General features: G+C 37.1%; 1 protein-coding gene, 1 long non-coding RNA gene and 1 pseudogene across 2 annotated transcripts; all 3 read left to right on the top strand.

The window, feature by feature from the left end:
- Positions 1-23,504: 23,504 nt before the first annotated feature.
- On the top strand, positions 23,505-29,140 carry LOC140853583 (uncharacterized). The gene is made up of 3 exons (XR_012136657.1): positions 23,505-24,009; positions 25,294-26,178; positions 26,342-29,140. It is a non-coding gene; the product is annotated as an uncharacterized lncRNA (long non-coding RNA).
- An 8,062-nt stretch (positions 29,141-37,202) lies between these two features.
- LOC105034707 (membrane steroid-binding protein 2) lies at positions 37,203-47,495 on the top strand. The gene is made up of 2 exons (XM_010909961.4): positions 37,203-37,649; positions 46,873-47,495. The coding sequence occupies exons 1-2, from the start codon at positions 37,351-37,353 to the stop codon at positions 47,201-47,203; spliced, it is 630 nt and encodes a 209-aa protein (XP_010908263.1). The 5' UTR covers positions 37,203-37,350; the 3' UTR covers positions 47,204-47,495.
- Positions 47,496-65,570: 18,075 nt separating this feature from the next.
- On the top strand, positions 65,571-66,171 carry LOC140853679 (uncharacterized; annotated as a pseudogene).
- The last annotated feature ends 5,918 nt before the right edge of the window (positions 66,172-72,089 follow it).

Genomic DNA, 72,089 nt, shown 5'->3' with positions numbered 1-72,089 from the left:
TGGCACATTAAAGTGGGGTGTGGAGAGGGTTTGGCATGAGAAAAAAATTCATGAGAAGTTCCTTCTCATGAATTCAAATGGGTGCAATGGAAGTGAGGTGGCGCATGGAGATTAGGTCAAGGTGGTTTAATTATTTAAACCAACCTAATTGAACCAAATGAGTTAGGTCCAATTAGATTAATTTAAACCCAACTTAATTAGGCTCAATAAAATCCTAATCAAATTAGAAATTGACTAAGTCCAACCCCTGATCAAATCAGGGACCAAACCATCTTGACGATTAGGTCAACTCTTAACCTAATTGGGTCAAACCCAACTGAATCCAATTCAATTGGACTTGATCCAAAAATAATTATTCAATCAAATTGAGTTAATTAGCGATCAAATTACTAATTAAACCACTCATAAATACTGAGTCCAAATCTGATTGGCAATCGGGCATCAGAATTCATCGATATGTAACCCTGATTGAAAAGTCCCAACCAGTGGGACTCTTGACCTCGGTACCCTTAATGTGTGGAACTCATGATCAGAGAATCCTCATTCTCGATCACTGAGTCTGAAACATGTAGGATTCTACATCAGCCATCAGATTAGATAGGAACCTCTAATGTGTGTGACCCCACAGGTTCGAACCTAAGTCGGTAGCACAGGAATCAATTTCTGTACTAATCCAAGTGACCATCTAGCAATGGTATCCGACGTTCGGATAGGTCGAAGAGTCGCAATCGCAATACTCAAAACCTACATGAATATGGTTACTATATAATTCATCCTTTTGACCCCTGTGTTTAGGATGACTCAGGGTTAAACAGTCCACCCTGATTAGATCATCCGAATCGTGCTCAACTCAAACAGTCCTGTGACTCCTCACAAAGACTACCCTAGCCAAGGTTTTGCTAAATTAAAACATGACTGTACACAGCTCCTAAACTGGAGTGGTCAATCCCATCTTGACACACGCACCGACAAGTCAAGTACTTAACTGCACCCAGCAGCCTTTCGTCACTGAATTAAAAATTCAGGTAGTCCAGTGCCTAAGTGCAGTGAGTTGCTTGCAAGTCACCGTGGCGGTCTCAGGTCGGAGAGACATTTATACCCATATCCCATCGGAGCAAATCTTAACAACAGAAATAGCTCTGGAGTCGGTCACGTTCAGTGCAGATGTACCCTTACATCTCACTTGTATGCCATACCAGTGTCTCCACACTCATTGGTTAAGAGGACAACCAACCTATATGGCACACAACGACCTATACTTGATAAACGTTGTCGTCCTTAGTAACAACGTATCATTTGATCGCGAACAGATTTAAGGACTAAATGACAAATCCTCCTTTATCGAGTCTAAATAGTTCTAAGGACTTCACTACAACATAGGAGTTCATTAGAAGATGAAATATTTTATGATAAAAAATATCAAAATAATTTTTATTAATTCATAATTCATGTACATATTCAAAAATGAGCACAACCATCAACAGGCTGATGATTGACTTTGGGATACTATTCCCAACAATCTCCCACTTGGCCTAAAGCCAATCGGTGCAGTATCTAATACTCATCTTCGACTTGTAGTTGTCGAACTCCTTCACCGCAATGACTTTAGTGAATGGGTCAGCCAGGTTCTCCTTTCCATCGATCTTCTGAAGATCGACGTCACCTCGATCCATAATTTTTCGGATGAGATGGTAGCGGCACAGAATATGCTTCGTCCGCTGGTGTGCCTTTGGTTCCTTCGCCTGAGCAATGGCTCTAGAGCTGTCACAGTAGAGCAGAACTGGACCAACAAGGGAGGGTGCTACTCCAAGCTCGATGATGAATTTCCTCAGTCACACCACTTCTTTGGCAGCATCTGATGCAGCGACATACTCTGCCTCGCAAACTGAATCAGTCACTATGTGCTGCTTGAAACTTTTCCAGCAGATAGCCCCACCATTAAAGGTAAAAATAAATCCCGACACACTTTTACTGTCATCGTGATCAAACTAAAAATTAGAATCTGTAAACCCTATAAGTCTCAAGTTCGATTCACCATAAACAAGCCACTGGTCCTTAGTATTTCTTAAATACTTCAAGATGGTTTTAACAACCTTCCAGTGATTCTCCCCTGGATCAGATTGGTATCTACTCACTACCCCAAGTGAGTATGCCACATCTGATTGTGTACATGTCATGGCGTACATGATAGATCCCACTGTCGAAGCATATGAAATCCTATCCATACACTCTCTCTCTTAAGGTGTTGTCGAACAATCCCTCTTCGAGAGAGAAATTCCATGGCCTATCAGAAGATAGCCTTTCTTGGAATTCTCCATGCTGAATCTCTTCAGCATAGTATCAATGTACGTGGACTGAGATAAACCAAGCAACCTTTTAGATCTATCCCTATAGATCCTCATCCCTAGGATGTAGGAAGTTTCTCCCAGATCCTTCATGGAGAACTGTGACGACAGCCAAATCTTTATTCCCTGTAATATAGGGACATCATTTTCGATTAAGAGAATGTCATCCACATACAATACAAGAAATACTACTACTGGATCATTAGCCCACTTATAAATGCATGGCTCTTCTCCATTCTTAACAAAGCCATACATCTTGATCATCTTATCAAAACGTATGTTCCAACTCCGTGATGCCTGCTTAAGTCCATAAATGGACCTCTGTAGCCTGCACATCTTAGACTCATCTGTGGATGTGAATCCTTCAAGTTGTATCATATACACCTCATCGTCCAGCTCTCCGTTTAGGAAAGCTGTCTTCACATCCATCTGTCAGATTTCATAGTTTAGATGGGCAGCTATCGCAAGCATAATCCGAATGGATTTAAGCATTGCCACAGGAGAAAACGTCTCATCATAGTCTATACCATAACGTTGACAATATTCCTTGGCAACCAAACGGGCTTTATAGGTTTCCACCTTTCCGTCTGCGCCCCTATTCCTCCTGAAGACCCACTTACACTCTATGGATTTTACTCCTTCGGGTGGGTCAACCAATGTCCACACATCGTTAACCTTCATAGACTCCATTTCGGATTTCATGGCCTCCAGCCATTTCTTAGAGTCGGATCTCTGCATTGCATCCATGTAGGTGATCGGATCCTCATCATTTTCATCAAGTTCGATAGGATCGCCATCCCAGACCAAGAAACCATAGTATCTGTCCGGTTGATGTGGTACTCTACCAGATCACCTTAAGGGTGCTTGAACAATGGGCTCCAGATCTGATCTAATCAAATCCGGTTCAGGTTCAGTAACTTGTGTCGATTTTTTCACCTGCGGAACTTCATCAAATTTGACCTTAGAGGCAATAGTCCCTTCACCAAGGAACTCCTTTTCCAAAAAGATTGCCTTAAAGCTGACAAACACTTTTTGCTCATCAGCTAGATAGAAGTAATACCCTTTGGTCTCTTTTGGGTACCCTATAAAATTACACTTGTCAGACCTAGGTCCTAGCTTGTCCATAATTAAATGTTTAACATAAGTCGGACACCCCCAAACCCTAAGGTGTGAGAGTACTGGCTTACGTCCTATCCATATCTCATATGGCATTTTGGTTACAAACTTACTCGAAACTCTATTTAGAAGGTAACAAGCCGATTCGAGCACATATCCCTAAAGGGAGATCGGCAGACTAGCAAATTCTATCATGGATCGAACCATATCCAACAAGATCCGATTCCTCCTTTCAGACATACCATTATGCTGTAGTGTTCCAGGAGGTATCCACTGAGAGAGAATCCCATTCTCCCCAAGATATGTCAGAAAATTATTGAAAAGGTATTCACCTCCTCGATCAAATCGAAGAATTTTAATATACTTTTCAGTTTATTTTTCTACCTCATTTCGGAATAGTTTGAATATTTACTTATGCTTCATTAAATAGACATACCCATACCTCGATAGGTCATCTGTGAAGGTTATGAAGTAAAAATATCCACCTTTTGCACTTGAGCTCATGGGTCCACATACATCAGAATGTACCAGAGCCAAGAGTTCACTGGCTCGCTCATCTTTTCTAGTAAAAGGTGACTTGGTCATTTTACCAAGAAGATAGGACTCACAGGTTGGAAGTGATTCACAATCACCTACTTCAAGAATTCCTTCTTGAGCCAACCTGTTTATCCTATTTTTATTGATATGACCTAGCCTACAGTGCCAAAGGTAGACTTCTGACACATAATCTATTCTAAGGCATTTATCGGAGGTTTGAACCACATTAACAGGTTGTGATAGAAAGTAAATTTTATTATTAAGTTGTCCAACAAACATTGTAACACCATTCAAAATGATATTATAAACATTTCTTTTTATTTAAAATTGATAACCATTCATGGCCAAAAGGCCTACAGAAATAATATTTAATAAAAAGCTTGGACAATAGTGACATTCACTCAAAATTATATTTCAAGAATTGATTACAAGGTTCATGATTCCTAATGCTAGAACTGGAACCTTGCTTCCATCTCCAACGTTCAAGAATCTCTCACCTTCATCAAATCTCCTACAGACCTGTAGACCCTACATCGAATTGCAAATATGATAAGGACTTTCGGTATCCAATACCCAGGTAGTAGTATCACAAATGGAAAAGTTGCAAGGTGTTATCATATAAGTACCTTGCTTCTTCTTCGGCCTGTTCGGATCCAGTGAGGCAATGTATAGAGGATAATTCCTCTTCCAATGCCCCTATTTCTTGCAAAAGAAGCACTCCGCCTGGCTCTGGTCGGGCTTGCGCTTCTTGGTCTGACCATGTGCAGACATCCCAGCATGCGATTGCACCTTCTTATTCTTCTTCTTCTTGTTCTTCTTTCCTTTCTTAAAGGGTCGACGAGCAGAAGAAGACCCTCCCATAATATTTACCGACTCCTTATGGAGCTGGTGGTCCTTCTCAAAGTTCTGCAGCAACCCCAACAAGCCGTGGTAGTTCACTGCAGGCTTTGTCATTCGAAAATGAGTAAGGAAGGGAAGGTAGGACTTGGGTAGAGAATTAAGGATCGCATCCTTACCGAGCTACTCGTGCAGGGGAAAGCCTAGTTTACTTAGGTGCTCAATCATTTCGATCATGTACAGTACATGATCAGTGACTGATGCTCCATCCCTCATCCGAGCATTGAAAATGGCACAACTAGTTTTGTGCCTTTCAACATCGTCAGGCGTGCCAAAGGAGTCGTTCAACAATTGAAGCATCTCCTGGGGCTGGGCATTCTCGAACCTGCGGCTGAACTCATCATTCATTGCCGCCAGCATAATGCACCGAACGGTGGTGCGGTCGTTGAGCCACTTCTGATAAGTGTCTCGGATCGTCCCTCTAACGTTCGGGGCTGACTTCTCAGGTATCGGATCCTTTACTACATAAAGGATCCGCTCATACTCAAGGATGATTTTTAATTTTCGATACCAGCTATCAAAATTAGATCCCATGAGCTTATCATTATCTAATAATGACCGGAGGGACAGGATAGTGGCCATAGCTGCATAAAGAAAAATCAGACCTCTATTAGTACATAAATTATTAATACTAAAGACTTGGACTTTAGTCTAAAGTTTCTCCTAGTATTTTTACGAACTGGTAGCCTCAACCTCTAATTCGAAGAATTACTTTAATTTCTTAGTGGGTACTAGAATCCACATAGACTACACACGAGCCCAACTTTGGTTGGTCAACCCATATGCATCTATGGGTAGGTTAATAACCAGTTGTTTCTCTAAACAACTTCTAGTAATTGATTTTGCCCCAGAATCTAATCAGTAGGCTTTGGCCTCCACTGAAAAGATCTGGTTAGGTCCAACCATTAATATAATTTGATTTGGTGAATCGAACCAATAAATGATCAGGCCCGACTTTGGCCGACCAACCTGATCACCATCAGAAAGACTCAAACCAAATTATCATATTATGAATGATAATTTCATTAGTCAATAAGCACCAGGCCTTTGGGCCTCCAATGATTATTAAACTAATAGACTCATTATCACTCACTTAATGGGAGGCTATGACTTAGTTATCAATATAACTTAATCATTTTTAGGGACCTAATAATTTTTTTGAAGATTTTATTAAAGAATAGATGAGAAGAAAATATCCAGCCAATTTCAATCCTCCCACTGACTTCACCAAGTTAGATTAAAAAGGATTTAATTAAAGCTGGCATTAGGAGCACCTAAATCAGTCAAACTGATTTACCTAATGACATGGGTGAGCCCTAATTACCAACTGATCTAATCAAAACTTAATTCACCAGGTTGGCCAGGTAAGTGAGATCAGTGATGAGGATAAGCCATTAACTCGTCAGAGATTGAATCACTACGAGTAGCTCTCGCTTAAAAATCACTGATCAAAATGCCAAACTTACCTTAGACACCAACCGGTTCTTTAGTTTTAATTTGATCAACTTATTAAATAGGGTTCCACTGCGTAGCCATGAATTAAGTCCATCTTGGTCTAGTTAAAGACATGGACCCATTCAACTACAACTATTGGAGTTGAGTCTAGAATATCCTTGACCTAGTCTAATTCAACTTTTGATTAGATTTGACCAATTACTCTAATTTAGTCTATTTCTTTAAGCTAACCCTAGGTCTAACCCAATTATGGACCTAATCCATCTAACCCATTGACCCACAAGTTTATGCAATTGTCTTAGGTCTTAATTCATAATTCTAGACCTACTAGATAATACTTAATTCTTTTAATTAAGTATTTGGACTGATGGATCAGGGTTTGGCATTTTGAAAATAATTTTTAAATTTGAAAGATTTTATTTTTTATTCACCAAATATGTTGACTAATTTCACAAATAGATCAGCACATTTCATAAATAGCAATCCTATTGCTAATTACATAACAGAAAATAACTCAATCAAAATAAATCATGAATATTTCTTTAGATCTAATCTAATACATTCATGATAAATTTCACAATTGAACCTTTACAATTAATTCTTTTCGCTGCTTCATCTGCATGGGATATAATTACAGCGGCACCCTTACCACCATAGGAGACCCCATTGAATGGGAGGAGAGGGCCTTTAAACCCTGCTTTTCTCCTATGACTAGACGGCCATGGCAACCAACCCAATTCGATTACTTGCTACTTGGATCAAGTATATCTAAATATACCAATTTCAAAATTTAAATTTCAAATTTTAAATTTTAAATTTTAAATTTTAAATTTTAAATTTCAAATTTCAAACAAATTTCAAATCTCAAATTTCAAATTTTTGAATTTTAAATTTCCAATTTTAAATTTTGAATTTCAAATTTGAAATTTCAACCAAATTTCAAATTTTAAATTTCAAATTTTAAATTTTGAATTTCAAATTTTTAAATTTTGAATTTTAAATTTCAAATTTCAAAATTTAAATTTCAAATTTTGAATTTTGAATTTTGAACAACTTTCAAAATTCAAATTTTAAATTTTGAATTTTAAATTTCAAGTTTAAACTTTTAGATTACAACTTAATCTACGCATGCAAATATATATATCATATCTAAAAATCCGCTCTGATACCATTTGTGGGAAATTCAGTGCAGGGGTAAAATGAAAATTTTAAAACTTTTCAAAATTATGATTTTACAGTAAAAAAATATTAATTAATATAATTAATTAATATAAATTTATCCTACACTAGGATCTAAATATGATATATAGCAAGCATGCATGTATTTAAATTTGAAATTCAAATTTGAACAGTAAACACTTTACTGTAATGTGTTCAGAACACAATACCTTTGTGCGGATAGTAGATCGCCGCAATCTGATCACCGTTGGGAGAGTTTGATCATCACGATGTAGCTACACAGCATGTCTGGCCTCTGTGGATCATCCACACGAAGCTCCCAGTCTGATTGACTCCTCACGAGTGCTAGCTCGTTGTAGAGCCCTTTTGACGGTCGATCCTGATCGAACTCTTTCGATCGATATCTATCGATTTTTTGGATACTCTAGATCATCAACAGACATGCTTGAGAGGATGTTGAAGATCTCTCTGAGATTTTGTGGGCTCACGACACTCGTAGCTCACTTTCTCACTTCCCGAACCCCAGGCTAAAACTCTAGGAAACTCACCGGAAACCTTGCACCCACTTTTCTTTCTTTTCTTTCTTTTTCTCTTGGAAGGATATGGACTTCCTTCTTACGCACAAGACTTCTCACACCCCAGAATTTTTCTTCAAAAATCTTCTTCTTGCATGCCCCACTCTTCTCCTCCTTTTATAACAACGTCAAACGTCTTATCCAAAAGAAAGGATAAAGATGAGTAATTGCATATTTGAATTCAAATGGACACCAACTCATCCCTTATCCAATAAAAGCATGAGGCGTGGCTTAAATTATGCATGGAGTGATTTCATGAGAAACCTTTTCTCATGTAATAAATGAGGTATAAAAAAAGGATAAAGCGCAAAGATTGATTACCCATTCAAATTCAAACTTTATTTTGAATTTGAATGGCCAACCAATCATCCTTATCCATTCATTTGGCACATTAAAGTGGGGCGTGGAGAGGGCTTGGCGTGAGAAAAAAATTCATGAGAAGTTCCTTCTCATGAATTCAAATGGGTGCAATGGAAGTGAGGTGGCGCATGGAGATTGGGTCAAGGTGGTTTAATTATTTAAACCAACCTAATTGAACCAAATAAGTTAGGTCCAATTAGACTAATTTAAATCTAACTTAATTAGGCTTAATTGGGCTTAATAAAATCTTAATCAAATCAGGAATTGACTAAGCCCAACCCCTGATCAAATTAGGGACCAAACCATCTTGACGATTAGGTCAACTCTTAACCTAATCGGGTCAAACCCAACTGAATCCAATTTAATTGGACTTGATCCAAAAATAATTGCTCAATCAAATTGAGTTAATTAGCGATCAAATCACTAATTAAATCTCTCATAAATATTGAGTCCAAATCCGATGGGCAATCGGGCATCAGAATTCATCGATATGTAACCCTGATTGAAAAGTCCCAACCAGTGGGACTCTTGACCCCGGTACCCTTAATGTGTGGAACTCATGATCAGATAATCCTGATTGTCGATTATTGAGTCTCAAACATGTAGGATTCTACATCAGCCATCAGATTAGATAGGAACCTCTAATGTGTGTGACCCTGCAGGTTCGAACCTAAGCCGGTAGCACAGGAACCAATTCTTGTACTAATCGAAATGACCATTTAGCAATGGTGCCCGATGTTTGGATAGGTCGAAAAGTCACAATCGCAACACTCAGAACCTACATGAATATGGTTACTGTATAATTCATCTTTTTGACCCTGTGTTTAGGATGACTCAGGGTTAAACTGTCCACCCTGATTAGATCATCCGAATCGTGCTCAACTCAAACAGTCCTGTGACTCCTCACAAAGACTACCTTGGCCAAGATTTTGCTAAATTGAAATATGATTGTACACAGCTCCTAAACTAGAGTGGTCAATCCCATCTTGACACATGCACCGACAAGTCAAGTACTTGACTACACCCAGCAGCCTTCCGTCACTGAATTAAAAATTCAGATAGTCCAGTGTCTAAGTGTAGTGAGTTGCTTGCAAGTCACCGTGGTGGTCTCAGGTCGGAGGGACATTTATACCCATATCCCATCGGAGCAAATTTTGACAGCAGAAATAGCTCCGGAGTCGGTCACGTTCAGTATAGATGTACCCTTACATCTCACCTGTATGCCATACCAGTGTCTCCACACTCATTAGTTAAGAGGACAACCAACCTATATAGCACACAATGACCTATGCTTGATAAACGTTGTCGTCCTTGGTAACAACGTATCATTTGGTCGTGAACAGATTTAAGGACTAAACGACAAATCCTCCTTTGTCGAGTCTAAATAATCCTAAGGACTTCACCACAACATAGGAGTTCATTAAAAGAAATATTTTGTGATGAAAAATATCAAAATATTTTTTATTAATTCATAATTCATGTACATATTCAAAAATGAGCACAACCGTCAACAGACTGATGATTGACTTTGGGACACTATTCCTAACAGTAAACATATTAGTAATAGACTCATTTAGCTCTAGTTTAAATAATTCATATCTATGGACAAGCATATTAATTTTAGATTCTTTCACTTGGTTGGTATCCTTATGGGTGATCTTCAACATATTCCAAATCTCCTTAGTTGAAGAGCCTATAGAAATCCTATTAAATTTGTTTATGTCTAATGCATAATATAAAATATTCATAGCCTTAGTATTTAGCTCAATCATTCTTATATCATGTTCATCCTAATCTACTTGGGATTTGAGAATATCAAAATCATCTTTTCTAATTTTGTATGTATATGGGCCATTGATTATAACTCTCTAAAGTTGATAATCTAGTGCTTGAATATAAATATGCATGTATGCTTTCCAATAAGTATAGTTTGTTCCATTGAACAAAGATGGATGGTTGGTCGATTACTCTTCGATAAGAGAAGTACTCATTTGGATTGCCATTTAATCTTAACTCTTGATCGTTGGATCAAATATAGCTAAATACCAAGCTTTGATACCACTGTTGTCCAACTAGACAGCCCAAGAAGGGGGTGAACTATTTTTTCAAAACTTTAAACAATAATGTACTATTTTTCCAAAATAGTGAAGTGAGTAAGCAGAAAACTATGCAAAAAGGTAAGCTAAGATGAGAAATAAATGTGAAGTAATGAAAGAGGCAAGCAACACACAAACATAACCAACTTTTATAGTGGCTAGGTGCACCCTAGTGCCTATGTCCACTCTCTAAGTACCTCTTGAGAATTTTCACTATAATCTATCCAAGATTATAGTCGGATAGTTTTTTTGAGCTCACTATCTAAGCCAAATTGGTTTTACATGGGTTCACCACCCAAAACCTAACCCCAAGCCAATCTCTAGCTTATAATCCAATTTCATGGATTGGACAAATGTATACCCTAGCTTCGATCTCGAATTGAAGTTAGCTACAGCAAAAAGATAAAAACAATAGCAATAAAACTACAAAAAGCTCCTTTAATAAGTAGATGAAGGTCGATGAAGCTTGTGAAATCTCTTTTTGAGGGAGCTTTTCAAAAATAGACTTGTCTTCTTTCTAGAAAGATACTATTGATTTGATGTTTCAGGTAGTTGAGAAATGAATATACACAACTTAATGTTGTGGACCTTTTCTCTTGATTTCTTACTTTTTCTTTGATTCTCTTGAGTTCTCTTGCTTCTTTAATGAGTTTGATGAGTGTTTAACACTGTTTGGAAGGCCAAAAAGTCATTTATGACCATTGGAATCCGAAAGATAGTAATTAAGAATAATTCTGTAAAGTTCTAAAAATTCTACAAAACTAGCCGTTAGACTTCAAGTCAACTAAGATAGGATTTGAGTCGACTCAAGTATCTTTCGAGTCCACTCGACCAACTTTGAGTCTACTCAAGCTAGATTTCTCAAAAATGTTATCTTCTATCTTTTTTTTGAGAATTTTGACCCAGATAATTTGAGTCAACTCAAGTTGTCAACAAGTCTACTCAAATCCTATAAGTTCACATGTATTTTTTGGTTCTAAAAAATTTTTTTTCTATCTTTTTTTCTTGGCGTCAACTCGGATGACACTCAAGTTGATTTGAGAGCCGACTGAAACTCTAGCATGTCAAAACCTTCTTTTCTTCTATTTTTCAACTTGAGTCTACTCGAATCAAATTTGCATCGACTCAAATAGCAATCAACTAAAATTTTTTGAATGTTTTTCTACTTGAGTGGCTATTAGATTTTAACTTTTGACATCCTCTTCTATCTTGATTTTTATAGTCTTTCACAGCATGTAGGTTTCTAGAAACTTCTTATTTGAGTTTTATTTGAGTATTTAGAATCATTCTTTTTATACTTTACAACCTTTCTGAAACATAAACTTTATAAAACTATTAGATTTATTATATACTCAAATATTTTGTTACTCATCAAAATCAATACCTGGAGTTAACAATTTCTCTCATTTCTTCTAGCAAGTCCAGGTTTGCCTGAAGTCGATTGAAATTCTCCTATTGATCGTAGAGTTCAAGTTTGATCGATGGTATCCCGATCTCGATAAGAATGATGGCTTTGATCCTAAAGGCGAGGTTGAAGGGAGTTTTTCCAATTGTCGTCCGAGGATAGTTTAGTAGGCTCATAAAATGTTGTGGAGTTCTTCTACCCATAATCCCTTCATCTAGCCAAGTATGGTCTTTAACCCTTGCAGAATGGTGTGATTGGTCACCTTGGATTCTCCATTAGATTATGGATGCCTAATTACGGTGAGCCTGTGGTTGGCGTGAAGCTCTGAACAGAAGTCGTTAAGCTTTTGATTTTCAAATTGGCACCCATTATCGGTGTTGATGGTCTAAGAAAGTCTGAATCATAGATGATCGACTTCCATATAAAATCCTGAGCTTTTGCGTTGATAATCTATGCTAAGGGCTTGGCTTCGATCTACTTAATGAAGTAGTCAATCATCACGATGAGAAACTTTCTTTGTCTGGTTGCTTGTGGGAATGGTCTAAGGATGTTGATTCCCCATATGGCAAATAAGCAAGGAGCAACGATCAATGTGAGTTTGATTGCCGGCGTTCTCTGGATATTGGCATACATTTGACACTGCTCACATCATTTAACGAGCTTGATCGCTTTCTTCTATAGGATTGGCCAATAGTACCCATGTCAAATGAGTTTGTAAGTGAGCGACCTGCCCCCAAGTGATTGCCATAGATGTCTTTGTGCACTTTTAAAAGGGCATAGTCGGCCTTGAAGAGTCATAGACATCAAAGTAGAGGCAAGGAGAGAGATTTTTTGTAGAGTCTTCCATCAAGGATCATGTACCATGGTGCTTGTCATTGGATCACGCAAACCTAGATGGGATCGAAGGGTAGTTCTCCCTCATCCAAGTTGGATCATGTTTGACTTGAAGCACTGTGGGCTCCTCGATACTCTGAGTATGCAAGCACTTGATGAAGAGTTGCTTATTATGGTTGATCAGCCATGAGGTGGTGAGATGAGAGAGGACATCGGCTCGAGTATTTTTTGAGCTGGGTATTTACTACACCTCTAGAGTTTGGAAGGCTACCAACGTCTCCTTATCCTCATGTAGATATCTCGTCATTGTTGAGCCTCGAGCTTCATATTCACCTCAAACTTGTTCGACGATGAGCTACAAATCGGTAAAGACTTTGATATCCTTCACACCAAGCTCCTTCATGAGATGAAGTCTGACGATCAGGGCTTCATATTTGGCCTCATTGTTAGAGATTTTGAAATCAAATCGAAGAGCATACTTTATCACAATCCCATTCGGGTTAGTGAGAATGAGCCCTACTCCACATCCTTGTGCGTTCAAGGCCCCACAGACATGCAAGATCCATTGTAGAAGTTTTTCGATGTCCTCGGATCTTATCGAGGATAGTTCCCCGACATCCTCAGATCTCATCGAGGATGATTCCTCATCTGGGATAGTATACTCCATAAGAAAATATGCCAACACTTGGGCCTTTATTGCTGGTTGGGACTGAAAATTGATGTCAAACTCTTTGAGCTCTATCACCTACTTCACCATGTGTCATGAGGTGTCAGTCCTTTAGAGAATTTCCTTCAAAGGTTGATCAGTTAGGACATCTACTGAAGGGGCTTGGAAGTAGGGTTGGAGGTGCCTCATAGAGGCGATGAGCACGTAGATCACCTTCTCAACCTTGGAATATCTAATCTTTGCATATTGGAGAATCTTACTCATATAGTAAATCGATCTTAGAGTTTCTATGTCATCTCAAACTAGAATCGAATGGATAGCATTAGGTGAAACAGCTAAGTATAATGATAACCGCTCATCTTCTTCTAGTTTGGAAAGAAGTGGAGGAGATCTTAGATATCGCTTGAGATCTTCAAAAGTGGTTCGGCACTCATCCATCCACTTGAAAGTCTTTATCTGTCTAATTGTCTTGAAAAAAGAAAGATTTTTCTTAGCTAATCTGGAGATGAATTAGCTGAGGGCTCCAACCCAACTCACAAAACTTTGGATTTTCAGCCTGGTGATCAGGTGCTTTAAGTCAAAGAGAGCTCAGATTTTTTTCAGGTTGGCTTCTATCCCTCACTGGTGAAAGAATAGTATCCTACAAGCCAATCATATAGGTGATGCATTGGAACTATTCTATGTTATCTTCTTACTCATTTGCATGACATTGATTATTTTATATATTTTGAGGTATTATGTTTTGTCATTTGTTGTATCATATTCATGATTATGATAAACTTCATAAATTAAGATAATGATTTTAGGACCATGATGAGATCATGCCAGTGAGATCTAAAACCTTCATAGCTCCAGTCTAAAATATTTTCAGTCGTTAGGTCATCGAGTTAGAGATCGATGATGTCGGTAAGATTAGTATATCCTATGTATGCTCGATGAAGAAGGTGATTGATCTCAAAATTACTTATTTAGTGATACTAATATAAGGATATCGGTGCTCATTAGAAAATGATTTCACTGAACTGATCCATAGGGAGAACATCTGATGGAGCTTTACAGTATGTCAATGATGATTTTCTAGTAGAAGTGGTGCAAGTGATCCTTTGACCTGAGTGAAAGAATAGTACCCTACAAGTCAATTATATGAGGATGCAAAAAAAATTTTTCTTTATTTTTTTCTACTCATTTACATGACACTAGTTATTTTTATTTATAAGGTATTATGTTTTATCATTTACTGCATCATATTTTTTGTGATTATGATAAACCCTATAGATTAAGGCAATGATTTTAGGGCCATGATGAGATCATATTAGTGGGATCTAAAATCTTGATAACTCTAATCTAAAATATTTTCAGTTGTTGGATCATCAAGTCAGAGATCGATAATTCTGATAAGACTAGTATATCCTATATATGCTCGATGGAGAGAATAGTTGATCTCACAATCACTTATGTGGTGACATTAATACAAGAATATAGGTGCTTATTAGAGAATGAGTTCACTAAACTGATCCACGAGAAGAACATCTGATGGAGCCTTACAGTATGTTAACAGATGGTTCTTTAGTGGGAGTGGTGCATGTGATCCTTTGATCTGAGATCACCATAGTACCTTATGTATATGGATCCTTACTTTGGTTTATTCTCTAGCACACTACTTTAAGATGTGTGTGGAATATTCTTGGTATGGTGAAGTATGCATAGAGGTTGTGAGTGCTCAACAAAAAATTGATCACTCCTTGTAAGAGGAGAGAATATCCTATGTGATCTTATAGGATGATGACTCTGAGAGTCTCTGGTCAGAGCAGGGATGAACAGTAGAAATAGTTTTTATTAATTCATCAATCGAGTTATCATCATCAGATCGAGATATATATGGATAGATTTTTGGATTTGACATATTTTTATATCCATGGCTTTTTTAGGATATTGTGTGATCGAAATATTGAATTGCACGGTAACTCACCACGGAAGGATAATTTTGATACTTTCATCAAATTTTAAATCTTTTAGATAGTCATGATATATTGCTAGATATTAATCTTGACTTGTGAACTCATCAAAATTATAAAAATTTAATTCAAAAATTAATTAGGAAGAGTTCTAGTTGATTGAGACTCTTGAGCTGACCTAATCCAATCGATTGGGGTTACATCGAGAGTCTTGATCCATTGCTGGATAGATTTGAAACTCAATAGATCACACACAATAAGAATTTGGTCTTGATCTTATCTATTTAAATTTATTATAAATTTAATGGATTAATTAAATTGCTGGCAGATGTTCAGTGTAAATATATTTGTACTAACCCTTTGCTTGTTATCTTGACCTAATGTGATTGGGTTTGAACCATCTATTTATTAGTTAGTTTATCTGGTTTATATGGAAGAGTTCCATATGAATAAACCTCCTCCACACCGAAACCATATGCAAAAATTAAATTGGCATCACATTTATTTGGGTATTTAAGGAAAGAAATCCTTCTCCTTTACTTATCTTAATTCTCTTACTTCTTCCACACGTCCCTTAATTTTGTGCACCATCAAATGGCACCTTGGGACTTGTGGGTGTGGAAGAGGAGAAGGAGTCCTTCTCTAAGAAGGAACTCCATGCCAAAATAGATAAGGGATGCCCACTTTTTTATGCAATGAAATGGAAGAGTCCATTTCATAACAAACTCTTAATTCTTCCTATTATTCCACACATTTCTCTTTATCCCACATGCCATCTGATGACCATTGGGATATGTTGGCATGGAAAAGAAGGAGGAGTTCTTCTCTTGGAAGGAATTTGAATGCCAAATAATAAGGGATGCCTTACATATATGCAATGAATGTGGAAGAGTCTTAATTGTTAAGGACTCTTAAATTCTCACGTTAATTCCCTTTCCATGCGCCATATGATGGCGTATTAATTTTTTTCAGGTAGAGGAAGAGTTTTTTACTGGTTAATCTCTTTAGTTTTCATGCCATCTCATTGAATTCTATGAAAAAAATTAAATGGTGCATGTAAGAATGAAGGGATGCCAAGAGTTGGCATCCCATGGTGTCGCCCCTTATTTCTTATAAATAGGGGGCGTTACATCATGCTTCGACGTGCAAATTTTGGGTTGTAGTTAGGCATAAAAATGAGAGGAAAATGATAAAAAAAATTTGGAAAAAAAATAAAGAAAAAAAGGAAAGAAAAATAGAAAGGAAGGGAAGAGAGAAAATGGAAAGCATGAGATGTTTGTCCAAAAATCAGATTGTTCATGTGTTGAATATGAAATCTGATTTGTGTGTGATGAAATCTTTTGAGAAAGAATTTCTAAAGAGATCTTAGTGAAGGTTATAAGGGCATACAAGCAATGGTGTAACTAGTTCTTGTGAAGGACAGACGGCAGTAAGTTTGCGAAGAAGGCTACAGCACCATGACAAATTGGGAAGAGCCATGATCAGTCCTGTGTGGATCACTATTGGAAGGCTTCTACTTTAGAGTCTCGTGAAGGTTTCAAAATTATCAGATCATGATTTTCTCATGGGTATATGACTTTTGATTTCTTCCTGATATGTATGTTTTTGATATTTGATTGTAATCATCCAGGGATTCCTAGGGCTTTTGTGTTCTGATGGTCTAGTTTAATTGTTAAATTTTATTTTTAATTATTGAATACATGTTAAAAAGTTTGAAATCTATATTTTGCTGTGTCACCAAAATCCAACAATGGTATCAAAAACATCCTTATTGATTTAATCAAATTTCATGTTATTTTTTTGATATGTATTAGATCCAGTTCAAACTATGTCAAAATCAGATTTTCTGATTGATGTTTTGTTAATATTCTTGATGCATTTTTATTTATGATAAAGTGTTATCAATCCATGTTCAAACCTTGGATATTAAATTTTATGATCTTTAGACTTGTGTGACAAGTTTAGATTAGATCCTATGATCTAATTTTCGATAAAATTGAAATCCAATGCATGTGATGTGCGGACCCTTGGAATGCTACATATGGATATACATTGCCAAGACTTAAGATTCTTGCATTTGATGCATCTACCTAAGATCCAAAGGTTGATCACCATGTTATCGAGCACTCACCATTATGGGTCGACCATCTTGGTTGTTGTCCGAGGTATGTGTGGAGCCAAAAAAAATTTTGGTCATGGAGATGATGCATCAAATATGGATTACGATTTTTGTCAGTGAATTTGTTTAACTATATTTTATTGATCTAAATTATTAAAAATTAATGATTATAGATTAAATCAATTTCATAATTCTAATTTGATTAGAAGTCATGTTTAATTTAGGTTAATCAAATTATCATTTACCTAATTGGTTAGGATTTGAGTTATAGTTGACTGAATCTGTGTTAACCTAATTGAATTATGGTTAATCTAAAAATTGATCAATCTAACTTAAATGGATGATAAATTATTGACTTAAAATTGATAATTTTGGATCAAGAGTTGAACCCAAATAAAAAACCTTAAGATGGGTCCTATGCCCATAAATTTGAACATCTTAATTGACATGTGTATGAATGATATCGTAATGAAAATAATATGAGTAGTTTGTTATGATATTTTATAATTATTATAAAATATATGTTGAGTGGTTATGGACTATAGTACATCCACGTGATCAATATATGCATGAATACTTTCTCTATTGGCTGATAATAATAATGCATCTGCAAGAGTTGCAATAGGGGCTGGGTGCTCCTGATGCATTGTATTATCAACTGAACCTTTTCATTTCTATGTTTTCAATTGTTGATTGATATTTTTACATATTGATATAAAATAATAGAATAAAATTTTTTTGAGAATAGATAAAAATTATTTTTCTCTATTTTCAAATTTAGATCAAGCATTCATGGTAGACTTCATGGTGATGAAGACTAGACTACCAGACTTTTGGAAAGCAGTGGCGCATTAAGATTGATCATGAGATGGTTCAATCTATGATGCACCTAGGACTAAACCCATAGATCATCTTGTAGCTCGAATGATTTTTTTTTTAAAAAAATCCATAACCATTAAATTTAGATCTCCTCTATATGCTCTTACATGCTGGTAGTTATAATTATAATTAATTTAAAATTGCATATGATGTATGTATATGTTTAGGATATGCATGAGATCTAAGTTTTTTATTTACATTATATTAATTCATAATGGCAAAGTGTTAAGAACACTACCTACACCTTCCTTCATGCTAAGCCTGTATTATGTTAAAAACCATAGTAGGCTTGTTGTGCTATCCACAAGGTTTGCTATGGAGACTGATTTGATACGGTCTTAGTGCATTATGAAGCTAATGATATTTAGCTCATACTAGATCATTAGAGTATGTCAAAAATTATAGTGAGTTTGTTGTGCTATCCACAAGGTTTGTGATAGTGATTGGTATGATGTTGACTTAGTGATACTTATGGCATATTCTGGTAGTACTGCCTTATTATGCTATCCACAAGGATAGTATTATTCAGGTATGACTATATAGAATTGAAGAATATGACTTAACTAAAATACTATAGTTTGTTGTGCTATCCGCAAGACTATAAGTATTTTTAGAGACAAAAGTTATATTGAGAGTTGCATGATATCCAATTAGTAAAGAGTTACTTACTCTTGAACTCATAGGAGCTTGTTATGCTATCCACAAGATTTTTTATGAAGAATTGGGATCTCAACCCCACTAAAAAACTTCATGATAAGATTCTTTGATTTCATACTTAAGGGCTATGAAATTTGTTAAAATAGTGGGAGACACAATTAGATAAAATCCTCATCTAACTTGTGCTTGTCATCATGAGTAGTCTTCTTTTATATTCTAATATACAAATTTGCATCTTTATTATGACTGCATAGGATATTCTTTTGAATTGACCAAACTTCATAAAATAGTTGAAGAAAAGAAGGTGAAGAGTGTCTTCACTAAGGTATCTAATTACAGCAATAATGAACATTAGAATTAAATTACAAGAGTAGTCTTGGAAGTATGAAGCAAGAGCAGGATGCAAAAGTTGCATCTACTAATAATTTATATGTGATATAAATTAATTATCATTGAATATCTCAACTTTAGAATTTTGGGTATATGATACCTTATATAGGTTCTACTTATGCAAAGTGTTGCTGGATCTATAAAGCTGAAGTGAGGTGACTACTTGCTTTTTGGTACTGATGGATAGTCCATTCATACTAAAGCTATAGGAATCCATATAACCTTCTAGCAAGGTTTAAAAAACTTGTAGACCATTGTTACATGCCTAAATTTATCAAAAATATTATTTCAATTCTTATATTATAGTAACATGAATTTGAAATTAATGTTAAAAGTAAAAGTTACTCTGCTTCTGGTAAATATTGTGGCTATGGTTTTATGATAATAGTTTTATATTTTTATCACTCAATAATATTATTCTTCTTATTGGTGAGAATAAGAAATAAATATATAATGATTACATATTTCAAGACGAACAAAGAATTAGGTCTTGAACATATAGATGTTCGAAGATTAATAATATCTCAATCTAGAGATTCACACTTCATATGTGATATGATGTGTTCTCTAAAATACTTCACAAATCTTATTATCTCATTCTTGAAAATATCCTAAAAATTGCTATATATATTAGATATCATAAAAATCTATAATGAGCACTTTATATGAGATATAGAGAGGACAAAAGATAGGTTGCTCAACTTATGTGAAAAGTGTTGATGTATATAAGTTTTGTGCTAGATTAGATTTTGTATTCATTTATAGGTTATCCTATGAGTAGTATGTGATACTACTTCTACCACACTACTTGACAAAAGTGTTTTATCAGTAGGTATGCCCCCTTTTAGGAAAAGAATTAAATAGACAGTGGGAGAATAAATGAACTTGAGAAGTTCAAGACCTATGAGCTATCCTATCATAACTTGTGGAGTATCCACAAGTTGATTCTCGATCAGATGTGCTCATTGATGAGGCACAACCATGGAACACACCTCCTCATCGAAGGTCAATTCGAGTGCGTTATATACCACTCAAATATAGTTTGTCATTAAGAATGATGATATACTATACATCATTGAGAATGGTGTTTCCTTGACCTATTCGAAGATCGTCATGAGTAGAGACTCTGACAGTTAGCTTGAAATCATAGTATCCAAAATAAACACCCAGAACATCAACTAAGTATGGACTATGGTTGAACACCTATGGGTATGACCCAACAGATTGCTGTCAAGAATGTCTATTTGGATTTTTGCTATTGCCACACTTCATCTAGAGAAGTTGTCTCTAATGGGAGGACAAATGCATTTATGAATTCAAATAAATATTGAGGAGTAGGTACTTCTATTTTTGATGAGATAGTCAAAATATTTGACTTTATCAAATATAGATGAACCATGTGTGTGTACAAGAAAACTATAGTAGGAGTCCCACTAACTTCTTGGTTATGTATGTGGGTGACATATAGCATATTAGAAAAGGGATCCCAATATTTCACTCGATCTATGGCCTGCTTATCACAAATATTTTTATGGAAAAGACTTGGGTTAAGCATCTAATATTTCTTGGCATCTGTAGGGATAGATGTAAGTAGATGTTAGGCTTATCTCAGTCTAGGTACATGGATTTTATGTTGAAGGGATTCAACATGAATGGATGTAAAGGAGTTTACTTACCTATATATTCAATGTACCAAGCCTGATTTATGCTTTGTGCATAATCATTGCTTTCAGGCAGATCTATGATAGGATCTTATTAAAACTGTGAAAAGGATCCTTAAAGTACTTGAGAAGTACTAAAGGAGCAGTGAATTGAAGAAGTTCTAAACAGCATACTATATTTGTTTCAGTTAAATGTTGTTAGTAAAGTTTGCTAAGAAAAATTGTCTGATGAAGGGTTCATCATTGAGTTGGATTTGGTCTCATTAGGTACCCATGTATATCCTAGGTACTTTTCACCTCATTCATGATTTGATCATAAAATAAATTAATATTAAGAATATTATAATGGACTAGTTCACTAAGCCATACACAACAGCAATGTAATCACCACCCTCGTTGCATGGGCATCAGATTCAAAGATGATTGGCTTTAGTACAAGTGAGAGATTGAAAGAATAGTACCTTACAAACCAATCGCATAGAGATGCGAAAGAATTTTTTTTTTATTTTTTTCCTACTCATTTGCATGACATTAGCTATTTTTATTTATAAGGTATTGTGTTTTATCATTTGCTGCATCATATTTTTTATGATTATGATAAACCCCATAGATTAAGACAATAATTTTAGGACCATGATGAAATCATGCCAGTGAGATCTAAAATCTTGATAGCTCCAATCTAAAATATTTTTAGTCGTTAGATCATCGAGTCGAAGATCGATAATTCCAATAAGACTGGTACATCCTATGTATGCTCGATGGAGAGAGTGGTTGATCTCACAATCACTTATGTGGTAACACTAATACAAGAATATATGTACTTATTAGAGAATGAGTTTACTAAATTAACCCATAAGAAGAACATCTAATGGAGCCTTACAGTATATCAACAGATGATTCTTTAGTGAGAGTGGTGCATATGATCTTTTGATCTGAGATCACTATGGTACCTTATGTATATGGACTCTTACTTTGATTTATTCCCTAGCACCCCACTTTAAGATATGTATGGAATATTCTGAGTATGGTGAAGTATGCATGAAAGTTATGAGTGATCAACAAGCAATCGGTCACTCCTTGTAGGAGGAGAGAATATCCTATGTGATCTCATAGGATGATAACTCTGAGAGTCTCTAGCCAGAGCAGGGATGAACAGTAGAAATGATTTCTACTGGTTCATCAATCGAGTCATCATCATCAGATTGAGATATAAATGAATAGATTTTTGAGTTTGATATATTTCTATACCCATGGCCTTTTCGATATGTTATATGATCGAAGGATTGAATTGCACAGTAATTAATCATGGAAGGATAATTTTGATATTTTTATCAAATTTTAAATTTTTTGGATAGTCATGACATATTACTAGATGTCAATGTTGACTTGTAGACTTATCAAAATTAAAAGAGTTTAATTCAAGAATCAATTAAGAAGAGTCCTAGTTGATTGGGACTCTTGAGCTGACCTAATTCAATCGGATTAGGATTACATCAAGAGTCTTGATCTACTGCTGGCTAGATTTGAAACTTAATATATTATACATAATAGAGATTTGGTCTTGATCTAATCTATTTAAATTTATTATAAATTCAATGGGTTAATTAAATTACTAGCATATGAATTAACCCAAGTTCCCAATTGGATCAGTGCAAATATATTTGTACTAACCCTTTACTTGTTGTCTTGACCTAATGTGATTAGGTTTGAACCATATATTTATTAGTTGATTTATCTAATTTATATGAAAGAGTTTCATATGAATAAACCTCCTCCACATCGAAACCACACGCAAGAATTAAATTGGTGGCACATTTATTTGGGCGTTTAAGGAAAGGAGTCCTTCTCCTTTACTTATCTTAATTCTCTTACATCTTCCACACGTTTCTTAATTTTGTACACCATCAGATGGTGCCTTGAGACTTGTGGGCATGGAAGAGGAGAAGGAGTCCTTCTCTAGGAAGGAACTCCATGCCAAAATAGATAAGGGACGCCCAATTTTTTATGCGATGAAATGGAAGAGTCCATTTCATAACAAACTCTTAATTTTTCCTATTATTCCATGCATTTCTCTTTATCCCGCGCACCATCTGATGACCATTGGAATATGTTGGCATGGAAAAGAAGGAGTCATCCTTCTCTTGGAAGGAATTTGAATGCCAAATAATAAGGGACACCTTACATATATGCAATGAGTGTGGAAGAGTCTTAATTGTTAAGGACTCTTGAATTCTCACGTTAATTCCCTTTCCATGCACCATATGATGGTGTATTAACTTTTTCCAGATAGAGGAAGAGTCTTTCTATTGGTTAACCTCTTTATTTTCCATGTCATCTCATTGAATTCTATGAGAAAAATTAAATGGTGCATGTAAGAATGAAGGGATGCCAAGAGTTGGCATCCTATGGTGTCGCCCCTTATTTCCTATAAATAGGGGGTGCTACATCATCCTTCGATGTGCCAATTTTGGGCTATAGTTAGGTGTGGAAATGAGAGGAAAATGATGGAAAAAGTTTGGGAAGAAGATAAGGAAAAAGGAAAAGAAAAATAGAAAGGAAGGGAAGAGAGAAAATAAAAAGTATGAGATGTTTGTCCAAAAATCAGATTATTCATGTGTTAAACATAAAATATAATTTATGTGTGATGAGATCTTTTGAGGAAGGGCTCCTAAAGAGGTCTTAGTAGAGGTCATGAAGGTATACAAGTAATGGTGCAATCAGTTCTTATGAAGGATGGATGGCAGCAAGCTTACGAAGAAGGTTACAGCACCATGATGAGTTGGGAAGGGCCCTGATCAGTTCTGTGTGGATCATCATTGGAAGACTTCTATTTTGGAGTCTCGTGGAGGTTTCAAATTTATCAAATCATAGTCTTTTCATTGGTATATGACTTCTGGTTTCTTTCTGATATATATATTTTTGATATTTGATTATAATAATCAAGGGATTTCTAGGACTTTTGTGTTCCAGTAGTCTACTTTAATTATTAAACTTTATTTTCAATTATTGAATGCATATTAAAAATTTTAAAATCTATATTCTACTGTGTCATCAGAATCCAACACTGAGATCACCATGGTACCTTGTGTATGTAGATGCATGCTTTGGTTCATACTTTAGCATGACTTTTTGAATATGTATGAGATGTTCTAGGTATGGTGAAGTATGCATGGAGGTTGTAAATGGTCAACAAAGAATTGGTCACTCCTTGTAAGAGGAAAGAACATCCTATGTGATATCATAGAATGATGATTCAGAGAATCTCTGGCCAGAGTAGGGATGAATAGTAGAAAAAATTTTCTACTGGTTCATCAATCAAATCATCATCATCAGATCGGGATACATATAGATAGGTATTTGAGCTTGACATAATTTCATACCCATGATCTATTTGAGATGTTGTGTGATCGAAGGATTGAATTGTATGGTAACTCACTATGAAAGGATAATTTTGGTATTCCATCAAATTTCATATCTTTTAGGTAGTCATGATACGCTGCTAGATATCAATCTTGACTTCTAAGTCTCAGAGAATTAAAAGAGTTTAATTTAGCAAATTAATTAGAAGAGTTCTAATTAATTGATGAACTTGGGTTCAATATGTTTTGGACCTAATTGGATTAGGTGCATATGAACCTGACCTATTACTGGCTAGATGTGGAATCCAATGGATCACATACAAAAGAGAATTGAGCTTGGACTTTCCATTAGGTCTTGTTGAATCTAACTAAATTGAATTTTGTTGAAATCCTCAGTGGGCTTTGATTAGTCAAAAACCAAATCTATTAGACTTCTAATTGGGTTTTGAATGGTTCAAACCCTATTTGGATTGGGTCCATAGCACTTTGATTTATGGGTGTCCAAGAGTTGGACACTAGGAAAGTTTTAGCACCATTTAAGGAGGAGTCCATGCCTCTTGAAATTCCTCCATGCCATCAGAAACATAATTGCACTATTCTCTTCTTTATTTTGTGTGTGAGAAATGTTTTCATGCGCCCCTCTTTATTCCATGCGGTTTGGAATTTATATGGATAGTTTTTGTTGCCATGAGATGGTGTGTCTCTTGGATTTAAGAGTCCCTGTCTCCTTGGTTTCCTTCATGCTAATAATCTTTGAGACTCCATGCATTTTCTAAAAGGAAGGAGTGGCTCTTCGTTTCCTTTTAGGTGGCGTCAAAGAGTTTGATAAATGGTGGAGTCTCATCTCTAGTGCCACACACCATTTTTGGAGGTTGTTTCCTTGAGAAGGATTTCTCCACATTGATTTGCAGTGTGTTGGTTTTCAACATCCAAGGGTTGGACGCAAATTTGGGAATTCAAATGGCAACCAAATGTTGGAAAGAAAGAAGGAAATCCACGTTAATGTAAATGAGTCTTTCATGCGCCTAATATCTGCTTGAAGAAGGTCTTCACATCCCATATCTTGTGTGCTTAACGAAGAGTTCCAATAAAGAAAGACTCTCTTCCATACCCCTTGGCAATGCACGAAGGTGTTCATGCTAAAGTAGAATTTTGTGCCCTCTGAGAGAAGTCCTTCTGAGAGAAGGACTCCTCTGTATCTTATGCAAAATAGGGACAAATATCTTTGGTTTTTGTCACCCAAACATTGGATGGTTAGGCATGAGATTGAGTTTGTCCATGGCTTATTTTTAAGTCAGGATTTGGGTTGATAAAGGGCTGATTACATGAGGCTTATGTGTAGGCTTCTTATGTCCAAATGTTGGACAGCAAAAGGGCAAAGGGATGAATGGATCTGATAGATCAAAAATCACATCTAATGTGTGTTTTTCTCATGTCCAAATGTTGGGCAAGAAAAGAGGCTAAGAGACATCAGGATCATATGTCCAAAAAAGGGAAGAAAAGAGAGATAAAATCGTCAAGCATTGATGATGCAAAGCAAAGAGCAGTTGCTGATTTTTCCTAAGAAGAAAATTAGGCGAATCCAGATCGGAGAGAGTCCTAGATCGAGATTTGTGTGGATCACCGTTGGAGCGCACATGCTTGGATGCCTCGAGGATATCGATTGTTGGGCAGCTCGGATCTTCCTATCTGGTATAATATTTTTAATCTCATATATATGCTTTATGTGATTTATGTTTGATTGAATATATCAAGGTGATTTTAGATTTTGGAGTTCAGATCATTTGTTTTCAAATATTAATACATGTTAAAAATTTTAAAAATTCAATTTCACTGTGCATCCGAATCCCAACAGCTGGATCACTAGGAAGCCAAGAAATTTTTTTGATGGAATCTTGAAGATACACTTATTTGAGTTCAACTTCATCTGATACTTTCATAATTTATGGAAAGCCTCCTTAAGATTGATGATGTGTCGATCAGCTTTCATACTATTGAAGAACATGTCGTCGATGTAAACTTTTATATTGCGGCCTATCTGGTACTTGAACACTTTGTTGATAAGGTGCTTATGAGTTGCATCTATATTTTTTAAATCAAAGGGCATCATTTTATAACAATACAGATCTTTATTGGTTATAAATGTGGTCTTCTCCTCATCTTCGAGTACTATCCAAATCTGGTTATACCCCGAGAAGGCATCCATGAAGCTTAAGAGTTGGTGTTTTAAGGTGGCGTCAATAAATTGACCGATTCTTGAGAGTGAAAAGCTATCTTTTGGGTAAGCTTTATTGAGATCGGTATAGTTAATGTAGATCCTCTATTTATCATTGGCTTTCTTGACCATAATGACATTAGAGATCTATTTTGGATACTGTGCTTCTTGAATAAATCCTATCATCGATGGCCCACTGTCATTTCAAAGTGAAGCTTCTTTTCTTTCATTGCATTAATTGATGATTTGGACTTATATTCAATCTATGAATAATGATGTCAGAAGGGATACCTGGTATGTCCGATGCTGACTAGATAAAGATATCCTCATTAGCTCGAAAAAAGGTCATCAATCGATCCCTATTGTCAGCCATCAGTTGGGAATCATTCTGATTGGATCATCTCTGAAAGGGATGGTGAGGAGCTCCTCGATCGATTCTCTTTGGGACCCTTTTGCTTCCTCTTTGTGGTCTTCGATCGGCAAGACCTCCATTGATTTCTTCCCTTTGATTGTGGTGAGGAAGTATTATCGAGCAAGCATTTGGTCTTCTCAAATTTTGCCAACCCCACTTTGGGTCAGGAATTTGACCATCAGACAGTATGTGGAGATGATTGCTTGAAATGCATTGAGTCTGGATCATCCTAGAATTGTGTTATAAGCTGAAGGCACACAGATGATGAGAAAAATCAGTTGCTTGATCTACTGTCATGGTTCTATTATGACAATCACTGGTAGGGTGATCTCTCCTTCCACTACTATGGAGTCTCCAGAGAATCTGACTAAGGGAGTGTTCGCTTACCTTAGATGGTTAGTTGGTAACTTCATTTATTTGAAAGCATCATAACATAAGACATCCATAGAACTTTTATTATCGATAAGGACTCTTTTTACATTATAATTTGCCATCATCATGGAGATGACGACGGCATCATTATAAGGAGTTTGAACTCCTCAGATATCCTTATTAGAAAAAAAATCAAGTCACTAGTCCTTTGTCTCTTTGGACTTCTAACTTGATCATCTGCCCCCTACCACCTCCGAGGCCTGATATCGTGTTGATGACACCAGCCATTGGTTAGTTTTTGTTGTTGTCCTCGTTGGGCTAGTGTTGAGGTGCTTCCTTAGATGCTCATTTGCGATGGTCCCGGACATATTTTTTTGGGGTAGCCTCGATGGATGAAGTTTTTGATCTCATCCTTCAGCTGAAGGTATTCCTTAGTGTTGTGATCATGGTCACGATAGAAGTGGCAATACTTTTGCTTGTTCCATTAGATGATGTCTTCATCAGTTGAGATTGGTGGAGGTACTCTTCACCCTTGATCTCCATGAGGATCTGAGCTTAAGGGATAGTCAATGACATAGCTATTATAATGTCGAGGTAGACTCCTTGGGTGTGGAGATTTCATCGATCGAGAGGATTTTGCCTTAGCTTGGCTCAAGTGCACGCCCTCCCATGCATGCTTCTTCTTGTTGGAGATCCAACCTTCCTCCTATTGATGTGCAATCCGATCCTCTTGTTGGAGCACGATACCGGCTCCCCCCACGGACCTTGGGTGCAGTAGAACCAGCAATGAACAAATCTGGAGACTTCTGGACTCGATCAAAGGCCCTTGACGAAATCAGCCTGGTTGCTGTCTTCTTCGTCAGTCTTTCATTCCAGATGAAGAACGCCTCTGAAATCATCTCTAAAAAATTCAAGATCTGGTACCCAACTAGATCAGACCTGGACTGAGGTCTTTCAATTCATAGATCTTGAATCGGGGTATTCTAGATAGGAAAGAAAGTAGATGGAGACAGACCTTGCAGATCTATCCTGCTGCAGCCTTTCCTGTAGATCTGTTGATGGAGATCTCACCCACACCTCAAACGACCTCAAATCAACTCCAGATCTGAGAGAGACTTGTACCAACCTCTTTCCAAGAGATTCTAGATCCTGGACTTGATGTTTGGATGACTGCAAGAGAGGGAGAAGAGAGAGAGTCAGCGGCTGCAAGGGGGAAGGGGCTAGCACCTCCTTGCTTTTCCTGCCTTTTTGGGATCTGGCGGCAAGAAACCCTAGGGTTTCTTGCTCCTGGGCATGGAGAATGGCTGGAGAGAGAGGGAGAAGAGAGAGAGAGACTTGAGAGAAAGAGTTCTATATTTTCTTGGCTTAATCAAACCTATACACAGTACATGTATATATAAACACAGGGTCAAGTGACCCAAACCCAAAACTCCCTTGACCAACTCTATGGGAGATTAGGTTAATCCAAGCCCATGTACACCCATGACTCGACCTAATCTCACCTATCCTGGGCCCAGATCTGGCCCATAAAGAGTTGGTCCCTTGAGGTCCACATAACCTAGATCTCAAGAACCCGAAAGGCCCACAGCCTTTCAACCTAGGGCCCAACTAGCCCTAGAGCCTCCATAAAGCCCTCATGAATGATGGACCTTGGCCTTAGCCTTGGTCCCCTGGGCCTTGGACACACCACCTGGATCACAATAATCTCCATCTTGATGTCCCAAGGCCTCAACCAGCTCCACTCTGTCCATCAGCCGAATCAGCTCAACACATCTCTGAAAGCTATCCCGTGGAAGTACCTTCGTAAGTGCATCAGCTGGATTCTTCTTGGTGTGTACCTTTACCAGCTCCATCTCGCCATCCTCCACAAGCTCCCTGATTCGATGATACTGAATGTTGATGTGTTTTGTCCTTGCATGATAGACTGAGTTATGTGCTAGTAGAAGTGTACTCTGACTGTCACAGTGCACTCTAATGGCCTCCTGAGTAAGGCCCATCTCCGTCTACAAATCCTTCAGTCAAATTGCCTCCTTAGCTGCTTCTGTTAGCCCAATGTACTCCACCTCTGTAGTGGATAGGGCCGTGATAGGTTGCAAACTCGATCTCCAAGAAATAGGACCTCCATACAGGCTAAAGATGAAGCCTGTCGTAGACCTCTGGGTATCCACATCTCCATCGAAGTCTACATCTACATAACTGCCAATCAGCCTCTGAGCCTCTCTGGACATGTCAGAGTATCCCACTGCACCTCCTCGCTGTCCGTAGCAAATGCCAACTCCAACTGAACCCGTCAGGTATCTGAATATCCACTTCAGAGCTCTCCAGTGCTCCCTGCCAGGCTGCGCCATGAACCTGCTAACCTGACTCACTGCATGAGCGATGTCTGGCCTACAACAGACCATCGCATACATCAAGCTCCCAACTCCTGAAGCATAAGGAATCTTCTCCATCTCTTGATCCTCCACTTAATTCTGTGGCGCCATGGTCTTCGAGAGTCTGAAGTAACCGGCAAGTAGCAGCTCCGCTGACTTTGCTCCCTTCATCCCGAACCTCTCTAAGACCTTCTGTATGTAGCCCCCCTGAGATAGATGCAGTACCCTCCGAGCTCGGTCTCTAAAAATCTCCATGCCTAGGATCTTCCTTGCAGGGCCCAAATCCTTCATCTCAAACTCCTGAGATAAGGATGCCTTCAGATCCTGCACAACCTTCCTACTCTTGCATGCTATAAGTATGTCATCCACATACAAGAGTAGGAACACCCTAGAACTATCCTCAAGAGACTGAACATAAACACAGGGATCACTCGCACCTGGAAAGTCCAATGCTGCGCATATAGGAGTCGAACTACTTGTACCATTGCCTCGACGACTGCTTCAGCCCGTACAGCGACTTCTGCAACAAACAAACCTTTCCCTTTGATCTTGGATCCCTAAAATCGGGTGGCTGCTCTATGTAAATCCTCTCCTCTAAATGCCCATGGAGGAATGCCGTCTTGACATCCATCTACTCCAGCTCTAAATCCTGAGCTGCTACAATACTCAGCAACACTCTAATGGAAGTATGTCTGACAACGGGAGAGAAGACCTCGCTGAAGTCGATGCCTTCCTTCTGGGAGTATCCCTTGGCCACTAACCTCGCCTTGAATTTGATACCTCCCTGCTCTGAAGGCCCTTCCTTGCAACTGTAGACCCATTTGCAGCCAATGGGCCTCTTCCCCTGTGGCAACTGCACCAATCGCTACATCTGGTTCTGATAGAGAGACTGCATCTCCTCGGACATCGTCTGGACCCACCGCTCTCTGTCCTGGCTCTCAATAGCCTCCTGATACGTATATGGGTCTCCATTCACTATCACCATAGCATATGACAACATCTCCTCGAAGCCATATCAATCCGATTGCTTGATGATCCTCTTGGGCTTGTGTAGGGCAACATCGATATCAGTCCTCGGTCCAGCTTGCTCTTGCTAGACCTCTCCACCTCGATCATCCGTCTGAGTCCTCTCCACCTATGGAGACACCTTAGGTAGGTGTTCCATCTGAATGTCATGTCCTCCAGTAGTACCTGTAAGAGGCAAAATCAAAGAGGTAAGCAGTCCAGCAGCGCCCTGCTGGACCTCCTCCTGCTCCTGCTGCTCCTCCATGCCTGCTCGCCTCCGTAAGATTGACTCCTCATCAAAAGTTACATCCCGACTAATGATGACCTTCTTTTTCAAGGGATCCCACAGCCTGTATCCCTTGACTCCTCGTGGATAGCCTAGAAATATTGCCTTGCGTGATCTGACGTCTAGCTTGCTCCACTCACCAGCTCCAATGTGCACATAGGCCGTGCACCCAAATACCCGTAGATGGCCCAACCCAACTGTCCTCCCAGACCACACCTCCTCTGGAAGCCTACCATCCAACCTGGTGTGAGGTGACCGATTGATCAAGTAACCGGCTGCGTCAACTGTGTCAACCCAAACGCCTTTGGAAGCCCGTCTGCAGCCTCATGCATCGTGCCTTTTCCAGAAGTGTTCTGTTCATCCTCTCGGCCACCCCATTCTGCTGTGGAGTCCCCTTAACTGAGAAGTGTCTCCTGATCCCACACTCCTCATAGTAATCCTAGAACTCTCTGCTGGTGTACTTCTCATCATTGTCTGACCTTAGACACTTCACACTCCTCCCCTGCTCCTTCTCCACCTCAGCTCTCCAGATCTTGAACTTGATGAAGACCTCTGACTTCTCTCTCATGAAGTAAATCTAGAGTTTCCTTGAGAAATCATCAATCAGGGTCATGAAGTATCTAGCCCCATTCCTAGCTAAAACTGGGGCTGGTCCCCACACATCCGTGTGTACTAACTCCAGAGGGGCTGTACTGTGGGCTGTACTAATATTGAACTGAACTCTCCTTTGCTTTTCTATCTGGCAAGACTCACAGATCTCCCATGTAGCACCATCCTCCAGATCAGAGATGAGTCCCCTCCTGCTCAACTCCCTCAGCCCCTTGTCACCTATGTGGCCTAGGCGGTAGTGCCACATCCTGTAAGCCCTCTGCTAGTCCTGTGCTGCAGCTGCTGCATCAGACTCTCTGGTCATCACAGATCCCTCCATGCGATAGAGGTTATTGTCCAATCTCCTACCTCTCATCACTACCATAGCTCCATTGGAGATGTTCAGTACTCTGCTTCTAGTCCTATTGCTGAAGCTGTATCCACTGCGCTCCAAGTAGCCTAGTGACACCAGATTCTTTTCCAGCTTCGGGATGTGCTTTATATTTGTCAATGTCCTCACAATCCCATCAAACATCCTCACCCTGACTGTCCCTATCCCAGCCACCTTGCAAGGATGATTGTCGCCTAGAGTCATTGATCCCTCATCTGTCTTGGTGTATGTCGCAAACCAAGACCTGTGTGGTGTGTAGTGATGTGAGCACGCAGAGTCTAGTGTCCACTCCTCTGTGTAATGCCTGTGACCATCTGATACCACAAGTAGATCATCCTCCACCCGCTGCCCAACAACTGCACTCACTGATTCCGACCACTTTTTTCTCCCTTCTTGCTCTTCCATAGTGGACATTCTCGCTTGAAGTGCCCAAACTTGTTGCACTTGAAGCATTTCATCTCTTTCTTTCCCTTTCTGGACTTGGACTGCCCCCTGGACTTGCTTCTGCCTCTGCCTCTACCTGTCCTCTCCCCTACTGCCAAACCCTCCTGGGGAGCCCGATCTCTGATCAACTTTTTTCTTTGCTCATTAGACCTCAGCACCAAGACCATATCCTCATATTCCAGAGTCTCCTTGCCGTAGAGTAGTGTAGTCACCAAAGAGTCATATGATCCTGGTAGCGAACACAAAAGCAACAGGGACTTGTCCTCCTCATCCAGCTTCACCCCGATATTCATCAACTCCATGCACAACTGGTCGAACCTCTAAATGTGGCCAATCACATCAGATCCCTACTGCATCCGAAGACTGTACAACCTCTTCTTCAGCATTAGCTTGTTGCACATATTCTTCCCCATATATATGGTGTGCAACTTCGACCAAAGGCCCTTCGGGGTCTTTTCTTCCAGCATTGAATACAACGCCGCATCCGTCAAACATCCTCTGATCACCAAGCATGCTTTCTTCTCCAACGATGCCCACTGTCTATCTGTCATTCCCTCAGGCTTCTCATCCAAAGCCTGATCCAGATCTGCTTGCACCAGAAGATCCTCCACCTGAATTTTCTACAAGAAAAAATTTTCTTTGCCATCAAACTTCTCGAGATCGACCTTCATATTGCTGTCCATGACTGGATCCAAGCCAAACAAGCAATATAAAATCAAGAAGCGTAGAATATACCTTGATGGTACCTTGCTGAAAATTTTCAGCACTTGAGATTTTCAACTTCTCGCGCTTGGAACCGCTTTCTCACCATCGTGGCTCTGATACCAACTATTGGAGCACGATTCCGGCTCCTCCCACAGACCTTGGGTGCAGCAGAACCAGCAACAAGCAAATCTGGAGACTTTTGGATTCGATCAAAGGCCCTTGATGAAATCAGCCTGGTTGCTGTCTTCTTCGTCAGCCTTTTGTTCCAGATGAAAAATACCTCTGAAATCACCTCTAAAAAATCCAAGATCTGGTACCCAATTAGATCAGACCTGGATCGAGGTCTTCCAATTCGTAGATCTCAAATCAGGATATTCTAGATAGGGAAGAAGGTAGATGGAGACAGACCTTGTAGATCTATCCTGCTGCAGTCTTTCCTGTAGATCTATTGATGGAGATCTCACCCATGCCTCAAATGACCTCAGATCAACTCCAGATCTGAGAGAAACTTGTACCAATCTCTTCTCAAGAGATTTCAAGTCCTGAACTTGATGTTTGGATGACTGCAAGAGAGGGAGAAGAGAGAGAGTCGGTGGCTGCAAGGGGGAAGGGGCTAGAGCCTCCTTGCTTTTCCTGCCTTTTTGGGACTTGGTGGCAAGAAACCCTAGGATTTCTTGCTCCTGGGCATGGAGAATGGCTGGAGAGAGAGGGAGAAGAGAGAGAGAGATTTGAAAGAAAGAGTTCTGTATTTTCTTGGCTTAATCAAACCTATACATAGTACATATATATATAAATATAGGGTCAAGTGACCCAAACCCAAAACTCCCTTGACCAACTATATGGGAGATTAGGTTAACGCAAGCCCATGTACACCCATGACTCGATCTAATCTCACCTATCCTGGGCTCAGACCTGGCCCATAAAGAGTTGGTCCCTTGAGGCCCACATAACCTAGACCTCAAGAACCCGAAAGGCCCACAGCCTTTCAACCTAGGGCCCAACTAGCCCTAGAGCCTCCATGAAGCCCTCATGAATGATGGACCTTGGCCTTAGCCTTGGTCCCCTGGGCCTTGGGCACACCATCTGGATCACAACATCTCTTCAATCTGCATGTACTTGCGGGCTTAGGCCAGAAGGTCGGAGTAGTTCCTTGGATACGTCTTGTCGAAGGAGTAGATGAGGCGCTCATTGCGGAGGCCTTACTTCAGAGCTGGCATAGTGATGGCTTCATCTAGGTTGCGCACTTTCAACATGGCCGCATTAAATTGTATTGCATAGTCGCATAGAGACTCTTCTTCTTCCTGATGAAGGCAGAAGAGGCTATCCAAATCCTCGATTAGACTTGGCTATTCCCAAAGTGGGCAACAAACTAGCGTCTAAGTTGTTCGGAGGAGGTGATGGACCTCAGATGAAGCCTAATACAAGATCCGTGCCACCTTCTTCAAAGTTATAAGGAAGGCGAGGCAAAGGAGGGCATCCGAAGCACCTGAAGTATCATGAGGGCTGTGTAGCCCTCCAAGTGATCTAGCAGGTCGGTGAAGCTATCGTATGGCGCCACTACCGGCATCCTAAATTGAGCCGATCAGTTCCTGAAGGATAGAGTGGGTGAAGGGTGGTCGAGAATTAAAGCCAAAGACCTCATCATTTTCTTTGCCGCCCTCCTGGACCTTGCCTAGTCCGTGCTCAATCTCGTGGACCTTGTGCTCAAGGTCCTCCTTCCGACAAGATTGTTCAGGCTAGGGCAAATATCCTAATGTTGAGTCTCCATTAGAGGAGATAGGGGATCATCGATGTCATCTACCATGAGCAGACCCACGATGGGATGGTGATCGCTGGTCGGTTGGAGTTGATTAGTGCATTCTTCGTGAGGATTCTCTAGGATCGGAGATTGATCCTGATGGTTGTACCGAGATGGTACCACTTAAGGAGCAAGGTGAGGCGGCTGTCATTGCTCGATGGCCTATTGTAGGTGCTAGATGGCATTCATCAATGCCTAGACCTAGCGGATCAGGTCATCGAATTGATGAGAGCCCATAATGGGTGGCTACTCTAGCTTTGCAGGCCTATGAGAGGCAGACAATTGGGCGGCTCCACATTGACTTCACCAAGTAGACTATCAATGGAAAGCAGTGAAGTGGTTGCGATAAGACATTCTCTCTCTCTGATTGGGTTGCTGGTATCCTTCCTTTAGTCCCAAACTATTGCCTCAAGACTCTGGAGAGAGCTAATATGGTGAAGGAGAGTGCTGGTCTGACCACTGGCACATCGAGGGAAGACCTATAAAGAAAGTCCACTCACATCGGAGTGGAGTGCTCCGATGGGAGACTCTCTGATGCTTAAGTCAGCTAAAGCTTTGAGCATAGTAAAAGAAAGAGTCTCAGCCTAATGTAGCATTAAGTATACTTGTGTATCAAGTGAGCGTATCTTTTGGGGGTCCCCTTATTACCTTTATATAGAAAGGTGCTAGAGTTTGTTATGCTTAAATTTGTAGATTATTAGGATACACTAACTAGGTTGTTAGTCATGGGAGTCTGACATACGACGTGGCCACATTTCAAAAGTTTGTTGGGAGATTCTTTTTAATTACTCATGTGGCCTAACTAGTCGGTGGATTGAGATTGGCCTGTGGCCAAGGTGCCATCTTGATCAGATCTACACCAAAATAGGTTGTGGGCCTCATTCTTTGTCATCAGCATTATCCCAACCCGAAGGTCGATAAGAGTCTATATATCAGCATTGGTTGTAGGGCATCATTCCCATTGATCGCGAGATTCCAACCTAGAAGTCAGTGATATGCTGAGCTAGGGATCGGACGAAAATCGATGAGATTGTTTCATCTTGATACTCTATGAAAGATTTGATGGTGCTCATCGTCAGGGCCATATCGATGCTTTCGCCAGCCTGTGATTTCTAAGGATAAATTCTAAGGACATCAGTTGGGGTGGCACGACCCCATAATAATATATATCACTTCCTGATGTCTTATATGATTTTTTGTTGATTGTAAACAGAAAGTCATATAAGGCATCAGGAAGTCATATATATCATTCATGATGTCATATATATTCATAGAAAAGTCATATATATTGTTCAGAAAGTTATATAAAGTATCAAAAAATATATAAGGCATCAGAAAATCATAATAACTAATATGATATCATATAAAGATATAAGAAGTCATATATATTATTTAGGATATCATATATATTTAGAAAGTCATACAAGACATGATGCTTTTTCTTTATTTTATGGGAGAAAAATATTTTTATCAAAAAAATTTGATAAAAAATTGATTGGTATTAAATGTCTACCTCATTATTAATTATACTAGATAATCCAATCAATAATTGCAGTGCACTCCACATTATATTTTGTGCACTGCAGGTGGTGTATAAAGAATTTTTCTAAGAGGATTTGGTCCTTGATTTTTGCTATAATCGAGCAAGTCATGGCTTCTCAAATTTTTTTTTTTTTGAATTCTTTTAACCATGGTTAATTTTTAAAGAAGTTAGAGTTTATATTGGCTGATGTGGCTAATTTTTATTCGGCTAATCCATGGCCGACGTGGTGGACTAGGTCTGCCATATAATTTCACCTTTCCTTTTCCATCCATGCGTTCCACGGTCCATTCAACAGGTCTGTCTACCTACCCCCTCCAAAGCTCCCGTAATTAGGTGTACCAAAAAAACAAAAAAAAGTCTCGTTAGTGGATGGACCTGGTACGATGGGTCAGTCTAATTGTCATTCGCCGCATGATCATTCTGTATTTGAAGTGAGGAGTGTCTTCTATCCACCGTCTATATGCTCCAGGATTTGAAATGGTCCATGATTTCTCCGTTTTTGTTTTTTTTTTTGTGCAAATGATTTCTCCCTTCAAAGCTTCTTCACGTTTATCGGAAAAAGGCAAAAAGCTCCTCCACCCACGACGAGGAAGGTAGAAAAAATTCCCCTCCCACCAACCCTCACTCGACTAAAACCCTCGTGCTTGCTCGCCTCTACTTCCTTCCGTCGGAAACCCTAACCTCCCTCTTCGTCGAAGCCTTTTAACCCTAATACATTCATCTCCTTCCGGCGATGGCGCTTTACGAGTCGTTCGCGGCGGCGATCTACTCCTACACCGGCCTCTCCCTGGCCGCCTTCTTCACCATCCTCGCCCTCATGGTCGGCGTCTACCGCCTCGTCTGCGGGATGTTCGTCGCCCCCGACACCATGCCGGAGAAGAGGTCGCTTCCGCATGAGCCGGTGATCCCACCGGAGCCCGTCCAGATGGGTGAGATGACGCTGGAGGAGCTGCGGGCTTACAACGGATCCGACCCCAGGAAGCCCCTCTTGATGGCGATCAAGGGCCAGATCTACGACGTGTCCAGAGGAAGGTAGAAGCGCGTTTTTTCTAATGGAATCTGTTTTTTCTTGGTTCACTTTAAGAGAAAAAGCGCCTTTTTTTTTTTTTTTTATGCCTTTGAGATGCTAACTTCTTCTAACTGTAGTTTTTGATATAATTTGTTTATTGCTGTAGATTTATCTTTGGTGCTCAACTCCCAGATTCAAGCTTATTCCATTTATTCATTATTTCAGTTAGGTGGACTTTCGCAGTTTTCAAGATGTTTTCTTCAGATGGTTTGATATACATATAGATATATATGTACATATATGTACATATGTAGATATATACGTACATATGTAGATATATATGTATATATATGTACATATATCCATACATATACATATATATGTATATGTATGTATATACATATGTATATATATACATATATATATATGCATACATATATATGGAACTACTATCTGTTAAACTTAATGGATTCGAAAGAAAAACCTGTTTAAGATTGTTAAAAGAATTAATGGGACATAAAGAAAATCGTATCCCAAAATGAAATGAAAATTCATGGATTACAAAAATAAATGTTTGGAGGCTTGAGCAGCTACTGGTGTTATGTCTCCACATGAATGTGTGGATAGAAAAGAAGTGGGAGGGAAGAAGCGGGTGGATCAGGAGTAAACTGTGAACCCACATTCCTGAGGGTTTAGCTAATTAGAAACAGCCTATCCAAATAAAGTTTGGTAGGGAGTTCTGAGATTGGTGGCTATCGCAATACTCATAATTCCCGGAAGTTCTAGGAGATATTATGTTGAATATGTCAGACAGGCCTGGTGATTAATGACATTATGAGATGAAGTCGAGGCTGATCATCCACTTGCATTATTGGGATCTTAATTCTGAGCTCTAAAGTTATCAGACTTGAAAAGCTTCAAGCAACAAAGGAAATCAATTCTTCATTATTATTATTTATATTTAATTTCCTTTGTTTATGAGTATCAACTAATATTTTCATTGGTTACTTGTGTATACAACTGATATGTAATTGGCCTTTGTGGGCACCATGGTGTATGGGGAGGAACCAAATGATTTAGAATATGCCAGTTGAGTTGCAAGGAAATGTGGATCTTGCTATTTATGATCTTGTTTTTCAATGTTCCATTGGCAGTTTAAAATGAAGGTGACAATAACTCTTTATGGGCACTGTCACTACCTCTTATGAATTTAATACTCTTTCTCAGGCAACCTTTTTGAAATTTAATAGTTTGTTATTTATTTCATTTGGAACATTTCAGATCCCTTCCTGATCAAATTTTGAATAATATAGTGTTGTTTCACAAGAGTCGATTTAGTTGGAGCATCAAATCATAGTTATGGTGGAAATCTAGACAATGAAGATGATATTACCAGTTTGAAGATCACATGATGAAGACAAAGGTTAAGGTGCCACCCGCCCCAAGAAATAAAAAAAAAACTAATAAAAGTTGCAATAACATAAGTTATTTAGGAATTTTCTAAATTAACTTGATAATTTTATGGCATTATTTTTTATAAGATTTGATGATTTCTTGTTAAGAAATGGATGTGAGTTATTTTGGCCTCTATCTTAAGTTATAAAGGACTAAAAGATCGAATTGGTCCCAACTATAAATTGTGGGTCCTAACTTGATTGATAGGGAGGCTAAAGATAGTAGATTGCAATTTAGTAAGGTTTTAAGTCTTGGTGGGATAGGGGGCTTCTCGGCCATTGCATCCCGTTTCTATGAGAAAATCGGATCGGGATGGAGTTAGGACTCCGAAACCTATCCAAGCAGGGAGAGAAGAAGAAAGAGGAACGAAAGAATAGAAGAAAAGATAAGGAAAGGAAAAAGTGAAAGGAAAGGAAAAGAAGAAAAAGAAAACAAAGGAAAATAGGAAGAAGAAAAGGAAAGGAAGGAAAGGAAGAAAAGAAAAAGAAAGAAGAAGAAGAGGAAAAAAGAATAAAGAAAGGGATAAGAAAGGAAAAAGACAAGAAAGAAAAAGAAGGTAGAAGAAAAAGAAAGAAAAGAAGGAAATAAAGAAGAAAAAAGAAAGAAAGGAAAGAAGAATGGGAGTATAGAGGATGCTTGGAGAAAGATAAAAGATATCTACTAGGATATTTAATTGAGACTACTGTTGGGACAGGGTGGGATGGCAGAATGTCCCATTCCATGGGGAAACTAGTATGCCCCTGTTCCATGGGATTTAAAATCTTGCAACATGGTAAGACTAATTGCTTTGGCTGATTATTGTAGTGTTGAAAATAAGTAGCCTAACACCCTAGGAGTCCTCGATCTTGTAACCATGTCTTTAAAGAGATGGAGGTGAAGAGATTTCGTTTAGGTGGGAAAGGGAAAAACCTTTTGTTGGCTAGTTTTTAGTTATGGAAAAAAAGAGTAGACTACAATTCCAACATATAAGGTTTAATGAAGAACCAAATGCATTCCTTCCTATTTACATCAATTTCATTTTGGTAAGCCCAGGAAGTAGCACGTAGTTGTATCAGGTCATAGTCAACTACATTTCAGCTATTTTCTATTTTAAATATGATTTGAGATTTGAAGCAGATGTTGTATAAGTCTAATCAGAATTTAGATCAATAATGCTTTCCAACATCTGAGATAGATGCATAATTTGAATTTTATTTAGAGGTACAAGTCATGTCAAAGTGACTGACAATATTTGACACTTTGAGGTGGTGACCAAGTCCTCTAATAACACAGTTATGAATTCAAAACGTGACCTATGAGTTAGCAACCAAGGATGTTAATAGCAGTTTAAAAGCATCAAGAAGGGCGAATCATCTGATAGTTTTCGTTAGTCATATGATGGTCATATTGAGGATAGGTTATTCTTGCCTAGCCTGTGTTTTATATAGAAGCATGTCAGATTCTTTATTTTTCATCTGAATTAAACAAATGCACATCGATATCCTTCCAAAAGGGTGAGTCATTCATTGAAATTTAACATAAAGATGAAGAAGATATGCTTTTCACTTTCTGGTTTTCAGATATCAACACTGATCCATCAGAATATGCACAACTGACCGCTAATTTCTTAGTCATAGACACTAACTATATGATTTATTAGTACAAGATCCCCGTCCAATTGTAAGCTTAGGTTGTGTTTGGTTACACTTTGATTTTTGCTTTTTGTTTTCTAAAAATATTTTTTATTTTTTTTTGATTTTTACTACAGAACAAAAGCAAAAAAGCAAAAAGTATGTTTGGTATCTAGTTGCTATAAAGCAAAAAGTAAAAAAAAAATTATTGCTGTTACCAGACTCACGAGCTCTCAGAAATCCCACTACCTATTCATATTCCACAAAATCAAATCTCTCTCAGACATTTCATCAAACAACTGAAGAGCCATATCAATTCCAATCTCATTGCTTTCAGACGCAACACCTGCGAGCATAGAGTTTCAAGTCATCAGATTCTTATCTCCATCTCATTTGATCAAAAAGCTCTTTTGCCGCTCCCATTCTCCCACTCTTAACATACCCATCGACCATTGAGTTTCAGAAAATCAAATCTTTATGCTGAATCCTATCAAACAGCTGGCGAGCAAGCTTATAGAGCCCACATCTAGAATAAAGACCGATAAAAGAGTTCTGAAGGTAAAGGTCTGAAGAGAGCTCAGTCTTGCAGATGAACGAGTGCATCTGGAAGTCCTCTCTAAGGAGAGAGGCCCGAGAGCAGGCCTTGAGGATGAGAGAAAAGGAGAACTTGTTAGCAGGGATGCCGGCGGCGGGCATGAGAGCAAAAATGAGGACGGCCTGGCTGGGGTCGCGGCCATGGGAGGACTTGATGAGGGTGTTCTAGAGGAAGGGGTTGTTAAGGATAGGAAGGGAGAAGAAGAGGCGGCGGGCGAGGTGGGAGTCGGGGTGGGGGGAGGAGAGGTGGATGATGATGCCGGCGGTGAGGGAGGGGTGACGGCAGCCCAGACGCCAAGGTCGACAGAAGGGGAGGAGGGATCGAAGCTGCAGAAGAGGAGGGGGAAGGAGTCGATCGGTGGCGCTCACCGGCTAGGCAGGCAGAGAACCAAAGGGAGGGGGAGGGGGAGGTGGTGAGCATTGGGGCGAGTCGGGGTAAGTTCGGAAGAAGCAAAAGCAAATTTTAAAAAGCAAAAAAAATTTGCTTTCCACAAAAAGCAATTATTTTTGCTTTTTCGATTTTTACTTTTTCGATTTTTACTTTTTGCTTTTTGTGGTGTTACCAAACATTGCTTTTTGAGTTTTCCTTTTCAAAAATCAAAACGCAAAAAATGTACTTTTTTTAGTGGTTAACCAAATGCACCCTTACTTTTGGCTTCAATTGATTAATAAATTTTTATTGCGTCATTTGATTCTTGTCACCAAGATAGTGGTGGTATCTGTGAAATACTAGAGTTCTCTTTGATTGATGGTCCATGGTTGTGAAACTAATGCTTACAATCTTTTGAAGATTAATTTCAATGGTTTTTGGGTGACTTTTGTTGCTTTGTCTAGTTTTTGTTTTATTGCTATCGGTAATATGGTTCCTATGCTAATTAAAATTCCTTGGAAATTTGTTTGGACTTTGGAAATGGATTTGAAGTTGTTCCCTTGGGAGGGTGAATGAGAGTACAAAACTTACTAGATGCCCAAAGAACCAGCTTGGAGATTTATCATTTGTCAATATCTTTCAAAAAATTGCAAGAATATTAGTGAGAAATTAATGGGAAAACACCACGTACCAACTTGTTAATTGTTTCCTTGTGGATTTTCTATAGTTTCCCATCTTTTTCTTTTTTAATGATTGTTGCTCGTTTTGAGATAACCACTTTTCATTTCCGTGACCTTTTCCTGTGTCCAACCTAATTACTGCTTCTTTCGGATATCTCTGATTAGGATAACTATGGGCATATTGAGCCGTCATTCTTTGTTTTCATTTTTCTTGACAGTGCTATGACCGAATGATCTAGTGGATATGTATGTTTTGTGTTGTATTATTTTGCTCAAATATGTATTCATTGAATGAGAAGTTTAACTTTACTGTGATGTTCTAGCCTTTCAAGCCAGCTCTTTTACCTAACACAGATGTGATAGTTTCATTTGGTTTCTTCCTTATATAGTGATACTATTTTAGTTTATTCTTGAATTTTAAAGATATACCATTATGGGGTCGTTTCTTTTCCTGCAATTCGAATACAAGCTGCAATTGAAAATGCTGTAACTGGAGCTGTGGTTGCAAAAACTGTTTCTATTTTAGTTGTCTGAAATAGAAACTGCACATGTAGTTCTAGCTATTTGGTTGTTTGATGCTAAAGGAGATATGGTAATGCTGCACATGATCTGGTAAGATTACCCTATTGGAAATAGTGAGTGTTTGCCTTTTTTTATTATAGTACAATAACCATATATTTTTTTATAACTATAAGAAAATTAATATTACTATTAAATTATCATAAGATTCTTATAACAATAATTACCATAATAATTATATTACTTGTAAAATAATTTGATATATTATTAACTAGATAGAGTATAGCTAATATATGAGCACCCAAACAACAACCCAAATAAGGGCAGTCATGATTGTCTGACTGGGACTCAACACTGATGATCTGGACCATTGGACATTGTCTACTATCTCCAAACTGCTTACCATCAAAAGTTTATATGCTTCGGAGATTCCTAGCCTATGGATAGCTTATACATCTTTTGTTAAAAGTAGACCATTTAAATGACACAAATGATGCATATAGTTGACCATCAGATTCCTAGAAAAGGGATCTCCAAGTCACATAATTTTTAATCACAAGCAGTTTATAGATAGTACATCACTTCCCATGGATCAGATCATTGATGCTGAGCCCCAGTCATCCATTCGGGAGTAACCTTACTTTGGCTGTTGTGCAAGTGCCTACATGTTACCTCTACTAAACTAGATATGAATTATAGAGTTTGTCTACTCTCCTTTTAGAAGGATTGATATCTCAATCCTACCAATCCAGAATCGCTGATGGAGACTTCAAATGGAAGACCCACATCATTGATCATGATATACATCACAAAATTATTTTGAAACCAAAAATTATGTCTTTTGATGGTCATTTTGCCTATGCATCAAGTGATCCAAAGAATATATTGTTTTAATGGCTTGATATAATGTTACTCAAGCATGATGATTGGGCCCATTTGATGTATGAGGAGGAGGCTTGTAAAAGACATGATTTTAGATTTCTTAGTGTTTTTTTTTTTTTGGATTTAGATCATCATCAATTTAGAATGCCCATTATTGATTTTGATTTTGTAGGATTGAGACCTCCATCCTTTCAAAAGGAGAATAGATGAACTTATAATTATAAATATATATTTATAGTCTATATTAATATAATAATTCATAATTAGTATCTACTTGTAAGTATGATATGATCATGATTAATACTATTATAATATTTGTATTATTATTATAATAGTGTCTAGATTATAGTATGAATCATTGTGGTACAATAAATAATAAATCAATAAGTACGTTAGGATCATAATAATAGTTATATTATTAAATGATTATGATATTTTGGTACTAATTATTATAGTAATATAATATTATAAAATTTATTTTATGTGATGATAGTTATAAATATTATTAGATTATTAAAGTTATATTTTGTAATATATTTATTATAATGAGTAATATATGTTTAATATGTTAAAATTATATAATATTAAATTTCAATGTTTAGAGAGTGGTGAGGGATGTTTTAAACATTATATAATATAAATTTCAATGTTTATATAATTGTCTTGTAATTCAAATTGACTTGAGTTGTAATTAGAATTGCATCCAATTTTTCAAGCAGTTCAAATTGCAAAATTTGGACCTTTTTTGCAAATAAAATGGGGCCTGCAATTGTAATTGCAATTGCAAGCATCCAAACAGCTGTTTCAGATGCCTATAATTTAATTACAGCATTTGCAATTGCAACCTGCCCAACTGCATGCTAACAATCAGTCCTTATATGCAAATACATGTTCTGTCTTAACAATGGTCTAAATCTTATCTTTATATTCTGTATGTATTTTAACTGTCCCTGCATGCATACGTAGTGCATGTGCATGTACATACATGTATGCGTAGAGACAGACACATACATGTGTAAGTACATCCATATATACTATCATACAACTAGAGATGTGTACAGACATATCTAATCATGCCTAGTCATAACTGGCAATTATTTATGACATGGAATTTTGATACATTTCCTTGTGGAGTCTATTCATTATTACTTTTTACTTTTAAGCTACATCTTGCAGAAGCCTGCTGGTACACAAATATACTATATTCTGCTGATATTGGATGAACTCCCTTAATCTGTTACAACAAGTGAATAGGTGAATTACAAGACAATTTATCCAAGTCCTACACAAAGGACCTTTCACCCTTTGACAGCCTTATGTGTTTTCTACCATCTCAGTGTTTGACAGGAACAACCCCAACACTCCCCCCACCTCTCCTCTTCTTCTCCTTTTTTGTTTTAATATGTGATGAGCTTATGAACTTCTATTTCAGTAATTGGATAAGTGAGTCAGGGATGGAGCCGGGTTTTCTGTGTAGGGTGGGCCAAGCATTGAGACTATGCCAATATATGCTAATGTCAAGTTATACTAAAAATTGAAGAAAGAATCAATTAATTGAGGAACAAATAGTTTGTTGATATCTATTTTAGGCATGAAAATATTTTTCTTAGTATATTCTAATAATTGAAATTATTCATATTAATTTTAAAATGAAAGTTTAAAAACCTGTGATTAAACAAGAATGAAGAGACTAATAAAGGGCCAACTGTCAACAGACTAATGTTGACTTAGACAACAAGATGGTATGCTATACCTCTTCATTGCTGGTAAACTTTGACAGATTTTCGGGACTTCAGCTTCCAGGTATTGGGCAGCTGACTTGTGTGGAGGTACCGAGATATAGCGGGTGGTGAAGAAAATGAAGTTGGATATAGGAAAGGGACTTGAGTTGGACCATCATTTATCAAATTTATGATAGGGAGGTATATTTGCAATTCCAATTTGCGATGATTCAGTTGGGTTCCGTTTCTTTATTTAAAAGATTTTGTTGCGCTGATATGATAGGATTTCCTTGAAAGGAGACTGACCTTGATAGGAGAAAAGAGCTCTAGTTAAGTTATTGGAAATTTGGTTGAGCGACAGCTCGAGCAATCACATTTAATACTTAGTACAGGCACTTTCCATTCCCCTGTCACTGTGATTTGCATGCTACTTTAACTCTATATTTTGTAGTGCTGAGTAGACTGGTAATTGTGAGGAAGTCCTTTCTATTTAAACTCAAATTTCTAATTTGTCCTCACTAGGTATTAGATGGATTGCAGAGTGGGAAACATGGCTTGTGGTAAGGAGGCCACGATTGGGATTTCTTTGGTACTAGATTTTGTGTGTGTTTCCGGGTGGGTGGTGCAGGACTATAGCAGGCTGTGGTGGGGCCACAAGGCCCGCAACTTAGTACCTAAAGAGCTTTTTGAGGGTTTGGCAGTCAGGGGAGACCATGGCTCCTTCTCACTATGACGTATCTCTGCATCTGAACTCAATGGCAACTTGGACCAATGAGTTAACTACTCGTAACTAATTTGTCAAATATCAAATTTATTAGGTTATTATTTAGTAGCAGACTTGCCGGTTTTAATTTTTAGATATTTTCAAAAAAAAAGTAAATTAATTGCCCATAGATAGATCACATGAGGAGGTTTTCTGGTAACTTCTTTGCTTTTAGAATGTTTAGATTAGCGGCTGTTGTTTTAGGATACTTGTCCATATGATGTGAAGATGAATTTTGCTTGCTGACCAAGACTTTTTCGCATTTTTATTTCATTAGTAAATTTTGGTAACTGGCTTTTGAAAAGTGTATGGAACTAGGAAAGGGGACAACCAACCATATAATTGTCCTTTTTATTGGATTGTTTATAATTTTTACCCCTGATTTTATGCCATGCAGTTTTTATGTGCTTAGTTTTAGTGTTCAACTAGGTATTCTATTTAGATTTTAGACTCTTCGATATTCTTCAAGAAAAATGAGATGTATTCTCTCTTTGTGATCGGCTGTTGAGCAAGTAGTTATGGTTATACCTTGTTTTGTTTATCCACATCCAAAAATTATAAACAAGTTTTATTTTTCTGGATCTCACAACATCCCCACAGAGTAAAATGTTAGTTCTTGATTGACTCACTTTATTTTCTCATTTTCCTGCAGGATGTTTTATGGACCTGGTGGTCCATATGCCTTATTTGCTGGGAGGGATGCTAGCCGGGCACTGGCCCTCATGTCCTTTGATCCCAATGACCTCACAGGTGACTTGGAAGGACTAGGCACATCAGAGCTGGAAGTCCTGCAAGATTGGGAAGAGAAATTTATGGAGAAGTATGTTAACGTTGGGAGACTTGTTTCTGAAAAAACCAGAGATGGAGATCATGACGGAAGTGTTGAGAAAACAGAACTGAATCAAGAACTGGATAGAGATACAGTGGATGCAAATGCTGCAGTAGAAGCTAACGGTATGGAATCAGATGCAAAGATAAACTGAAAAGGCATGAGGTAAGCACTGCAAGAATTCCATCATTCTGTCTGGCAAGCATTAAGTAATTCCAATATAGAGTGATCTTTAAAATGTCAGCTCCAGTTTGATTCATGGAACTGATTATACCAGCAAATGATGGTGGTCACGTCTCTGTTAACCAGTGTGCCTATGTATATATATGCATCTTTTCTGCCCATTGGAATACCAAATGTTGGCTCTTGGCATCTTTGGTCCACGTGATGATTTCATCTTCAATTCCTGGAGTATATCCAAGTTGTACTTCATGCTTGTTGTAGTAGTGAGGGAGTTGTGTTCTGTTTTTATCTTATGCTGGCTTAATTTCTTCAGAATGTTTTGAGATTTGGTTGTGCAGACATTTCCAAGCACCAAAAGGAAGTCCTGATTGATGAACTCAACTTTGGCTCACTTCCCTCATTAGCATACACTGTAGATGTCTTGGCATCCTTGGTCCTTTCCTATTGATAAGGATGATAAAAGAAAGATTGGAGGATGCAGGAGGTTTGATGTGTCCAAAAGGAGCCTTAGTATTTGCCTGATCTTTTTCCCTTTTCTACTCTGCTACATAAAAACCAGGTAGACGGATGATGCTTTTATTCTTGAATTTATGGGAAAGTTTAGGGTTTTAGTTCTTCAGATATGGGTGGGTGTGGTTCATGCCTGGTACGACACAGGTAATGGATTGTATAATGTGGATAGGAGAATTGTTAGGTGGATTGGGCCCACCGTGAATCTAGGATGGGTGGCCAAATTATTAGGTAAATTTATTTCACCCTAATTTTATGGTGGAGCTTGTCTGTCTAATAATTTGTCGTATAGATTGCATTATTTTTCTGGTGATCATGAACGATGTACAAGGTGATGTAGCCTTGTGCTGTTGATGATTTCACTATATGAAAGCAATGTCAACCATTAAGCCAAACAAATGACAAGAGACCACAATCTTGGAGGTTTTAATTCATGTGCTGTTTGCATTCGGATTTTCAAAAAATTATAGTGGATGTATGGGCAAAATCGATTTATGCTTTGCTGGTCTATACGAGTCAATAGATGGAGTTCACAAAAGGGACTATCCTCTATACGAATCCAGTAAGATTCTTCTTTGTCCGAGGAATAAATCATGCATGGCTGAAAATTTGAGTAACTTTGAAAGAAATGCAATCACGGGGGCGAGCTTTAATGCACCAGAAAACGTCAAACCATATGGATATGTGAAACAGCTTTTAGTTACTAAAATTCGTCTCTTTCAACTTTCAATCACCGCATCTCCACTCAGCCTCCACTCGGCATTATTCGTCGGACGGATTGTCAGGGCATCAGAAAGGCCCTTGAACAATTTTAGTGTTCAAGTTAATTAAGAACTTTTCAGACTCAAATTTTATAGTGTGCTAAAAATCGAATACTTGCGGAATAGCGATTTGAACAAAAAGCATTGTATTTTTTTCCTTTATTAAGGTTATTAATGACTCTAAAGACAGATAATAGCCACTACGCTGGTATTGGATTTTCCCAAATAATATTGGCATAGGCAATTTGGCACATGTGACACCTCGGCTATATGTCTCAAGATAACCAGTAAAAGAAGTTAACAATTTTAAATTCAATATATCTAAATTGAAGATTCACCTCTAACTCGAGATTGCGAGCAAGAGGTTGTGGTAGCAGCTGCATGCTCATGTAGGCCAGAGTGGAGGTCAGTATATTGTTGAGCGATCAGAGGTCAATTTGAATAAATATTTTTATTTAATTAGAATCAATTAAGATATAATGACTCAATAAAGATAAGATTTTGCTCGACAAAGATTTGAGTGGTATGGATATGTTTCTCGACCAATAAAATGGCTTAAAGTCTCTGTATCAACTCGAAGTCAAAGCAATAGCACTAGGCACCTTTCAGTGGATTCAGAAATTAAGTAGAGAGAGAATATTGGAGGAGAGAAATTAACAAGATGAAATTGAGTTGATCAGACGACACTATCTGGCATCATGATCGATCCGATCAAGTTGATTTAATCAAATCATGATAAAACTAGGGTATACATAAATTAATAAAAATCATGGATGATCAAATCTAGTAGTATCTGATATTGTCAGGATTGATACTAGCATGCTACCTGACGACCATAAGTCTGGATCTCTTCATCGAGGTTAATCAAACTCATTGAGACAATCTTTTCAAAGATCCAAAAAATCATAGGAGAGAAAATTTTATAGAGAGAGAAAGTAGGGAGAAACATTTATAGAGAGAGAAACTAATAGAGGAAGAAAGTGTGGAAGAGAGAGGAAGAGAATTTGGGGAAAGAGAGAGTAGCAGACGAGAGAGAAAACCTCTCTCTCTTTCTTTTTTTTATTTTTTTTATTATTTTATTTTTTTTCTATTAGATGTGTGTCCTAAAAGTCAATTGTTGACTGATGCATTATGTAATCTCAGGACTTATTCTTGTACTTATAAAATTTTTATCATTAATAAAAGATATTTTTATTTTCAATCATATTTTTGTGTCCATGATTTGTCCTACAAATTAACAAAAATGATTTTGTATATTCTCAAGATGTTGAAAATTTGAGACATACATTATTAGTGATTAGTATTTAAATACTCCTGATCATAGGATCGTCACGGAGGACAGTGATCAATCCATTTAAGATCGATATATGGATCATCTCCTTTATGGACTGACGAGTCTCGAGTCTATGGTGTGGTGACACTGGAGTAAGAGTGTAGATGGTTGTTAGAGAATAACTTGCACTAAGCATGACCAACATGAGAAATCACTTGGAGTCTACTCACTCGTTAGTGATCTTCTCGATGCTATAGTGGTGTGAGTGATTTTTTAATCTGTGGTATTATCGACTATTTACAGCGAGGCTACTGAGTTTGATTGCATGTTTCTTTGGTTCCTAGCTATTTGGATCTTTATTGTATATATTGGTTACAGTAGGTTCAGATTCACTGTTAGAGTAAGATACATTTAGATGGAATCTATTGACCTTGATAGAAAAGGAGTAATCCTATGCGATTAGCAAGATTGCGTTCAGAGAGTCTTCGATCGAAGCAAGTATGAATACTGAAATTTTTTTTTTACAGGATTCATAAGTGAACTCGAGTCAAGCCAATCTGGCATACGATTGATGATGGGATTTGACAAGTTCTTTATTGAGCCCCGTTAAGTCGGGACTCACGATAGAGGGACTGAATCACACGGTAACTGCACTTAGAGGTTCATATTTTTTTATTCTATTAGGTTGCCACTATATGCTGCTGGACGTCATTGATGGATTGTGAAAATTCACTATGATTATTTTTGGATCAACAATTCTTATTGGATTGAGCTAGAATTATTTTAGTCCATCGAAAGGAGTTTCGATCATACTGTGATAGAGATCATGATATACCTCACTATCAGACAAAATATAACATGAGGGGTCACACATAAAAAAAGTTTGACTCGATCAACGACTTAGATTAAATTTGAATTATCAATTTGATTAATGGTTTGAATTTAAAAATTACTAATTTGTAAGCATCACATATTCAATAACTACTAATTATTAGCATAGGGACTTAATTGTAGATGTTGTAATTTAATTGGAATTGATTAAATTATAGATCCAGTCTTAATTAATTTAAATCAGATTTAATTTAATTAGATTTGATTTAATTTAATACTAATTGGATTTAATTATTCAAATCAGATTTGAATTTCAAGCTTAATTGGATCAGGTTTGATAGTCTTTCAAATTTGATTTAATTCAGACTTAATTTGGATTCAATTTGGATCCAATTTGAATCAAATTGACCCTGATCCTTAGAGCCCAGGTTCTCTAGGCTTCTCTCTCCAAGTGGCCAACTAGAAAGAGGAGTGGGCAGTGATTTTCTCATTGGTTCTCTCCATGTGCATGTAGGGAGGATAGAAATGAGGCGCCACCTCATTTCTTGGTTAGTTTGAATTTCTATCTTGATAGGGATAAGGCTAACTGATTTTAAACTGATCCTAATTTGACTAGAATCAGTTATTAGTGTAGAATTAACCTCCTCTTGGGTGATAATTATAAATGGGAGTTGGTTTTTCTGTGAGGTAGCGATCCCTTGCTTTTGTGTGCGCCAATAACTACCTCACCCCCCCTCCTCCTTCATGCCACTTCTTCTCCCATCCACACCTTGGTTATTCCTTCTAGATCAGATCTAGAGAGAGCCTTCAAGAGAAAGAGAAAATCAAGGAAAGATTTCTTGATTTTTTTTGGTGGTTAGGATCAATCCCCAGGATCCTATTAATCCTATACAGGGCTGCTTCAAGTAATATAAGGATAAGGGTCCTGATTCAAGCCAAAGAATGAAGCCCTTAAGAGAGCTAGCACCCTGAAGATTTTGGAGAAGGGAAAAACGATCAGGTATACCTTCTTCTTGCTATTTTGAATTCAGATTTGTGTTCATAAATTTATTTATACATATCAGATGATCCTAGAGGTAATTATGATTTAAAATTAGTATGCTTAGATTAGATTAAACTTTTTAAAATCTGCTTCCGCTGTGGTTATCGTAATCGTACCGATCTATGCATGTGAATCAAGTTATTTTCTAACATCTTCTTGGTGCAATAGAGGACTTACGTTCCCCTGTTCTTTCTCCAAAAAGAAGGCTACAATCAGCATGGCTATGGTTGGCTGTGGTCAGGGCTCAGTAGTGCAGTTGGTAGGGTTAATCACCGAATAAAAAGAAAGAATCAATGACCAATGGCAATGAATGGCATTGGAAAAAGGAAGAATCAGAAGAAAATCAACAAAGAAAATAGGGGAATAGGGCACCCCCTTCCAGATTAAATCCAGTGATTTGCTGGCTGGAATCTATGTTTTGAAGGCTATGAAAGAAACAGAGGAGGGTTAATCAACCATAACCGATCTTGTACCTGGATGGTTGTTGGATCCATAACAATATCTAACCATTGACTCAAAAGCAATCCTTGCAAGCAAAAAATTTAAAAAATTTCATAGCCATTCCTCTCATGTAATTGATGACAACAATGATTTCAAAACATCTTGAATAACAAAAATTTTTCATGAAATAGAGTGCAGCCTAGACTTTGATCTGGACCATTTGGAGCTGATTGGATCAAAGAATTAGGGTACAATTGGCTCATTGCTCCATGTTTTGGTCTATTGGCCAAGAATTTTGGTTTGCCCCCCTTTTTCTTGTCCCCTATAAATAGATGCAATGTTGCTAGACTTCACAAAGATTTAGGATTTGGTCTTAAGCACCAACCTAGTGGCTTTGATAACTATCAAGTCCATTGATAGTCCTACTCAAAGAGTATCGCAAAATTTGATGGAGTAAGGAAGCAAGCTATCAAGGTCGCAATATAAACTGTTAGGGTAGAAAATTCTTTCCTCATATAAAGCCAATGCATAGAGAAGCTGGGCTCGGTCCAACCTTGATGATGGCTGACCCAAACTGATATTTCAAAAAAATATTATACTCGATTTACGTCAACTAGAAAAATTTTAGAATTCGTGTGACAACTTGCCATGAGTAGATAAGGAAGAAGATAACAAGCATATCTCACCTAATAAAGTAGGATTAACCATTGATTCTCTTTTCCAAGCCAGCATGCCCGAGAGCTAAGAGATAACAAATATATCTCTCTAGACAAAGTAGAAGATGACAAGAGTATCTCACTCAATAAAGTAGAGCTAATCACTTGATTCTCTTTCCTTCTCATGGCTCTTCAGCATCTATCTCTGAATAGAGGCCCGTAAGGGACACCCAAGACATGCAAAAACTTCTCTCTCAATATTCTCACTCTTTTCCATCTATTCTAGACTTTTGACTGGAGCATCGAAGGGTTCTCGTCGGAGCTCACTTTGATTGAAGATTTATTTTGCAGGTTCTGCCATCGCCGTCATGCCATTGCCGTCTTGCCATTGCCATCTTGCAATCGCCACTCAACTTTAACCAAGCTGATCCAAGATAGATTTCTGCAGTAATAGATTGGCATCAAAGAAAGGTCCCAGGCCCATTTATGGAAAGGAGCAAGCATCCAATAAGAGGAACTTTATGGCATCACTCCAACACCACCAAGTTCCTAAAGATCAGATCGACCCAAATGTTGGTTAGGTCCAATCATCTCAGTTCGGCCGATGCTGATCAGATCTATCTCTAGATCAGCTAGATGTTGATTAGATCTAGGCCAATCATTTGTAGATCGACTGATGTCGATTAGATCAGACTACCTCTAAATTAGCCAAGTGTCAATCAGATCTGATCATCTTCAGATTGGCTAGATGTCGATGAGATCTGACCATCTCTAGATCGATCAACATCGATCAAATTCGATCATCTCCAAGATCATCCTAAATGCCAACTAGAATAGGATCCACAACCCCCCTAGAAAGATTTGTGCTCCATCTTTTACCATTGTAAGTCAAGCAGATCAGTTAACACCCTCCAGGCTATCCTAGTCTGGCTTGAAATTAGAGGGCTTATAATCTAAATGAAGAAGGAGATCGCAACATCCAGATATAGAAGGAGGAGATTCCTTAATTTCTGAATCATGATAGATCTATGCTTTCTTATCTATATCTCAAAATTTGAATTCTTGATGAGATCCAAATAAGGAAGGAGATCGCAGCATCCAACTAAGGAAGGAGATCACATCATCCAAATGGGAAAATAGATCACAGCATCCAAATAAAGAGATCGTAGTATCTAGATAAGAAATAAGATTATGGAAATCCCTCGATTTCCAAATCATGACAAATCTACACTTCCTCGTCTATATTTCAAAATTTAAATTCTTGGCAGGATCCAAATAAGGTGATCGCAATATCCAGATAAAGAAGGATGTTACAAAAATCTCTCAATTTTTAGATAAGCTAGGAGATTATGAAAATCCCTCGATTTCCACCCCCAAACTATGATGGATCCGTGCTTCGGTATCTATGTAACAAGACCAAGGAGATCCCAAGAGGACAAACTCTGAGAGGAAGAGACTTTTCTATTTTAAATCTCTTATGGTAAAAGGCTACCAAGCCCTTATCCATCCTTCTATTTTTTTTCCTTCTTGTAGGTCCATAGGTCTATAAGCAACCAATGCTGAGATAAGACCGAGTTGAGGCAAAAATCAAGATCGAGCTGAGGTAAAGATCAAGATCAAGATCGAGCTATTAAGCTCAAAATCAAGTCAAGACAAAGATCAAAATCGAGTCAAGGCAAAGATCAAAACCAAACTGAGACAAAGATCAAGATCGAGGTCGAGCTATCAAGCCCAAAATCGAGTTGAGACAAAGATCAAAATCAAGCCGAGGCAAAGATCAAAATTGAGGCCAAGTTATCAAGCCCAAAATCAAGCTAAGGCAAAGACCAAAATCGAACCGAAGCAAAGATCAAAATCAAGCTGAGGCAAAAATCAAAACCAAGGCCGAGTTATCAAGCCAAAGGCCAAGACTGAGACTGAAATAAAGTCTGATGTCAAGATGGAGCCCAAAACCAATCTGAGAAGACTAACCTCCATAAGCACACCTCTAAAGGCTAAGCTCCCGAAGCTGATCTCCCAAAAATCGACCTAGTCGACCTCCCAAAAATAAGCTCATGAAAGCTGAGCTCCTAAAGGTCGACCTCCTGAAGCTGAACTCCTAGAAGCTGAAGTGAAAAGATTGACTTAAGAACGCCAACCAAAGAAAGCTGACTAGAGGCAAACTAACTAAAATAGGATAACACGACTCTAATCATCTATTAATTTCTTTACTATTATGCCAAAGCCCGACTTGACTTAGAAATTGAAAGGTCTGGTTAGAGCCAATCCGATGAGTTCTTTCATTCTTTGTATATAGATCTGCAACTTAACAGTCTGATGGTGCTCCTTATCCATAGTTAAGTCGAGCGGAGGTCACAATGATAATGGCCAATTGGTATTGAATGAAGCCCACAAACTCCAACCATCTAGGATAAAGAAGACCTCGACCAACCCATGACAAGTTTTTTGAAGGTGCTTCATTTTTGAATGAAAATAGCCATGAGAGGGGTGCTTGATTTTTGAATGAAAAAAGCCACAAGTTTCTTAAAGACACTTCATTTCTGAACAAAAATAGCCATAAGAAGGGTGCTTCATTTCTGAACAAAAATAGCCATAAGTTTCTCAAAAGCATTTCATTTCCAAATGAAATAACCATGAGAAGGGCACTTCATTTTCAAATGAAAATAGCCATAAGTTCCTCGAAGGTGGTTTGTTTCTGAATGAAAATAGCCATGAGAAGGATGCTTCATTTTTGAATGAAAATAGCCACAAAATGGATACTTCATTTCTGAATGAAAATAGCCACAAGTTTCTCAAAGGTGCCTTATTTTCGAATGAGTATAGCCATGAGAAGGAGGCTTTATTTTTGAATAAAAATAGCCATAGGAAGATCCTCAAAGACACCTAATTTTTGAATGAGTATACCCATGAGAAAGGTGCTTCATTTCTGAATAAAAATAGCCATGGAAAGATTCTCGAAGGCACCTCTTTTCCAAATGAGGATAGCCACAAGAGAGGTACTTTATTTTTGAATGAAAATAGCTAAGGAAAGATCTTTGAAGGTGTCTCATTTTTTGAATGAGTATAGTCATGAGAAGGATGCTTCATTTTCAAATAAAAATAGTTATGAGAAGATCCTCGAAGGCACCTTGTTTTTAAATGAGAATAGTCATGAGAAGGGTGCTTTATTTTCGAATGAAGATAGCCATAGGAAGATCCTTGAAAATGCCTCATGTCTGAATGAGAATAGCTATGAGAAGAGTGCTTCATTTTTGAATAAAAATAGTTGTAGGAATATACTCGAAGGCACCATATATTCGAATGAGTATAGCTACGAGAAGAATGTCTCATTTTTGAATGAGAATAGCCATAGGAAGATCCTCAAAGGTATCTTATTTTCGAACGAGAATAGCCATAAGAAAAGTACCTCATTTTCGAACGAGAATAGCCACGGAAAAAAGCGATGAGAATACCCATGAGAAGGGTGCCTCATTTTCAAATAAGAATAGCCATAAGAAGAAGCCGAAGGTGCCTCATTTTCAGATAAGAATAGCCAACAAGAGGACCTTGGCAATCGACAAGTGAGGGCTAACCTAAGGGACCCTCGAAGCCATCGTGCTCAAATACTCAAATTGGAAGCTTCAGATGTCTAAAAGGCAATGACAAAAGAATTCTTGGAGACTCAAAATATTAGTAATATCGATCTGAGCCAAGATCCTCAAGAAAATTGTTACATAGATACTCAGAGCCACCCCAAAGATGAGCCAAGAAAAATACTATCTTTAAGAGACCACCTAAAGTGTTGAACACCTCGGCTTACATTATCCGACCTAAGAAAGTTTAAGTTCGGTTATCCAAATGTGGCTAGTTTAAAATGATGATATAAGTCTCTATACATCAGATGTCTGAATTAAGATTAGTGTTTAGCTACTATATGTACTCCCTTCATCTGATCTAATTTTAGTTCAGACTCGAGCGTAAGAGGCTTATGTTATGAGTAATTTTTTTTTTCTTAGATAAAGTTGATGCACAAGAAAGTTGGGTTCGATCTAACCTTGATGATGGCCAACCCAAGCAGATATTTTGAAAAAAATATTATATCTAAAAAATCTTAAAATCTACATGACAATCTATCATAAGCAGATAAAGAAGAAGATAACAAATGTATCTCATCCAATAAAGCATGACTAACACTCGATTCTTCTTTTCGAGCTAGCATTCTTGATAAGACAGAAGATAACAAATATATCTCTCCAGATAAAGCAAAAGATAATAAGGATATCTGGTCTAATAAAGTAGGGCTAATCGTCTGATTTGCTTTCTTTCTTATGGCTCTTCAAACTCTGCCCGTAAATAGAGGCCCACAGGAAACCCCCAAGGTATACAAAAATTTCTTTCCCAACATGCTCACTCCTTCCTATCTATTCCAAACTTTTGACTTGAGCATTGGAGGATCTCCGTCAGAGCCTACTCTAATTGGAGACTTGTTTTGAAGGTCCTGCCATCGCCGTCCTGCAATCACTGGCTAGTTTCAGCCAAGCCGATCCAAGACAGATTTTTGTAGCAACATAAACTATTTGCCAATTATCAGCATGCACATGAGCATGATTATACCTCTTTTAGATTTTTTTATCTATATTTTCCATCTTTCTTTGAGTGCAATGAACCAAATATATAAGCTAACTTAGAAAAGAAAAGAAAAACTCAGCTTGCTCCATGCTGGTATGCAACTCTATCAGATCATTGAAAAACATCATTTACTTGTTGATTTGAGTAAAATATTAATTTGATAGTTAAGATCAGATCAACCAGAAATCTATTTGTAAGTTTTTGTTGGATAGGGTTTTCCAAAAATTTGCTTTTAGGTTGATTTAAGAGCTTGGGTTTTTAGTTGATTAATGGGTTGGCCAAATTTACAGGATTTTGCACCACTTTACTAGTTGTAGAATAGTATCATAATTTCATTGGATGACTGGTTTGCTTCGAATCATTGCAGCAACTATTACCGTATTAGAGAATCTCTAGATCATAAATAATCACCAACAAAAAAAAGAACAGAAATATTAAGACAAATATATATAAAGAAATAAAATTGAAAAGACAATAAATTTGTAGGACATTAAAATATGGACTCACTATTCACTCTCACCAAAAGGCCAATTCCTCTCTAAAACTCGAGACTAACATTAGAGCCAGCTTATCGAGGCTTGGTCAAAAAAATCCTATACATACTAGAACTTGATTCAACCATAAGGTTGATTCTTCTTGATTTGCTGTGGCATATTCAAGCAAGGTGCTGAGTCTGTTCTTATGGAATGGCTTCAAAACTGCTCTATATTTTATCTCTTGTGTTACCAGGATGTTGTAAGAAACATCTAATATGGTGCAAAGTTTCTGTATGAGTCATACTTACATGATCTGGTTTGCTAAGGTCAGCCTTTTAGGATTATCAAACTTCTACTTGATCAGGCTTCTCTTGCTCCTATTACTTCCAACACTAATTAACATTTTAAAAGCTACTCAAACTTGACAAACTCGATACATAGCCCAACCACTTGTAATGTAATGTAGTTATAGCTATAGTTGTTTTATTATATACATGACTATCCTTTTGTTTTCTCATCCATGTAATCTTCTTTGTATCCATTCATCTCTCTGTGTTCTATCAACTTATTGGATCCTAGTCTTTATATTTTTTCCATCATATGGATGCATGACTTAATGTAATTTTTTATCTAAACTGTAATTTTTGTGGGTATGTGCCTTTATATATTATCATCTACTTGACCATCTTTAATTTTGCATATGACTAAAGTCTGATTCTTAGTACCATTTTTGGTGTTTGCAACATGTTCAATATTGATTGATGTTGAATTATATCGTAAATAGGTTAAGTAGCTAATGACTTATCATTTTTGAATATAATATTTCTACATAATTTAATAAACTAAATATATGTATTAATGATAATTTGATTAAACAAAAGTATAATATAAATAAGATTTTAAGCTCTAGCATTTAGGCATCTTGGCCATCCCATCATATTCCTGTGAAAAAATAGGATAGGGATGGGGTTGGGACTCTGAAAATTATTCATATAAGGTAAGAAAAAGAAAAAATAAGAAAAAAATGATGTAGAAAAAAAATAGAAGGAAAGAAGAAAAAAATGAAAGAACAAAAAAGGAAGACGAAAATGAATGAAAGGAAGACAAAAAGGAAGAAAAAAAAAGAAAAAAAAGATTTTAACCTTTAGCATTTAGGCATCTTGGTCATCCCGTCACATTTAAATAAGATAGGGATGAGGTTGGGACTCTGAAATCCATCCATACAAGGTAAGAAAAAGAAAAAAGAAAGAAAAAAATAATGAAAAAAAAGTAGAAGGAAAGAAGAAAAAAATGAAAGAACTAAAAAGGAAGGAAGATGAAAATGAATGAAAGGACGACAAGAAGGTAGAAAAAAAAGAGGAAAAATGAAAAAGAAAAGAGGGAAGCAAAGAAAGGGATAAGAAAAATAAAGAAGGAAAAAAAAAGAAAGAAAGATAAGGAAAAAAAGGAAAGAAAGAAGGAAGAAAATAAAAAAGAAAGAAAGAAAAAAAAAAGAATGGGAAAGATGGAAAGACCAAGTAGAGAGATGAAGGATATCCATGGGACTCTCAACTAAATTGCCACTGAGATAGAGTGGGATAGTGGCCATTATGTTCCATGGAGAAACTAGAATACCTCAATCCTATGAGATTTAAAATTTTGAATATAAATATAATTAGTGCCTTCTTGGTTACCTAAGTATGTTGCTTAAAAATTTCATGGGACCACTAACTAGGATTGCTTAATTGCTTTCCACCTTGGATTTTAGTCAAAGCCATGGTAGCTTTAGATATTAGTCAATAATGTTCATAATTTTAATAGTCTTACATGAATACTTTTTTTTTTTGGATCTATATATTTTTTGAAATGAAAGGCTTACATTTCTCCTTATAGTCGATCAATAACCTATTATATTATATGCATAAGATAAAAATGTCAAAGCATATGTAATTTTTCCCAACTATAAGGGTTTTTTATGATAAATCAAAATTTTAGTTTAAACAAATTATCCAATCAAATAGAAAATCTCAAAATTTTAATAAACATATCCAGCAAAATAGGAAAAGTTGATTAGCAATCTCCAATGGTGTAAAATATTCAACTTTCTTTTCTACACACTCTCATGCACATAAACATATTTGTTCTTGCACTCACCCCATATCTTCCTCTGTCAAGATTGAAAAGATAGGGATTTTGACTAATTCCGTCTCTCTCCACCTTTCTCACAAAAAGGAGATCTTATATGATCAAAATAAAATTACAAATATTCCCCTACCAACATTAAATTAGTATTTTTTAGTTATTGAGCAACTGAAGTAGTTAAAATATAAACTAGGTATTTTGTCTTTTGTGCATATTCTAAGAAATGAGATTTAAACTAAAGAATAGTTACTATTCCAAATAATTATTGAAATCAAACTTGAAGTTTAATCATAAGTGTTAATTATTTTTTTTACTAAAGATATGATCAAAGTTACATGCTTCTATCACTATATAAAAAAATGATCAACGGAAGGAGAAAAATAGGTACTTTTGTTGGAATTACTTTTAGCTATAGTTTTAAAAATTTTGGAATAAATTTTCAAAAATCTCAAAACTCAAATAAAATGTTAAAATGTAAAATGTGGATATTTTAATAAGTGGTAATTTTAGTGAAAATGGTTATTATTTTACATCCAAAAATTCATAAACAACTTGATCTATCAACTTCATAAGACAATAATGTTATAAATATTCAGAAACTCATACTTTATGTCATATATTTGACTTTGTATTGTGCTTAATGGTTTAGTGATAAAAGATAAAAAATGACTGTACATTGTATATTGCATTTATACACTCTTTGAAGTGGTTTATAGATGACCTTTTCCACTCTCTTAAGTTATGCATGTTCTTGGAACAGCCAAGTTTGTAGTTGTAGAAAAAGAGTTGAAGGACAGAGCACTATAGAAAAAGATTTTTTTCTGACTTAAGATTGCTGATGCTAGGAGGAAGCATCAATAATATTCAAATAATGCATGTATTTACCGATGCTTTTTAGAAGCATTGGCATTTTTTGACCATTTAAAGCATTGGCAAGTTGCGATGTACAAAAGTACTATCGATGGAGGCCATGATACGTTGTTAAAATTCAACTCCCCCAATATACCCTTACCTCCATCCTCAATTGGAAACCCTAAACCTCTTCTCTGCTAATAGCCGACTCTCTGCCTCATCCCTATCGATCTCGAGCAGATACCCTGGCCTCCTATCTCTTGCTAACATCAATCCACCACTCCTCCCGCTCTCATGCCTCCATCCCAAGTTTCGATTGCCATGCACTGCTCTAATCTCTTGCCTTCTCTTTTGTTGCCATCACCATTGCCATCAACCTCACCGGTTGGCCTAAGGTATGCCTATGCACCGTCCATCGCTATCTCTCACCTTCCTAATCGAAACCCTAACCTCTTGCTCTAATTGCCCTCCTCCTCCACCTCATTGCCCTCTAATGCTCGCAACTTTCAATCGTACACTCACATTACCCACAGAGCACCCCAATCAAAACCCTAATCTCTTTTCTTTCAAGATTTGATTTTGTTAGAATGTTTCACATTGTGTGATTTGATTGAATCTAGGGCTACCAACATGTAGTATCTATTTTTTTTTTTTTTAGAATTTTAGCTTTCTAATTACCACTTAAAGACTTGTTCTTTCTTGTATGTCATGCAATAAAGACCTTTAATTATACTTTTACCAAGTGACAACCATTGATATCGCTATCTAATCCTGTTCATCATCTGGTTTGTAAAAGCTTCTCTTTGATTCAACTTACGAGTTCTTTGAATCTAGCTTTCTTTTTTCTTCATTTTTTGGGTAAAGATTCAAGATTGCGAGTCAATGATGTTTCCTCTCTTTTTCTGGTTTCTGTTTTGTGTGAATTAAGAAGTTCGTCTTATCACGTTAATTTCGAGAACCACGTTCTTGATTCCTTTTTTCACGTTATAAAAAGTTTCCAAGTTTGCTGCTTGTTTTGAGCCATTAGTTCTGCAGTAGAAAGATTATTTTGTGAATTTCTGACATATAGTGAAGTGAAATTAGTTTTCAAGTCTTAACATTTGATCTTAAGATATATTCATCTACCCCCTCCCCCCCCCCCCCCCTCTCTCACCCCCAAAAAAAAAAAACCCAAGACATTGTCAGCGTAGTTTTGAATCAAAAGGCCAGCTAATATCTCTGTGGTCCGTCAAAGTTGGTCCATTTGGTAAAGTGGGGACTGGTTTCTGGTGATCTGGGTTCTGCTCTTGCCTTCAAAATAATTCATGAGCTCAACAAATTTTGATAGGCCTTGTCCATCCTCTTCTATGAAAAAGGAGGAAAGAAAGAAAAAGTATGAAGTTACAGGGGAGATCCCATAGAAGGACTGTGGAAAAGAAGGAAAGTTATCAACTTTCCTCTTCTATTTTTTTTTTAAAAAAAAAGGAGATAATGGGAAAAGAGTAAAGATTTTCTTATTCTGTTTTTATAAGAAAGAAAAAAGGGAGTTAAATGCACTCTTCAACCCATGCACATGCATATGTGTGTGCCCATGCCATTTGTCCATGGCATGGCACATTCTTTGTAGAGAGGCCCAAGGTCTAGAAAGGGATATCCAACAATCCTTCATAAGCACTTAAGAGCCTGTCGATGGCTTCAAGAGGCAGTGCAATAGGCACTAATCAAGATCTACTTAAACAAGAAAGAGCTTTTATAATCCATCCCATGTTCTTTTCCAATTCAACTGAGCCATGTAAGTTATTGGCGTGAAATTTTTTTTCCTTCTCTATTCTATATATTTGACTTGTAGAATTGGATAATTACACATTGAAATGCCACATACTATGGGAACTCTTGTCGTGTCGCTTGGAATACTAAAAATGGGTTCTCATATAGATTCTAAAAGATTGTTTTTGTTTCTTATTTATTTATTTATTTGTAGTCTTGTTGAGTTGCTGTGTGCTGTTTCTTTGTGTCTTATGGTTTTTCATATTGTTTAACTGTTACTCTAGTATGCTGCAGTTTCCACCAGAGGAAGGAGACAAGTTATGTCAAGTGTCAATAGAACTTTCTGATGTTAATTAGATTATACGGGTAATATGGAATATTATAATGGCTTTTGAAAGTCTATAGGTCCATCAGTGTGCACACCATATTGAAATTAAATGAGTCACGGATCACCTTAGAGAGCAATTTGTGAGGATAGACTTTTTTCTTATGTTTTAAACGTTACTACATATCTTTCATTTGCTTGACCCTTACCTAGTATTTTCTATAGTAGTTTGGAACTTTGGATAATAAATGACAAGAAAACTGAAAGAAAGAAGCCTCTCATTTTTCATAATGCTTTGTGAATACTCAATGTGTGGTTGGTTGCTGTTCTTTTTGGTGATTTATGAGGTCTATTCTCCATACAGGCTTGCATATTTCCTTATTCCATCTTTGTGTAGGTGCTAATCCAAGTCTGTTGAACCCTAAAGTTGCATTATCTTGCATCATATGACCAATAAGATGGATCCCTACTTGCAAGTTGGCCTTCAACGTTTCATAATAGACCTTTCTTGCCTAAAATTACTTTGGCTAGAAATTCGCCACCAATTTTGAGACCAATGTTAGATTAGTGGCTAGAAACATTTTTTAAACTGTTGGGACTATCACTGAATTTATAGCTCACTTGATGAGTATTTTTTTGTAGAATATTTTTTGTGTCTTCTTATGGCAATATGTGAGAACAGCCAGTTATCTCTATTCGGTGTATATTTTGAATTTTTTATAGGGAGAGTCCAATTAATATTTTATTTATATAATTTTTTAAGAGAAATTATTATTTAATTATTATTTTTATATAATAGATAAAAGTTGGATAAACAAGCCAAGGTCCAATAAAGATTATTTTGAAAGAGTACAAAATTTATTAAATTTGTTTTTGAGAAAGGATCAATGAATGGAATGATTTTTTATCTATATCAAAAATGTATAAATAATTCTTCTCTCGATCCACAAACTGTCGAAGAATATTTTGTGTGGAATAGTTTTGTAAGAAGGTATACTGAATGGATATTTCATAAAAAATCTATGTTGCCATCTTCATGTAATCAACCCTTGCATATAGAACATAGATCTAATATTGGAACTAGTGATCTATGAAGAAATCATATAAGAGAAGATATGAGGGGTTTGCTCAAAAATTCTTTGGGATTTGGTGCTGAAACTTTAGGAGATTTTAGTGAAGGATAAAAAATAGTTGTAATGTCCGAGGGATCTACATTTATTGATCTTATGCATGTTGAGAGGCTCTGGCATTCATCAAATGATAAGATAGAATATCAATATCATAATTTGTTGAAAGATTATGATCCAGAACTATATCCAGGTTATAAGAACTTTTGAATTTTTTTTTTGTATATCTATTTCATTTGAAATATTTGAACAGATGGTAAGTGTTTACTATACCGCTCCAATTATTAAAAGATGCATTTCTTAAGGGCACTGTTTGCCAATTTCTTATCATAAAGCAAAAAAACTAGTAAAAGAACTGGATCTTGGATATAAAAAGATTTATAGTTGTTTAAATGACTGTATGTTGTATTAGGGTGAAAATATTAACAAAGAATCATGTAAGTCTGTGGATCTTCATAATAGGCATCACATAAAAAAGATAAGGATATGGTATTAAACAAAATAGATGCTACTCAAAGTAAAAAAAAAATTTGGCTAAAGTTTTATGTTACTTTCCTTTAATACCTATATTGAAAAAGATCTATGCATCATCGAAGATAGTTTCATCTATGAGATGGTATGATGAAGGTCGTACAAAAGATGAAATGTTAAAACATCCAACTAATAGTTTAACATAGAAAGCATTTGATGATAGGCATCCTCATTTTGCTTCAAATGTTCATAGCATTAGATTGGGTTTAGCTATTGATGGCTTTAATCAATTTCAGACATTGAGTTCTACTTATAGCACTTAGCTGGTCATTCTGATTCCATACAATTTGCCACCATGGATGTGTATGAAATAATCTTCACTTATCTTGTCAATAGTTATTGCAGATGATAAGGATCCAGACAATGATATTAATATCTTTTTGCAATCTTGAATAGAGAAATTGAAACAACTATGGGAGGGTATCGATGCATTTGATACTTGCAATGGTCAGATATTCAAATTAAGGGCCGCTGTTATTTGAACTATCAATGATTTTTCTGCACATGTAAATTTATTCGGATGGAGCACAAAGGGGCATATTGCATGTCCCTTTTGTGGATATTCTATCCATTCATATTGGTTAAAATATGGAGGAAAGTTCTACTATATGGGCCATCATCGATGGTTGGAAACTGACCATCTATTTTGGTTTCAATAAGATGTATTTGATGGTATTATAGAATTACAATCTGCTTTGATACCATCATCTGAAATTGAGATTCTTATACAAATGCATAGCATGAATCATAGGCATGGTAACATTTTCAAGTATTCTTAGAAAAGAGACAAGAAAGATGTTGAAGGCTCAATGAATGAAGGATTGACAGAGAAGGCCATTACTCGCAATCTTGATGCAAAGATGTTTGAGGATGCTAACAACTTCTATGATGATGATGATCATATAGACAAAAATTAAGATGATGATGATATAATGAAGGTATCTACATATAGAGTTATTAAATAGTTATAGAAGAAAAAAGAGTATTTTTTTATTTATCTTATTAAAGTATAATCTTCTTAGGCATAATCTTGGCATGATGCATATTAAAAAGAATATTTATGATAATTTGATTGAAATATTATTAAATCTTGATGGAAAGAGTAAAGATAATTTAAAGACACATTAGATTTGAAAAAAATGGGCATAAGATTAGAGCTTCATCTCAAAGAGCTTGTTAATGGTAAAGTTTATATATCTCCTTCATGTTACACAATATCCATTTGAAAATTTTTTTTCTTAATATTTTTAAAAATATCAAGGTTCCTGATGGCTATGTATCAAATATTTCAAGATGTGTAAATCTCAAAGAGCAGAAACTTTCAAATCTTAAAAGTCACGATGATCACATTTTGATACAAAATATTTTTCTACTGGCTTTAAAGTCATCAATACCAAAATAAGTTGTTGCTATTGTTGCTCAATTGTCATCATTTATGGAGTCATTATGTTTCAAAGTCTTTGATCCACGAGAGCTTGATCAATTAGAGTTTGGTATTACACTTATACTTTGCTATATGCAGAAGATCTTTTCTTCTGGATTTTTTACTATCATGGTTCATCTACTTATTCACTTAGCTGCGGAAGCAGAACTTAGTAGACCGATAAACTATAGATGGATGTATCCTATTGAGAGGTGATATTGTTAAAATTTATAGTTATAATTTAGAAATCTTTAATATAAGTGGTGTCTTACTTGTATTGATGTTTTAATGAATTTTTAATTTTTGAAGGTATCTTATACGCTTAAAGGATTATAAATGAAATAAAGCTTATCCTGAAGGCTCAATTACGAAAGGATGTATTGTTGAAGAGTGTTTAACATTTTATTCAAGATATCTTGAAAGTATAGAGACTATTTTTAATTGATCTCAAATAAATTTTGATATTCTCGATAGTTCAAAAATTTATAAGTTCTTAACTACTAGAAGAGTTTTGGAGAAGGTTGGAAGTGTGATTCTTGACAAAAAATCCTTGGTGCAAGCCCATTATTATATGTTACTTCATAGTGATATAATATCTTAGTATCATAGGTTAGTATATGTTGGGAAATGTGTCCCAAAAAGCCAATCGTCAAGCTGTTGACGGTTGAGCAACCAAGTATTGTAATTGATTTGTTAATAAATAAAATATATTTGGCATTTTCATCATAAGCTTTCATCTTCTAATGAACTCCGTTGTTATGATGAAGTCCTTAGGACTATTTAAGTTCGATAAAGAGAGAATTTATCGATTAGTCCTTAAAACTGTTTACGACCAAATGATAGGCTGTTAACAAGGACGACAGCTTCTATCAAGCATAGGTCGCTGTAGGCCATATGGGTTGGTTGTCCTCTTAACCAAGGAGTATGGAGACACTGGTATGGCATACAGGTGAGATGTAAGGGTACATCATCATTGAACGTGACCAACTCCAGAGCATTCTGCTGTCGAGAATGTCTCTGATGGGATATAGGTATAAATGTCCCTTAGACTTGAGATCGCCTCATTGACTTGCAAGCAACTCACTGTGTTTTGGTACTGGACTAACTGAATTTCTAATTCAGAGACGGAAGGCTTCTGGGCACAGTCAAGTACTTGCGAAGTCAGAGTGTAATCGAGATGGGATTGACCACTCCAAGAGTTGGAGAAGAATGAGTCGCTGTATTTCAATTTAGCAAAACCTTGGCCAGGGTAATCCATCAGATGAATTTGATATTTTGAAATACAATGTGGACAACCTGATCAAAGTTGACAGTTGAGCTCTGGGGTGTCCTATGATCATTTTGGTCAAGGGGATGAATTATATGAAAACTATATCCGCATGGGTTCTAAGAATGTTGTTCTACACATTCGACCTATCCGGTCGTCGGGTATCATTGCTAGATGGTCACTTCGATTGGTATAGGAATTTATTTCTATGCTACCGGCTTAGGTTCGGACCTATGAGGTCACACACATTAGAGTTCATGATCCGATCGGATGGTTGATCAACGATTAAGAATCATTATAGGGTTAAATAATCAATACGATTGACATTTAACCCAGTGCAAGTGTTGCAGGAGGATCGATTAGCAATTTGATTGCTAATTGGCTTAATTTGATTAAGCCAATGGGCTGAGATTAAATCTAATTAAATATGATTTAATTAGATTTGGTTTGGACTTGATTGGATCAAATCCAATTGGTTTATTGGATAAGCCAAGTGCAAGGAAAGACTAGTCCTAGTTCAACTAGGACTTGGGTCAATCTAATTTCTAATTTGATTAGAAAATTAAATCAGATTTAAATCTAATTTAATCTGATTAAATTAGGTTCTTAATTAGGTTAAGACCTATTTTAATTAGGTTGATTTAATTTTAATTTGATTTGGTTTGGGAAACCAAATTAAAACAAGTTATGAGACAGAATCCTAGTAGGACTAGGATTCCACCTTGCGCCACATAAACCTTCTCCATGCCCTCTCTCTTATTCAACGCCAATCTCCACTTATTTTGTGCAACAAAAGCCCTCTCCCAGATCTCTCCCACGTTCACAAAAGGTCTCCTCTCTTCTTTCTTACATGGAAGGTGATTTGGATCAAATCTAAAAGGAATAAGTTTGGATTTCGAATTCTATGAGATAGAGTTTTAGAAATCCAAAACTCTTTCAATTTTGCACCGAATTTATCCAAATTTTTTTTGGAATTTTTGTGGCTTTTAGGGTTTACATTGTACACCCTTTTCTGGTGATCCATGCATGAAAATATGGAGGAGGTGCTCAAGAGTTGGGCGTCCCTTAACTTGCCATGTTTGGATAAGCCTTGACTAGGTGTTTGACCTAGACAAGGACTCTATTATATCTCTCTATATAAGATGAGTTTATTTGTAAAATTTCAAGGGAAGATAGTTTTTTGAGAGGCCTTTCTGCCATCCAAAAATTAGAGAGAAATACCTTTGGGTCATGGAGATATAAAAGATGCAAGTTTGGGTGTCTAGAGAGAAAAACGTGAAGAAGAAGAGGGTCTTCTTCTAGAGTTTTTATTTTCATATCTTTCCTCCTTCCATCTTGAGTTTCCTGAGAGCGTCTCAGATCTAAAACTCCTCCTTCTACTTTCCATCTTTGGAAGAGTCCAAATCAAGAAGAAGGAGGCACCTGATCAACCATCAAAGAAGGATCAGCGCAGTACTAGCATACTGTGCTGATTTTCTGAAGCAGGACTTCTGATCGAGATTCGTGGGCTCGTGTGGACGACTCCTAGAGGCCGGACACGTGTGCGGCTTGCAACATCATCCTTAAGCTCGGATCAGCGAGGTTAGAGCATCTAACTTGCAAGGTAATAGATCTGATCTATTATTTAATACATACATTAGATGTAGCTAGTATAGAAATATGTTGATATGATCAACATGTAGTTCATACTATATTTATATATATTTTAATTTTTGATTTAATGCTATGTAATAATCATGTAATAGGATCTTAGATCTAGAGATTTTCTGATCTTAGAAAATAAATTTTGATTTATTTTAGTCTTCCGCTGTATGATCTTGAAAAAGTTTCAAGATCTAACCCTGAAACCCTAGATCTGGTTCCTTCAATTGGTATCAGAGCCTAGGTTCTTTATTACATGATTATATATACATGCTTAGATTATTTTTTAGATTAGATCTAATTTATAATCTGATTATTAAATCTGAAATTAAAATTTTAGATCAATCACAAACTGCAAGGTTGTCTTGCTGTAAGGTTTACCCCTTACAGTGCAAAGGTTGTCCTAGTTTGTGTAGATTTATCTTTAATCATAAATTTATTAGATATGATCTAGATTAAATTTATGATTTATTAGATTTAAAAGATGTTTAAATCTGAAATAAAATCTCTTTGTTAATAATTTTTGTGCAAAGAAATTGTTTAAAGTTGAAATTATTTCAATTACATGAACCTGTTTAGATTAGATCTAAAGTAGTTTCATGTTTATTTCACTTGCATCTTGATTATGAATCAAACATGCAATATGGTTGGTAGAATCATATTGTAAAATTATTTTACAAATATGAAAATTATTTTTTGAAAAGCCAAACCCAACCCTCAGCCCAAAACTTAATTAAGAATTAAGAAGTTATTTGATTAGGTTCTAGGATTGTGAATTGAAGAACCTAAGACACAAATCATAACACATTGGGTTAATGGGTTAGTGGGAATTAGGTCCATTAATTGGGTTAGACCTATGGTTAGATTAAAGATGGACTTAATTAGAGAATTGACTAAATCTAATCAATTGTTGTCTTAGATTAGGTCAAGGATTTTCTAGATCAATTACAATAGTTGTAGTTGGTCAAGTCCATGTCTTTAACGAGAACCAAATGGACTTGATTTTTGGCTAAGCTGTCTAGCACGAACTGTTAGGTTGATCTAATCGAAACTAATTAAACCAGTTGGTGTCTAAGGTAAACCAGACCGGTGGTTTTTAATTGGGAGCCCGCTTACCTGGCCATTTCTGATGGTGTCTAAGGCAAGCTTTGGCAGACCCTCCCACTGATCGAACTTACCTGGCCTCTTAGTGAAATTATGTTTTGATCGGATCACTTGACTATTCGAGCTGATCCATGTCAGCTAGGTAAATCAGTGTGACTGATTTAGGTGCTCCTAGACCAGCCCTGGTCTCCCTTAAGCTGACTTGGTGAAGCCAGTGGGAGGATCATGATAAGCTGGTTCATCTGACCTCATCCTCTATATTATTTAAATCCTCTAAAATTATTAGGTCCTTAAAATGATAAAGTTATGGAGATAACTGAGTCATAGCCTCCCATTAAGGTGTTTGATAATGAGTCCATGAACTCAATAATCATTGCAGACCCAAAGGCCTGGTGCTTGTTGACTAATGGAATTATCACTCATCATATGACGACTTGGAAATATCTCTCTAATGGTGGTTAGGTGAGCCAACCAAAGTTGGGCTTAATCATTCGTTGGTTAGATACACCAAGTATGATCATGTTAATGGTTGGACCTAACTGGATCCTTACAGTGGAGGCCAAAGCCTACTGATTAGGTTTCTGGGGCAAAATTAAAATTACTAGAAATTGTTTAGAGAAACAATTGGTTATGAACCTACCCTTAGATGTACATGGGTTGGCCAACCAAAGTTGGGCTTGTGTGCAGTCTAAGTGGATTCTAGTACCCGCTAAGGAATTAGGGTAATTCCTCGAATTGAAGGTAGAGGCTACCAATTCGAATAAAATAGTGGGAGAAACCTTTTGATTAAAGTTCAAATCTTTAGGTTTAATGAATCAATTACTAATTAGGTTATGGTTCTCCTTTGTGCAAATATGGCCACTTCCCTATCGCTCCGATCATTGTTGGACAATGATAAGTTGGTGGGACCCAACTTCGGTAGCTGGTACCGAAAGTTGAAGATAGTCCTGGAGCATGAACGGATCTTATATGTGATAATAGATCCTGCACCTGAGGAGCCAGCTGTCAATGTATGTGGAACAATCAGAGACACTTACCAGAAGTGGCTCAGTGACCGGACCACGGTGCGCTGTATCATGCTGGCTGCTATCATGAGCGACGAGTTCAGTCGCAGATTCGAGACGGCTCAGCCAAAGGACATGCTTCAAGTGTTGGAGGATACCTTTGGCACACCCGATGACGTAGAGAGGCACAAGACTAGTTGTGCCATCTTCAACGCCAAAATACGGGATGGAGTCTCTATCACTGATCATGTATTGTACATGATCGAGCTGATGGAACGATTGAGCAAGCTCGGCTTTCCCTTGCATGAGCAGCTTGGGAAAGATGCAATACTGAACTCACTGCCCAAGTCTTGTCTCCCATTCCTCACTCATTATAGAATGACAAAGCCTGAAGTAAACTACCATGGGTTAATGGGGTTGCTTCAGAACTTTGAGAAGGATCACCAACTCCTCAAGGAGTCGGTGAACTCAGTGAACTCAGTGGGAGGTTCATCTTCTGGTTTCTGACCCTTTGAGAAAGGAAAGAAGAACAAGAAGAAGAAAGTCAAGAAGGTGCAAGTTCAGGCTGGGACATCTGTGCAGAGCCAAACCAAAAAGATCAAGCCTGATAAGAGTCTATTCTACTGGCAAGCACCCTAGATTAGATAGTGTGTCAAATATCTACTTATGGCATTGGAGGCTAGGTCATATAAATAAGAACAGAATAAACAGGTTGACTCAAGAGGGAATCCTCAAAGTCAGTGATTGTGAATCACTTCCAACCTGTGAGTTCTGTCTTCTTGATAAAATGACCAAGTCACCTTTTACTGGAAAAGGTGAGAGAGCTACTGAGCTCTTGGGCCTAGTACATACTGATGTATGTGGGCCCATGAGCACCAGTGCTAGAGGTGAATATTTCTACTTCATAGCTTTCACGGATGACCTATACCTATATGGATATGTCTATCTGATGAAACATAAGTCGGATTCATTTGAAATGTTCAAACGATTCTGAAGTGAAGTAGAAAAATAAACTGGGAAGAGTATTAAAACTCTTCGATCTGATCGAGGAGGAGAATACCTTTCTAGTGAGTTTCTCACATATCTAGGAGAGAATGAGATTCTCTCTCAATGGACTC

Source organism: Elaeis guineensis, chromosome 14 (assembly GCF_000442705.2).
Source record: "Elaeis guineensis isolate ETL-2024a chromosome 14, EG11, whole genome shotgun sequence".
NCBI lineage: Eukaryota > Viridiplantae > Streptophyta > Magnoliopsida > Arecales > Arecaceae > Elaeis > Elaeis guineensis.
This window is presented reverse-complemented; position numbering and strand designations above follow the sequence as displayed.

Coding starts and splice junctions, on each gene's coding strand:
- LOC105034707 (XM_010909961.4), top strand. CDS start 37,351: ATGGCGCTTTACGAGTCGTTCGCGGCGGCGATCTACTCCTACACCGGC. Junction 37,650..46,872: donor TACGACGTGTCCAGAGGAAG/GTAGAAGCGCGT, acceptor ATTTTCCTGCAG/GATGTTTTATGGACCTGGTG.